Genomic DNA, 72,089 nt, shown 5'->3' on the forward strand with positions numbered 1-72,089 from the left:
CCAAATTTTTAAAGTATAAGCAAAAAACGAGTTTATTTACAGTTGTGGCATCAAGTGCAAAAACAGCAGTGTACTCACTGCCATAACTGTCAATTACTAGATTAGTTTTAAAAAAAAAAATTTTTTTTTGAGACAAGAGTCTCGCTCCATCGTCTCAGGTAAGTGAAGTGGTATCATCATAGCTTACTGCAACATCGAACTCCTGGGCTCAAGCGACTCTCCTGCCTCAGCCTCCCAGGTAGCTGGGACTACAGTTGCGCACCACCATGCCTAGCTAATTTTTTCTATTTTTTGTACAGACGGGGGTCTCGCTCTTGCTCAAGCTGGTCTCAAACCCCTGAGCTCAAGCAATCCTCCCTCCTCGGCCTCCCAGAGTGCTAGGATTATAGGCATGAGCCACCGTGCCCAGCTGGTAAGTGTGAAATTATATCAAAATAAAATTTTTTTAAAAAAAGACAATATTCTAATCTGAAAAGCCTTTATGATTCCAACTATTAATATTATACAATTTCAACTATATAACATTCTGGAAAAGTCAAAACTACGGAGACAGTAAAAAGATCAGTGGTTGCTAGGCGTTTGGGGTTGGGGAGGAAAGGAGGAATGAATAGGTCAAGCACAGGGGAATTTTAGGGCTGCAATTGTAGATATATGTCACCCTACATTTGTCACAGCCCATAGGCTGTACAACACAAAGAGTGAGCCCTAATGTAAACTATGGACTTTAGTTAATAATGTATCAAAATTGGCTCATCAATTGTAACGAACAGGACATTAATGCAAAATGTAAGTAATAGTGGAAACTGGCCCATGTGGTTGTTAACGCCTGTCATCTTAGCACTCTGGGAGGCTGAGACCAGCCTGAGCAACAGCGAGACTCCGTCTCTACTAAAAACAGAAAGAAAAAAAATTAACAATAGTGGAAACTGTATGGGGGGAGGAATATATGGGAACTGTACTTTCCACTCAATTTTTCTGTAAACCTAAAACTGCTCTAAAAGTTAAAGTCTATTTGTTTTTAAAAATGAACAACATAAGGCTGGGCGCGGTGGCTCACGCCTGTAATCCTAGCTCTCTGGGAGGCCGAGGCGGGCGGATTGCTCGAGGTCGGGAGTTCGAAACCAGCCTGAGCAAGAGCAAGACCCCGTCTCTACTATAAATAGAAAGAAACTAATTGGCCAACTAATATATATAGAAAAAATTAGCCGGGCATGGTGGCTCATGCCTGTAGTCCCAGCTACTTGAGAGGCTGAGACAGAAGGATCGCTTGAGCCCAGGAGTTTGAGGTTGCTGTGAGCTAGGCTGACACCATGGCACTCACTCTAGCCTAGGCAACAAAGTGAGACTCTGTCTCAAAAAAAAAAAAAAAAAAATGAACAACATAAAGAGAGTGACAGAAAATCAAGAGTGTTGGAGAAAATATTTGCAACTTGTACAATTGCTAAAGAATTAATATCTAGAAAGTATAGATATTTCCCATAACATCTCAATAGTAAAATGGGCAAAGCATGTGAGTAGGCATTTTATCTTTTTTAAAAAATTACCTCATCTCCTGTGGTCTTGTCTGATGAATAGGTATTTTACATAAAAGAAAATCCAAATGGCCAATAAATATATGAAAAGGAGCTCAACCTTTCATAATCAAAGAAATTCAAATTAAAACAATGAGAAACCATTACATACTCATTTGATTGGCAAAAACTAAAATGTCTGACAATTCCGAATATTGACAAGGATGTGAAGCAACAGGATGGACACAGCCGGTAGGAATGTCAACTGTTACAATCACTTTGGAAAATAGCTTGACATGGTACCCCTAGGTAAATTCATAGCAGAATGCATATTCTTGTATTACAGGAACTTGCACAAAAGTCAGAATTAACTCAAATCTCTATTTATATAGACAGGACTGAAAACTAAATTGTGATATATTTTCCACAATGAAATGTTTTACAATGATGAAAATTAACAAATTAAGACTACTCGCAACATGGATGTATCTCACAAACATAAGGTTAAGTGAAAGAAATAAGAGATTTGTAGTAGGAATCCATTCACTTATATAAAGTTCAAAAGCAGCCAAAACAAACAAACCAAAAAATAAAAAAATACTTTTAGGAATGCAAACACACATATAAAATGAAAAAGAAGGTAACAATTGTTACAAATATCAGGATGGTGGGCTGGGCCCAGCAGCTCACTCATGTCATCCCAGAACTTTGGGAGGCCAAGTTGGGAGGATCACTTGAAGCCAGGAGTCTGAGACCAGCCTGGGCAACATAATGAGATCCCAGCTCTACAAAAAATATTAAAAATTAGCCAGGGGTAGTGGTGCAAGCCTGTAGTCTCAGCTGCTTGGCAGGCTGAGGAAGGAGGATCTCTTGAGCCCAGGTGTTTGAGGTTGCGGTGAACTATGATCATGTCACAGCCCTCCAGCCTGGGTGACAGAGTCAGACCCTGTCTCTAAAAAAAAAAAATATATATATATATATATATATATATATATATATATATATATAATCAGGATGGTGAGAGGTGGAAGGACTTACAAGTTTTTGGGGGAAGAGAGCACTCAAAATATTCTATGAATTAACCTAGGTGGCAAATACATAGAAACAACCAATGTATAGTCTACATTAAACCATTACATATATTTTGTGCTTTTTTCCTAACAATACATTTCATAATTTAAAGAAAATAAAGAAAATAAAAGAAAATAAAACAATCTTCACTCTATATTATACCCTAGATGCTAAAAAAAATTCAAATAGTTCACAGAGTTTAATTTAAAAGCACGAAACCATATGTAAACTAGAAGAAATATAAGCAAATAAATATCCAAGGTGGGTGCTGGGTGGCTAGGAACTACTTTTATATCCCCCACCCGCACCCCCATTTATTCTAATCTGAATCCTCTTTCCTATAAATAAATAAAATAGGCAGGCAATATAAAGGCAGCCAACCAACTGGGGAAGATACACTGGTGATATAAGGAACATATATCTACCTTTTGAGAAATTTGGGCTGAGAGCACAGAAGCCAGGCCTATAATCTGGTGTTGGCGCTGCTATTAGTGTACTTGGAAGATTAAGTATACAGGTATAAAACAGCCTCCACGGGGTGGACTTTATTCTAACTTCCCAAGCCTGCGTAGTTCACTAGTGGAGAGCAGACAGGGACATCTTAGCTCCCCAATTCTGTCTCCTGGAACTGAAATTTTGATACAAGGAAAAAAGGTAGGGGATCTGCTAAATGTCTGTGGTTGGTGGTGTGAGGGCACAGAATGACAAAGGGTTTAAGAATGACAAAAGGCCGGGTGCTCATGCCTGTAATCTTATCACTCTGGGAGGCCAAGGTGGGCGGATCCTTTGAGCTCAGGAGTTCGAGACCAGCCTGAGCAAGAGTTAGACCCATCTCTACTAAAAATAGAAAGAAATTAGCTGGACAACTAAAAATATAGAAAAAATTAGCTGGGCATGGTCGCACATGCCTGTGGGCCCAGCTACTCAGGAGGCTGAGGCAAGGAGGATCGCCTGAGCCCAGGATTTTGAGGTTGCTGTGAGCTCAGCTAATGCCACGGTACTCTAACCTGGCAACAGAGTGAGACTCTGTCTCAAAAAAAAAAAGAATGACAAAGGTTTAAAGGTTTAAAATCCTGGGACAGGGGAGCTCTAGAATTGCTACGTTTATGAGGAGCTTAGACAGGAATGCACCGCTCATTGTAGGTATAGTACAAAAGGCTTTCTGAGTGCTTATGAAAATATTGGTAGTGGGGATCTAGGCAAGGTGGCTCATATCTGTAATCCCAGAGCTTTGGTAGGCAGAGGCAGGAGGGTTGCTTGAAGCCAGGAGTTCGAGAACAGTTTGGGCAACATAGCAAGATCTCGTCTCTACAAAAGAATAACAAAATTAGCCAGGCATGGTGGCACACACCTGTTGTCCTAGCTACTCAGAAGGCTGAGGAGGGAGGATCTTGAGCCCAAGAGTTTGAGATTACAGTGAGCTATGATTGCACCACTGTACTCTAGCTGGGGCAACAGAGCAAGACTTTGTCTCTTTAAAAAAATGTTTTTAAACATATTTTCCTAGTTAGTATAGTGGTGCGCAAAAAAATATAGTGGTGATGGGGAGAGAAGTGGCAGGGAGAACAGCTCCATATGCCTAAAAGAAAACTACAAAATGAAGATTAGTAAAGTAATTTAATTAAATGGACCAAATGTAGCATTATGTCAACCAAGTGTTTCAACTAAATCTCATCATAAGTATTTTACTGTGGACTGTAAGTGCATTTTGACATGAGGTCTCTGCAAGTAAGTGTCAAGGGAGAACAAAACTTGGTAAAGGTCTCTTAGCTGAGAACAGTTGAACAAATTATATTATTGACTATATTCTTACCAAGGACACATGCACCTCCTCTGATTGAATTCTGATCCACCCTACCCTACCCTAAGGGTGTGGCCCACCTTGAGATTCAATTAGGCATTAATCAATTAAGCTGATTCAATTAGGCATTTAGGATATAAAGAGATTCGCCAAAGACTAGTGAAAGTTTTTTTTTGTTTTTTTCTTTTTTGAGTCAGAGTCTCACTCTGTTGCCCAGGCTAGAGTGCCGTGGCGTCACCCTAGCTCACAGCAACCTCAAACTCCTGAGCTCAAGCGATCCTTCTGCCTCAGCCTCCCGAGTAGCTGGGACTATAGGCCTACACCACCACATCTGGCTAATTTTTCTATTTTTAGCAGAGACGGGTTCTCACTCTTGCTCAGACTGGTCTGGAACTCCTGACCTCAAGTGATCCTCCCGCCTCAGCCTTCCAGAGTGATAGGATTGCAGGTGTGAGCCCCCACACCCTGCCCTTTATCATTCTTAAACCCACTGCGCCCAGTGGAAGATTCAGATTCACCGCTTTGGCAGTGGATGCCAAGACGATTGACCATTTTCTTGTTCAGTTTTTTTTTTTTCCATTGGATATAATTTCCTCCCTTTCATTCACATAGAGGTTTTTGAGAAAAGCAAACATCCTGAAGTGGACCTGAGAAGCATTTTGGGGTGAGTCCCAAAGAAAGCCAAGGTGGAAGAAATTTGTTAAATATGAAAAGTACTGATGTGTGTAGTTGAGTTAAATTGTATTTGCATCTCTGGGACTGCCCTGGACTTGTTGCCAAAATCTTACTGCCACAGCATCTCTATAGATCATGTAAAAATTAATCTAGGTATTCCATACATATTTATTGAGCACCTACTTATGTTCAGGCACTATTCTAAGAGCTGGGGATACAGCAAAAGCAAAGAAAAAGATAAACTGCTATTCTAGCTGGGGGTGTATCTATGAGTGCTAGGAAGAAAATAAAAAATAAAGTGATATCATCATCACTATTTAAACAAGATGGCCTTAAAGAGGCTTTTCTGACAAGATGATGATTAATTTAAATCAAGTTCAGTAAGAATTTGAGGTGTGCATTCATGAAGTCTCTGGGAAACTCTGCTATTTCCCAGCTGTGTGATCTTGTTCTCAGTTGCCTAACTTCTCTGAGCCTGGCCTGTAAGATTCAGAGAGGATGAGGAACATGCATTGTAAATGATAGCGTTTATTACAATTTACTAATGTAATTTAATATTAATTTTATGGATGTAATAATTTTCCCATACCCCCGCCCAAAATATTCCAGCACACCGCTGAGGGGGGGGGGATTGGCACAGTTCCTGACACTTGTAATCAGGAATGGGACTGGGATCCCGCCACGGAGCAGGCATTCTTTTTTGCAGATCCAGAAAGCACATGATTGCTAGCTTCAGTTCCCTGTCTATAAATTGGAGCTAATGGTAATGTTGACCCCCTTAGGGTTTCTGTTGTTAAATTGACTTTTATTGGGCCACATTTATTTCGGTGCATTGAACCTAGTGCCAGGCACGGTCTAAACTCGGGAATTGTATTCATTCATTTAATCCATAACAACCCACTAAACCAAGTACTATTTTTAACGACATCTTACAGCTAAGGAAACACAAGCACAGAGGAATTAATCTAGAGCCCCAGAGCTAGGGATCCAACCCAAACAACTTGGCTGCAGAGCCTGGCAAAGTTATTAGGCGGTCAGCCCTGTGCCGAGCACACAGTAGCAGCTCAATAAATCTGTATGGTGGTGGCTGTTATCCGTTCTACGCAGCGGCTGCTCCAGAACTGCCACTTACGAGGAGTTTAAGGCAGCCAGTTTGTTGGAAGAGGAAGCTAGGGAGCGCTTGCATAGCAACCATAGTTTATTGCATAGTAACCATAGTGTTTACTTAAATTGGGGGGCTGGGGGGAGCTGACAGGGGAGAAGGAGTTTGCCGGCCACCCCTTGGGATCCCTCTTTGCACGCGAAACCAGCATGGCAACCCCTGCCCGTGAGCGCTCCTTCCGGAACCGTCGGGTGAGCCAGTCCTCTGCGCGCTACCACCTCCCCCTCCGTTTTGAGGCAGATGGTTTCTTCCGTTGTCCAGGCTAGTTCGGGTTCCGAGCTCGGGAGTCACAAAGCACAGGGTCACGTGGGCGGGCCGGTGCGCTTTGTGACGCAAGAGGCTCCGCCCCCTGGCCCGCCTATCCGCGCACGCCAGCTCCGCCCCGCGCGCGCCGCCCGTGCAATCCCTGCTTAAGAGACCCCGGAGTGGGGCGCTCGCCCGAAGCCAGGCCGCGTCCGCCATAGTGCCTGGCCTGGAGGTGTCGCCGACGCCTGGTGAGGGCCCCAGAGCGGCAGGGGGGCAAAACAAAAAGGGAGCCATCGAAGCCCTCGCCGCTGCCCGGCGGTTTCCGGGCGTATTCTCGCGGTTCTGGGCCTAAAGCCGACGGGAACGAAAGGCGAGAGAAGCGCGGAGATCCGGCGAGAGGAAGCGTCAGGGATCCTCGGCGGTGTCCCCGGGGTCCGCCGAAGCCACCGGGCCGCTGGCTGGGGCCCGGGGTGGTGAGGAAGTGCTTCGAGGCCTAGTGAGGCCTAGTACCGGCTTTGTGTCTGAGGCGGCGGCGGCGGCGGCGGCGGCGGGGGGGAGGCGGAGCCGGAGCCGAGGGCGGCCTGCGGGAAGGCCTCTCCTCCGCCGACCGCGCGTTTTCGGCCTAGGCCGCGGGGTCGCTCGTGGCCTCCGGGGAGCAGGCGAAAGGGGTTTGTGTGTGGTGGGGGCCTGGGCCTGGGGAAGCTGACGCCGGTCGTCCGGAAGCCAGGAGGAGGCGAGAGGCCGCTCGTGGACTCCGGGCCTAGGCCCTCTCCCCTCAACCTTCTCCCGGGGCCTGGGTCACCCCAATCCACGGAGAGAGAGACCAGCCGGGAGGTGCGGCCGCGCTATGGACCCCTGACCCCGTGGGGTCATTCGGACTCTAACGTGTGGACTGACCGCTATTGACTGCACCGCCTGTCCCCCGTCTCCTGCCGGCCCTTAGCATGAGCGAGGGGGACCCAGCCGGGTGACATTGTGCCCGTTGGCGGATTCTCCATTTCCCCTCTTCCCCATCCTCGTCCTCTTAACTCCCACATGAAGTGATTCTGAGTATCGGGGGGGTTCTGGATTATTGTTCTTACGAACCCCTGCTTGTGGTTGGGGGGTATTTAATCTGAGGCCTTAGGGTCCTTCGGTGTCTTTGAGTGTTTTATGTGTGTACATATTTTGCTCGTAAGTTTATAAATATACATATATTGAGAGTGTCCACGTCTCCTCGCTGAACCTTAGGAATCCTTTGGCACCATGTCCTGTGTGCATTATAAATTTTCCTCTAAACTCAACTATGATACCGTCACTTTTGATGGGCTCCACATCTCCCTCTGCGACTTAAAGAAGCAGATTATGGGGAGAGAGAAGCTGAAAGCTGCCGACTGCGACCTGCAGATAACCAACGCGCAGACGAAAGAAGGTAAGAGCCACATGGGCTCCAGATATTTGCTGATGGAGGATAGATACTAGTTGTAAGGTGCCTGGCAGAAGACTAACCGCCATTATGTCTCTTGTGGGACTGTTCGTTCTAATACTTTTGATACAACTTTCATTGATAGCTAGGGGTTGCAGCAGCCGGTTTTGGAGTTTAACTGTCTTACTTGGTTTCGGTATATTTGAGTCATGTGTAACAGGCTAATCCAAAAGCGTGGAAGTCTGATTATTCTTCTCAATGTTTTTAAAAATGAGAGGGGATGAAGGGAGTTGCCTTACGGCTTTTCTAACTTGTTTTTCATCAGAAGGCGGGGAGGAGAGCATGCACAAGGATTTTATGTTAAAGCAGCAAAAGAGATACTTCTCTAATTTTCTAACCTAACAACGTTTTGGAGTTCAATGGCAAATTTTATGTCCTCCCTTTCTGCCTCCCCCCATTTATTTGGAGTTGCCTGTGTTGTGGAGAAGGGATCCTTACTTTAATATTTTTGACATTTAATTAGTGTTGGAATTGTTTTTGGCACATAAAATGTTCTGATGTGACCACGCTTGTGTAAATTCCAGAATTAGCAATATAATAATTAAGTAGTTGAACTTAGTTCATGACATTACTCTTAAAATTTAGCAATTTGGTAAAGATCAAAAGTACTGATGTTTGTTTTTTAAAGTAGTAATTGTTAAACTTTACATGACCCCACTGATACTAGGATACTGAAAAATAGGCTACTACCATAGAGTACAAATAAGCCATTTAATGGTGGGGACCTGCTGAATCTTTAGGGTTTTTTCTTCTTTTTAAAAGTGTTTTATAATATTGGGAATTTAACAGTAGAGAAATGTGACAAGCAGTCTTTTCTGACTGTGAACTTGTTTTGGTTTCTTTTTCTCAGAACTGTAATGCTGATGTGTAGTTTTCAGTAGATCGGTCTTCTGAGAGTTATTGATGGGAGGAGAAGAAATAAAGTTCTAGCTAAGCTAGGATATTTTTTGATCACTAAATTTGGCTAAAGGTGTGACATGGATTCTTTTAATTGAAATGAGAAGTCCCCCACCTGTCACCTGTAGTTTGTTAGGTAGAGTAAATCTTGTCATGTAGAAGACCAATTTTCCATTTACAATGTAGACATAAGTAAAATTGTATTAGGTTAAGGAATGGCAGTGCTGGCATATCTTGACTCAAAAATACTCATAAAGGAAGAACTTTGCTCGTGTGTTAGTATATGAAAATATTGTCTTCTTCCCTTCCTTTTTAAAAACAAGTGCCATACCCTTTGATAATCATAGTCATGTGTAATACTCCTCTGCTTAAGGAGAGGAAAAATTATTGGTGATCATGAACAATTGAGAAATGGCTTTTTTAAGTTCACTAAAAGCATTCCTTAAGTATAATAGTCACATTTCACAGAACAGATGGATTTATAAGAATTTTAGGGCTGGGCTAGGTTGCTCACGCCTGTAATCCTAGCACTCTGGGAGGCTGAGGTGGGAGGATCACTCAAGGTCAGGGGTTGGAAACCAGCCTGAGCAAGAGCAAGACCCTGTCTCTACTAAAAATAGAAAGAAATTAATTGGACAAATAAAAATATATAGAAAAAATTAGCCGGGCATGGTGACACATCCCTGTAATCCCAGCTACTTGGGAGGCTGAGGCAGGAGCATCACCTGAGCTCAGGAGTTTGACATTACTGTGAGCTAAGCTGACACCACGGCACTGTAGCCGGGGCAACAGAGTGAAACTCTGTCTCAAAAAAAAAATAAAAATAAAAAAAATAAAGAATTTTAGGCCATCTTGATATATTAATGAGTATTTATGAATGAAAGATGATATAAATGAAATTAAAGGATATCGGGGCAATTTGAGTCATCATATACTTGCAGGTTTCATATTTTACCTGGCGTATTATGCAGTTTAATCATTTGAGGCTAGGCTTTATCCATCCTTTCCACCCAACAATTGAATGCAGTTTGTTAGAATGGAGTATGTTATGGTTGAAGAAATCTTGTCCACAAATTTAAGAGTTTTGTGACTCTGTGTTTTATTTTTGTAGTCCAGGAAATATGTGATATATAATCCAAGCCTTGAAAGAGAAGTGCTTTGCCCAGCAGATTTTCTTTTATTTATTTATGTGAACTGCCTTTGACTGGAGAAAGCTTTGATGTTAGTTTGGTTAAGAAAAGGGGTGGGAGGGTGTATATTTTACTTAATCTTAAATTAGGGGAGAAAAGGATATCATTGGTGGTAGTGTGGAGGTAGCTACTCAAAGTAGTTTTGTGGGAGATAGTATCCACTGTCACAACGCAGTTGAGTAAGAATGCCACTTTATTTGTGGCATACAAATATAGCTTTGTAGGAGATTGCCTATGGGAATGCAGAGCATTAGTTTGTTTTTGAATGAATATTTAAATTACCTAATCTACCATGTTTCTATAAAACACTTTCTTACAGTTTTAGAAGTCAGTCCGTATTTAGGATCCTTAAATCTTGATAAGACTAAAGTGCTTGGATCAAAATTCTATGTACTTGAGAATTCTACTTACTTATTTCTGGACTATATTTCAAATGAATCCCAAATGATCTTTGTTATATGTGAAACACTTTACTGCACACTGATCCCTGAAAAACAACCTTTATTTGAACTTGGTGTGAAAGATTTGGAAGCTGAGTATGAAATATTTTTTAAAGAACCCTTATTATATTTCTGACTTTTTCCATTTTTTAATTTTTTTTTTTTTAATTTCATCTATGCCTTTCATGTTTGGGGTCAAAAATTACACTGGTGAGGAGAAAGGGTCTTTTGAAGGCAGCAGACTACTTGTTAAGGAGGTATTTTAAGTGTGAAAATACTTTTAGGCAATTGTTGTAATTCAGATATCTAAAGAGAACATCTGTTTGAGGAACATGGGGCACCTGACTTTCAGTTTGACAAAATTAATAAGCTGTCTTCAAAACGCTATTGTAAGTGCATTTGAGAGATGTTAGAGATTCAGAAACTTCCTTGCAGGTATTTGACACTAAGTCTTGTTTCTAGAATTAACTTTTTAAAAATCCGCCATCTCTCCTTTTCCCGAGTTTTCTGACTCAGAGCTTGCTTAGAATTTGGGACTATCGTGAACTATCCAACATAATGATTATAGTCTTATATTGGCATGCCTAAATCTAGGAAATTGCATCACTCTAACTCTAATTGAATACCTATGAAATATAGCTTCCTACTTAAATATACTGGAAAGACTCTTGCCAGAACAATTAATTTAAAACAGGGAATATTAATAGTATTTTGACTAAATATAATAAAGCTGATACATATTAAAACCCTAAAATGCCTAAGTATATGATAAGCTCCAAATAATTGAAGGAACAGAAGTAGTCAGCCACTCTGGTAACTTAGGTGAAGCAAGTAAACTTAATGTTAACAGTGAACCCTAATGTCTGGTTGTCTGATTAAGGGAGATGGATATATTTTTGCATCTTGTAGTGAGTTATTTTTCTTTTTGTTACTTTTCCAAATTCTTTTCTTAGCTAGCAATTCTTTTTACCATAGTTTAGGTCTAGTTTCTTAATTTCATTCTTACAGATATATTGTAAATAATAGTCTAAGGAGTAGAAAAATAGAGTCCATTCATCTTCCTTGTTGGTCTTCTCAGAAAGTTGACATCATTGTTTATCCAGTGGCTACAGACAGGAATCCAGGAATTCCTCTGGCCTGCTTCCTCTTTCTGCTTCATCTTCCCAGTATTCAGTCCGCCAGCAAGCCTTGTCGATTCTGCCTCAAAACATTTTGTCTCCATTTCTCTCTGACGCATCCCAACACAATCTGTCATTATCTCCACCTGGATTATTTAGCAGCTTCCTTATTAGTCACCCTTTTTCTTCTCTTTTTCTCCTACAGTTCATTCTCCCTGTAGATGCCAGAGTAATTTTTTTTTCTTTAATATAAATCAGTCATCATCACTTTATTTAAAATCCTTCAAAGACTTCCTGTTGTACTTAGAAACAAAATATAAACAAGTGTATGATCTGTACCTTTCTAACTATGTTTCATGTCATTCTTCATTCTCTTTAGCTCATCAGCCCTTTTTGTGTAATTTCTTCACATGCTTTTCCGTCTGCCTGAAATACTCCTTTTTCATTTATTTTTTCTGGGCTGACTTCTCAGTCTTTTAAGTATGTAGTGTAAATTCCTCACAGGGACTTTCTTTGAATCAACATTATATCCAAAGATGCATTCCATGATCATTCTTTGTTAGAAAACCTTTTCTTATTTATAACATGTCATAATTTAAAAATTTCTAGTCTATTTTCCCTGATAATAAGCTTCATAAGAGCAGAGATTATAATTCTCAACTCATGTTTAGAGGCTAGGAGAAATAGAATATCTCCATTCAAAATAACAACTTTTTTCTCATAGTTAACATGTTCAGTGTTACTGGCTAAATAGGCTAGAGAAAGACTTAGTCTTACTGAGATTTTAGAGTTCCACAGAAGTAGAGATGCTAGAGCTAAGAACCTGTTCACACTATTTATTGTCTCTTGAAGAGAAGCCCCCTTGTGGCTTTGGATATTCTGACAGTATGTAGATGCAAGGAACATGTAGTTATTAATGCTCTTTTATATTAAGTTTGTTTCCCATAAAATTTATATTTGGTTGAAGTTTTCTCATTCTTGGATGCTTACCCAAATCCCCCAATAGAAATTCGACTATCTTTTTATTTACAGAATATACTGATGATAATGCTCTAATTCCTAAGAATTCATCTGTAATTGTTAGAAGAATTCCCATTGGAGGTGTTAAATCTACAAGCAAGACATATGTTATGTAAGTATTTATCAAATCTCATGTACTTGGCAACATAGACTTTTTAAAAAAGTTTATTAATTTTGTGAGAAAGAACAAGTGTATTTTAGAACTGAACTCATTACTTTAACCTTCGTATATCTTCTCAGTCCTCAAAACTGTGAGGATAGGGTTTTTTGGTTGTTGTTTTTTTTTTTTTATTTGTTTTTTTCTGCTTTCTTCCCCCAGTTAAATTGACTCAACTGTGATTAAAAGTAAGAGCTCTTCTTAGGAAAAGTTTTTGTTCCGTATGGGCAGTATTTAGAAAGATAAAAGAGAATAAATATTTCTGTACCCTTCTTTGGGTTTGATTTGCCTACTTTTTTTGTTCTATTTACCACAAAAATTTAAGCATCAGAGAGATTTGTCCTAAATATTTTGATAGCATCAAGAGTATTCAGTTAGGCCAATATTTGCTACTTATAATAAGGGGCTTTGGTTGTGAGGCTGTAGAGTATATAGGATTTATAAGCATGGACCAGGGGTGGGGATTCTTTTCATATTGGAAGGCCGCATTAATTTAGCTATAATCAATTAAGGCTGCATTCAAGAAACTTAGATATACTTTAAAATGTAAATTATTTGGTAAAAAGTCTAACTACTGTGTACTTAATAATTTCAAAAATGAAAACTGTTAATTTTAAGGTTAACTTACTAATGATGTTGTTGTATCTGCTTTTTGTTGGAAAGCATTTGAATATTTGGTTGCAGCATGGAGATCCACAATTTCAGTTGATCTTCTAGATGGGTATCAATCATTTGTGACCTTAAGGGCGTCTTGATTTGGGTTAGGAAGGAGAATGTAGATTTGCAGCAATAAGTAGTTGAAAAGCAAGAAAGCATTTTGGGGCATGTCGCTAAAGGTTTCTACTGCATTTTTCCATATTTCAGTTGGATCTTTCTTAGCATCAAACAATGACTTTAAAAATGTCATCCCCCGAGAGCTCAATCAGTTCCATCTGTAGTTCTCTAGGTGCCTTGATGATACCAACTAGGTGATGCTGAAATACTAATTTGAGTGTGATGTCATGATTCTTAAAGTCAGTGGACCTTTCACTATATTCTCCAATTAATTGGTCTATAACAGCTGCATATTCTTCAAATGATTCACATATATCATCCTGCTCATCAGTGACCTTTGCTAACTGGGGAAAATGCTCATACAAAATTTCCTTCTGAAGAACTGGTGTTTCAGGTTTTTTGTTGTTTTGGTTTTTTGCTTTTGGGACAAAAGCTCAGTTGTCCCAAATAGAGTGCATGGCGGCATCATAGCTCACTGCAACTCAAACTCCTGGGCTCAGGTGATCCTCCTGCCTCAGCCTCCCAAGTTGCTGGGACCACAGGGTACACCACAATGCCCAGCTAATTTTTCTATTTTTAGTAGAGATGGGGTTTTGCTCTTAGGCTGATCTTGAACTCCCGAACTCAAGTAGTCCTCCCACCTCAGCCTCCCAGAATACTAGGATTATAGGCATTAGCCACCCCCGGCCTGACGAAGTGTTTGGAGAAAAGATAAATTTTCTGTTTGAAATACTTGGGGTTTTTTGCCACATATCTTTCATATATTTAGTTTTACCTTGCAAAGAAATATTCAGGTTGTTTTGACGTGATAACACAGAAACACTACACTCCTATAGAAATCTTTCAGTAATTCACATTGCTGATCCTGTTCTTCATAAAATTTAATTATCTTTCTCACAGAGATAAAATTTTGGCTAACACCTATCCTTGTGATAGCCAACTCACTTTAGAATGATGTGGCAAATCCATACTGAATACCTCATGGTTCAACTTTAGCATGTTATGAACCTGACCATGCCATGTTGCATTTGCACCAATACAGTTAACAATACTTATAACTTGTTGCAGAGTGTCACTTAAAATAATAGCTTTAGGATAGAGATTTTGCTGATACAAGATACAATGAAGAGAAAGGAGAACATCTGGATCTGTTAATACTTTTTTTATCTGTGCAATAAACCTTTCATGTTTTCCTGTCGTAGAAGGTACACCATCTGTACATACACTTACTGCATTTACCAAATTCAGTCAAACTTCATCACATTTATCTTGGGAGTCGTTAAAGATATCTATTCCCTGTGTTCAGTTCACAAGAGTGGCCAAAGCAAATATCTCTTCATAGCAAAGAAAATCTTCTATCATGAAGTATATAATGTCTGTGCCGAGTCAGTAGTATAAGTTGATTCATCCAAAGTGATTGAATGATGTATATTTTCCTTTTGAAGTATTACATGAAGTTGTTCTGTTAAGTTGAAGGCTAACTCATGCTGCTAATCAGTTATGGTTCTCCTTGAAAAAGAGGCAGTTGTTTGTACTTTGAAATGTTATCGGAGTCTAAGCATCCTACAACTTCGACAATGCATTCTTTCACAATTTCTACATCACTGAATGACTTCCTTTTTCCCCCACCCAAGTATATAAGCTACTTTATAAGTTGCTTCAGTAGCATTATTTCCAGGTCTTATTGATGCTTGAAAAAATTGTCTTTCCTTTTGCTTTTCATCTTTTAATTTCTGCCATAAACTCTCACCAACCATTGTCATGTGGTAGTGGCACCAGTCAGGCGGGGGAAGTTAGAACTAAATCATGAGCGTAGCATCCATCAGTTTAGCCCTGTGGCTTACCAATGTTCTAATTGTGCCAGTCAGTCTGGGAGGAATATTAAATTGAAGCTTATTCTTTGGTGTTTTACTTATGTTCATTTTAAAAGTAAAAATATAAAATAGAAACAAAAATGTATTAATGAAAATAAAAGGATTTGTTCTGTAAAATTTGGATTGTCAGAAGGCCACACTTGAGGACCTAGGAGGCTGCATGTGGCCTTAAGGCCACAGGTTCTCCACCCTCGGCATAGACACTGGAATCAGGCTTAGGTTTCACTCTACTTACTGCTTTATGTCCATTGTGTGACTTCAGGCAAGTTACCTAAAGTCTTTGTGCCTCAGAATCCTCAAAAGTAAAATAAGGTTGTGTGGGTACTTAACTCACAGAGGGTTTTAAGAATTAAATAGTGCCTGGCACATGGTAAATACCCTTTATTGGGGTAAGAATATAGCAGTCTCTCAGGACTAGTCTAGAGCTTATATTCACTAAAGGGCAAGATTAAAACTTTATGTCCTTAACTTTCTCTATTTTCTTGCAATTTTTATTAGTGGTAACTCTAATGTGTGGAAAGGGCAGCAGCTTAGGCCATTTAAAGGGTAGTGATTTCCATTTAGATACTAGGTAGCTTTGGCTAGGTACAGTGGCTCACACCTGTAATCTTAGCATTTTGGGAGGCCAAGGCAGGGAGGATAGCTTGAGTCAGGAGTTCAAGACCAATCTGGGCAACATAGACCCAGTCTCTAAAAAAATAAAAATAAAAATTAGCTGTATGGTGGCCGGAGCTCATAGTCCTAGCTATTCAGAACGCTGGAGTGAGAGGATTGCTTGAGCCCAGGAGTTTGAGGTTATAGTGAACTGTGATTGCACCACTGCACTCCAGCCTGGGCGACAGAATGAGACCCTGTGTTTTAAAAGAAGGAAAGAAATTTGGTAGCTTTGAAATTTTGGCAAATTCTGCTTTGGATCAATAAAAAATTCTGGAATTTGCCAGTCCTGTGAAATGGAATGTGTTCTTGGAATTGAGTTAAAATAGAGCAATTTCTTGGAGCTTTATACTCATGTGGGCAAGAATTCATTCTAAAAAAATTTCTCATTAGTTGTTTCTATATCTTAACATTTGACAGTCCTTTTGTGTAATATCTTCTGTATAGTAACAACATTAAAAAGCTGAATATTTCTTTCATTGTTGTAATTTCCAAGTGAACTTAGTGGTATGTGCTTTTACCTTTAAATGATTCTAAGAATTATAAATTATAAGAGGAGAATTAATTCCTACACTCCAGTGTGACATTGCACTTTAATTTATCAAGTGCCCTGCAAATTGACTAAGGGGTTGGAAAAAAAGTTTGTTTTTTTGTTTTGTTTTGAGACAGGGTCTTGCTTTGTTGCCCAGGCTAGAGTGAGTGCCGTGGCATCAACCTAGCTCACGGCAACCTCAAACTCCTGAGCACAAGCAATCTTCCTGCCTCAGCCTCCCAAGTGGCTGGGACTGCAGGCATGCGCCACCATGCCCGGCTAATTTTTTCTATATATATTAGTTGGCCAATTATTTCTTTCTATTTATAGTAGAAATAGGGTCTCACTCTTGCTCAGGCTGGTTTCGAACTCCTGACCTCGAGCAATCCGCCTGCCTCGGCCTCCCATAGTGCTAGGATTACGGGCATGAGCCACCGTGCCTGGCCAGAAACTCCTTTTAGATGTTATCTAACATTTCTCTGTAATCAAGATATGAATAACTTAAAACTAAGTATTTAAGGGCTGTATTTAACAACTCAATCCCTGTCCCCTTTCCTGTGTAGACTTAAAAGAATTTTTTTGAATTTAATTTGTATGTTCTTTTAAATATCAAATTGTCCAATTCATTCTGTGCATCTATTCAGTGGGGGTAAGGGAGAACTGTCCAATTCAAAATACTCTATATTGTATTTTCCAGGGAGTTAGAATTCTTGTTCAATTCTTGGTCATTGTTTTGAGACGTTTTAAAAATGAAAATAGCTATCAACCTGTCTTTCCAGATTTGAAACTCAGTTTTCAGAGCACAGCAGTTTCTCAGGGGTCCAAATTATAAATGTTGACAGCAGTGCTCTTTAAGAAAATCTGTTGGGCGAAAATTTACATCTGGACCTATTCAGAAACTGGGGAATAATATAGTTTAGTTTTTCAGTCTCTTAAGAATAAACCACAAAGTTTCTAAACAGAACAAAATCCCCACGCTACTTTTTAGAAAACATTTATTGTAAGTGGCAAGGTATACTTATTTTTAGAATTCCCTAGTGTGGAATTTTTTTTGAAACCACAAATGTGTCTTAAACTGTTTCAAAGGTGGTAAAGATGAATCATAGTACTTTATTCGTTCAGAAATTGGCTGTTTTAAAATCTTGGTACCAAAGGAAAATTGTGTTTCTAAAAATGTGTGATTGAAAATGTGTTAAGATTTATTAGCACAAAAATTCATAAATAGCTAATGTTAGTTTTTGTTGTTTTTGTTTTGTTTTTTAGAAGTCGAACAGAACCAGTGATGGCAACTACAAAAGCAGTATGTAAAAACACAATCTCACACTTTTTCTACACATTGCTTTTACCTTTATAATGTAGCAGTGAAGTAAATCATTTTAGAACTTAATATCCAACTGATCATAGTACATATTGTAAATAAAATGTATTTTGATGACAGCTCAGTTGAATATTGGTATATGTGGCATAATTTGCACATTTATTTTGTAGAGTGGGTAATTTGTGCCCATAACATTGTTTCATATTAAATATGATAGCATTCTCCCTGTATGACACTGTGTTGTACAGTTAATGTATGATCCTTTTTAGATGGTTTAGGTTTTACACTAAAGAACATGATGACATGTTCTACATCTGTCTGTCTATAGTTAGTATTTTGTATGTATGTACAGGCTGTTGTGTGCTTTTTGTTTCTTGCAATAAAAAAATGTTTGGAGTGTATATTTTGCCATTTTCACGTTGTATCACTTAGTTTTTGTTAGTTTTTTTTTTTTCTGCCTGATTGATGGCTTTCAAAAATGCATTAGCAACATGCAAAGCTTAAAGTTTGATGTTTTCTCCAATTTCAAACACATCATAGAAAAGAGCTTTCCAGGGACCATTGATGCAGCCTTATTTTAGTCTCACTTTATTTGGCAATTTTGAGCTCCTGTTCTTTGTTTACAACTGTACTATAAAATGAAACCCAAAGTTGGGACCCCCTATGAATATATAAATGTCTCGATGATTTTGATGATTTTATATAATTGGGTACATTGTTTTCAGAGTTTAATATGAATAAGATCTTCCACTTCTATCTAGTCAGCTTAAATGTCCAAATTGAAATATTTCCCTCTTTCTCAGAAGATACTAAAATGCTGCATTAATTAATTGTAGACTGTTAAAAGCTGTAGCTTATCAAAGGTAACTTCCCTTAACCAGGGTAACATCTTAATTTTTGTAATCACAGATTAACCTTAAGTGTGACACCATTTTGACTTTCAAGCTCTAAAGGAAAAGGTAGCATTTCTAAGTTAAGGAATGAAACATCTGTTTCAGAACACAGGTCTATCATAACGGGGTTCTGTAAACTTGATGGTTCTCTAAACATTTTACTGCTCAGGCTTGATGTTGTACACAATGCAAGATGTCTGAAATCTTCTTTTAGAAATTAAGGGTATTGCTTGCTATTGCACTTTATACTTTTTAAATACTACTGATCTTTGTGTATGAGGCATTTCACTAACCTTGGATCATTGAATCTTAAACATAACATAGATTATCTGAACTTTGGACTTGTTCTCTAGAGTATATGGCCTTTAGTTCTCATGGAACTAAATATAGTAATTCAAAGATCAAAAGTCTTAGTGTTTTGGGTTTTTTTCCCCCTCTTTTTGGATATATGGGGTTTTTTTTTTAAGCATAATACTGTAAAAACTGTCCAAGTTTCTGTTTTGCTGGTGATTGGTTTAAAACTGATTTTTATGTATCCAAATGCTAGCACAAATTAGATCGACTATCCTGGTTACTGTAGTAGTTAATGTAACACATTTTGTATAAAGTACATTTTATATAGAATTTAAACTAATTCAGATGAAGTTTTATTTCTTGAAAACAATTATTTCTTTTTTGTTTATTAGCATGTGTATAAACACAAATCACATGTTCATAAATAAAGTTAAAATTCTTTTAGCCTTGTGTGTTCCCTGGCATGTCTGTATTACATTTATAAGAAGCAGCTTATTTTAAGCTTATTTAGGTTTCTCTTTTCTGTTTGTTTTTTTTTAATACTTTAAAAGTGGCTTTAATTTTTAGGTAGAATTATCTGAAATGGAGACATCAGATACTTTGTTATCCCCATTATTTATTTGCTTGGGGTACATTTGCTGACATTTAGGATGAGAGAATATACTCATCAAGCATAATTAGTGTCCATCTAAGGAGGCTTAAGAGTCATGTGGATTGTACACATTCACAAAAGCAAAGTAAATAGAGGCGCATAGCCAATTTTTAAAATTCTAATTAGAAGTGTGATAAATGCATACTTTTCTGGTAATTTAAGCCAACTCTAATCAAGGGTGGCTGCTTCCATATTCCCCAGCCTTGTTTTATTTAGTCATCCTTCCATGTTGATACGCCATAGACGGATGTTCTTCTCCTAACTAAACATCAGAATTAGATTTTGTAGGATCCTTTAAATTTAAGCAAGTATAATTGGTACAAAAGATTACGAATCTTTGCTCCCAGAAACAAGACACCAAATTAGATGCAGGGAGGTGGGTTAATTTTAATGTCCACAGTATGAATTGATCAATTCGTGAAGACTCTTTTTTTAACGTGACAGACTTATTTTTTTACCATTAGTATCTTACTAAGAGTCACTATATTTATTGATGTTTAGTACATATAAATTCCTAATCATTTTAAACCATTCTTTGTCAACATTTTCATTCATTTCTTAACACCTTGCTATATGTAGGAAACAAAATTAGATGCTTTTCTAAATTTGTGATCAAATTGACTTCTTTGTGGATTATAAGATATTTAGGGGCAGTAGTGATTATTTGGTGGGGAAAAATGATTTAGGTGCAATTGCACATTTAAAACCACTTTCAGGTCAATAATACATGGTACAATAATAATTCAGTGAAAGGCTAAAAGGAAAGGATGAAGAAGGCCCAAAGACTTTTTAAAAATGTTTTTCAGTTCCATTGGTAAGAAAGTTAATATATTGGTTACTTTCTTTCTAAGGAAATCATCAGTAGTTGTATTCCAGATAGTAATGGGCTATTTTTAAAGGCTAGTAATTTGTTTCATTGGTTAGAAACATATAGATGATGGTTGACAGTAATTTGTTCAGTCCTTGTAACTTCCTGGTTAGTGTAAAATGTAACCCTCTTTAAAACAGATTGAGTAGGTCAGAATTTATTCTGCATAAAGATAGAATATGTATGCTTTTGGTTTTTTCCTACTTAGCCTTTGAGATGAGTTGTTAATGGAAAAAATACTTCAAAGCTAGGCAAGAATGAGAACCCACTGACAAATTATGTGGTTATTCAGTTATGTGTCAGGAATGTGGGATTAGTGCATTGTAAACTCTTCATAGTCCCTCAACGTGGAGCAGAGAACCTTTTATCTGAATAAACATCCAGTGATGTCCATCAAACTAACTTTTAAAATCCTAAGATATTTGTGAGATACATCTTAGAGTTAGTCAACATTGTTTTTATTTACATTTATTGATTCCCTAATATGGTGGGCAAGGCTAAGAACTTCATACTGAGACTGGTTACATTTCTATTCCAGGCTTATAAATCATGCTGCTTTTATTTTAATACTCTTGGTTCTCTGGAATACTTGAATACAATGAAGACTTTTTTCTTTGATCCAGACATCTTGTTACATTCCCTCCATTTTAAATAGGAGTTCTGACCAATGCATGAGAAACTTATAACATGTTGAGTAAGGAACCTACTTACTACATAGGAAGCTGTAGGGAAATCATATCTTCAGGATCACTTGCTAAAAGATATCTGTGTGAGTGTGTGTTCACACAGACATATACACTTTTTAAAAGCTGATGTTAAAATCATTTTAGGGGATCAAATAATTTAAAATTTTTTTAAGTAATTTTTAAAGCTCCCTTTATATCTTATATATATATTTGTTCTGTTTGATTAAATTGTTTCTTTTTTCCAAATACTAGAACCCATCATCATATGTGACAGCTGTTTTCCCTTTCCCCAGGCTGCCGCTGTTTTCCCCTTTTTTTGGCTTAACATCTTTGCCCTGATAAAGCTGTGGTTTCTTTGTTACTTTTTGTATTAGAGAATAAACAAACTTATTCAGGCTAAGCAGTACATGCTCAAAAAAAGAAAAAACATAGCAATTATATCAGAGCTGTTATTTATTAAAGCAATTATCTGAGCCATTAAAGAGCTGCTTGTTTTTACAATGTTGTATAAAGGCATTCTGGGAAAATGAGAAGGATTTCTTTTTTTCTCTTCTAGTGTACATTGTCTTGAGCATTATCAAATTTAGAGACCATTGAGAGACATGGGACTCTTAGTATTTAGTCACCACTCTAAACAGATTTTCTATGTAATAGAATTTTCTTTACCCCATTTTTTTCATTGTGATTGAGTTCCCCACCCACACAACTGATAGCCCTTTATAACTATGTGTGAAATATGTAGAGAAGGATTAAGTTGGTTGAGTTACACTTTCAGGCTTAAAACAAAGTAACAGTCTGTAGAAAACTAAGAAAATGCCCAATATTTGAACATTAAGTATCATTAGGGGCTAAATGATCACTTTAAGATGTTTTCAGTTTGGAACTTGAATGTGTGTTTAATTTTTTGTGAACAGATTGATGACCCTTCCGCGTCTATTTCTCTGGCCCAGCTTACAAAGGTATATATATATATTCTTGAAAATATAAGTCTTTTTCTAATATTGTATTTTTTTTTAATGTGGAACAGTTTTTTAAGAGGGGTTGGGGGAGGATGTATTTTGCAAAAGCATTGTACATATTTTTACTATCCTGTAAAGAGTAGTTGCTGTTTTGAGAAGATAGGGGAGTACTTTGTCAGCCTCAGCGTAATGTTGGAGTATTGTTCATCTTCAAGACTTCAAGACACGAAGCTACACTTAATCATTTTTTTCTCTCATACATTTTTTAAAATTATACATTGGAAACTAACAAGGTTCTGGAGGAATTTCCTGGTTTTGGCTGTAAATTATGTGGACTTTTCTAAAGCAGCCAAAACAGAAGATTTCCTTTACACGGACGATTGCATGGTTATTTCTTGAATATTTTAATTGATCCCATGAAGGTCAATATTTTAAATGTGATACAGTTGTTTCTTTATGCTATAGACTTGTAGTCTGTCTACATTAGAAAAAGTTTTAAACAACCTAATTTGTTTGAACACAGACTACTTGAATTGTGTAAGTGTATAAAGTTGTTTACAGGAATATACCAATGTGTATGTTTAGCAGAGGGGCAAATTGTTACCTCCTGAAATCATTGTATATGCCATGTTTTGCGATTAAGATTGCTTGCATTTTCTGCTCAAGAATGTGTATCTTTTGTTTGGGAAAGCACTAGTGATGGATCACTTTTTAAAACAATATATTTAGCTTACAAATTGTGCCTTTAAAAAAAAGAATAGGCAGACTTTGAGGGCCAAGAAGGAAGTTGTCTAATTTTCCAAAAATCCTTTTTTCCCTGCATCAGAACTATGAAACCAAATTTAGCAACCAAGATTAATGAAAAAATGGGTTTTCCATTAGTGCTGTCCCTATCTTGTCCTTGGCTTTGTTATAGGTTGTGTCCTTATCCCCTAGAATGTATCCCAAAAAATGTCCTAGTAACAAATTGCTTTTTAAGCTCCTGTTCTGGGAAAACTACACATTAAAATTGATTCTAAAACATAAAATGGACTAAGACCATCCTATTTTATAATTCTCTAATGCAAAGTGGTTTAGCATAGAGTTAACATCTTTAGTAGTTTATAGTTTGTTTTTATTCTTATGTACTGTAAGGACCATATTTGAGTTTTGGTCTATTCCTACCATTGTTTCTTTGCGGGGAGAAGTTGGGGAGGTTTGGGGATTGGTTTTTTGGGGGAGGGTTTTTTTTGTTTTTTTTTTTACCACAGGTATTTGTAAAATAATGTTTGGGTTCAAACAAATTAGTTGTTAAACATCTGTAATCCAGTTTTCTGTAAATGTTGCTGTTGTTCTCAGCTCTGTTAATGTTAAGCATTCTTTGTATATAAATTTACAATAAAATGTTAAAACTGGTTGCTTGTTTTGTGGATGAATGTAAAGACAAACCCAATGAATGGCTGATATGACTGCTAGGTGCTTGAAGATTCAAGTTATTAGAAATCACTCCCTTAGACCCTGCTTATATCTATTTTATCTAATACCTTAAAGGTGAAGCTATGAAACTCTTAAAATTTATCTGGAGAGTTGAATTTAAAATTATGAATGCTCAATGCACATCTTTTATACTTAATTTGAAACTGACACCACTACCTAAAAAGCCTTCTGACTTCTAATACCTGCTACATAATGAGTTTGGTCATTCTACCCCAACCCCTACCTCCAAGTTATAAGTTATAATCTCATTGCTCTGACACTTGAATTATTTTCATGATTTTAAAAACATCAAGTGTTTTTCTTCTAACTTAATCTCAGTCTTTAACTCTTAGAGGAGTAGTATGTAAATCTTAACATAAGGTACAAACAGGGTCTAAGGTTTGAGTGCCCCCAGAAAGATTTTCTTCAGCCTCACAGACACCCAAACATCATGTAATGACCTAAGGAATTTTCAGTGCCTCTTCCAGGTTATACATGTAAATAGCTGTATTTAATGCAAGGTTAGTTAGGTACTGCTCTTTACAGGATGAGTGGTGTTGTCTTTGGCTGTGTGGTCTTAACTGTTTCTAATGTGTGTGTCAAATAATTACCTATTAAACAGACTGCCAATCTGGCTGAAGCCAATGCTTCTGAAGAAGATAAAATTAAAGCAATGATGTCGCAATCTGGCCATGAATACGACCCAATCAAGTAAGTTTATAAATATTTTATACTAATAGGAACTTTTGGGGTGGGTTCTCCCCCCCAATCAAAAACTTTACTTTTGTAAAGTCCTTATATACATGTAATTTTTTTTCCCCTTTTAGTTACATGAAGAAACCTCTAGGTCCACCACCTCCATCTTATACTTGTTTCCGTTGTGGTAAACCTGGCCATTATATTAAGAATTGCCCAACAAATGGGGTAAGTTCAAAGTAGAAACTACAGTATGCCTTTTGAGTTTTTTAGAATTATTTCTTAACCATCTTATTTTTCTTGGTAAATAATTGCCTTCTCTATTACAATAGCTAATGAACATGGCCTGTGGAGTCAAATTTGCCAGGCTTCACATCTTGGTTCTGTCACTTAATAGCTGAGTGAGCTCGAGCAAGTTACTTGATCTCTCCAAGCCTGGTTTTTCTTCTCTGACATGGAAATAATAATAGTACTAACCTCACATGGCAGTTGTGAGGATTAGATGAGATCATATATGTAAACCACTACAAATAATATAAGTAGTAAGCTCTGTGCCATGTTAAGCTAATTTATTAAATAAAGATAACTGCTTTTTCCCTTCCTCCTCTCCTCTTCCTTTTCCCCCCCAAATAGGATAAAAACTTTGAATCTGGTCCTAGGATTAAAAAGAGCACTGGAATTCCCAGAAGTTTCATGATGGAAGTGAAAGATCCTAATATGAAAGGTGCAATGCTTACCAACACTGGAAAATATGCAATACCAACTATAGATGCGTAAGTATGCGAATTAGGTATAACCTACGGGGGCTACAGTCAGTCCCAGGGTGTAGTGTTTTAATCTTGGGCTTGTAACTTGACTACTTGGATTCCTTGAGGACTTTGTATACCAAGATCATTAGTCTCCACTTGTTACACATCTGTAAGGCTGCAGTCTGCTCCATTTAAAGCAAATTTAAAATGGATTTGGGGATTTTTGTTATCACTGAGTGCCACTTCCCTTGTAGTCTCTAATTTTTTCTTTTTCTGTCATTCCCTGCTTTCTTCCTCATTCACATACATACTCCCACATAATTTTATTATATATGCTGCTTGCATTTTTTAAGTGAACAAAACAGATTGTAATCATTTTCAGAAACGAGGCTTAAGAATAAAAGTTCTGCAAGAAGTCAAGGCAAATTTAGGTGCCAAGCATAAATGAAATACTAAGGTATCTTGAGTAAGTTTGGATACAGCATGTGAGTAGGGTTTATTTTATAAACTATTAGTTCAGATGAGCTATTGCTCTATAACATACCTAATGCTTATTTTTAATCTGTATTCAGATTTTATTTTATGAACCAGTTTTTAATAAACTGGACAGACATGAAAATCTAGTGAAATGGTTCAACTAGATAACTTCCTATTTTACCTGCTTTTATTACTGTTTACCTTTTTTATTATTTTCAGTTGTGAATTCATGATACACAACACAATATTAAATGTTCCTTTGGATTGTGGTTGTCTAACTATTGTGCATAAGAATCTTCTACAAAAATGTGTTAAAAGATTCTGGTCAAGTAGAGTGACCTTGGGCAAAAAAGAGAAAGATTCTGGATGATTGCCCTCCCCCTCAGTTTTTGATTTAGAAGTTAATGTGAAAAGACCCTAATTCTGCATTTTTAGCAGGTCTTCCAGGAAGATTATGAAGGTAGGGGATCCTCAGAACATACTTGGAGAAACATCAGTTTAGAGAATAGTTGTTTATGTTCTCGGTGACCAGAAAAAAATATATATATAACTGTATATAGAAACACAGATTTCCTTAGCTTCAAGCTATAAATATTGTTGAAGTGTAGTTTAGTGAGCAGGTGGGAATAATAAAAATGGCTATGCTATGGAATGATATTGAAAAAATTAAATGCTTTGAATATGTACTTTTTAGTAAAGGCAATGTTTTAGTTCATAGTTAAGAATTAGTTTTCCTAAATACCTAGCCCTGCTTACTTCCTCAACTTCACCCCCATCTATTTTTTTTTTTTTTTTACCAGTCACCATCCTGTGTTTTTGTGGTTCATCTTAGAATAGTCTGTTGTTATGCTTTTTCTAATTCAGAGACATTTCATAGATGCCACCAAACAACTTCAGGTTGAAATTGGTGATTTTTACAGACACAATTTAAGAGCAGACCGCTTCATCTATATTATGTAAAAGTTTTTAAAGAATAGAAATTTGTGTTGGAAAATTAATATTGCTGTAAACCCTAACTAATAACTAACTTCATTGCTTTTGAATGCTGAAATACAAAAGCCCATTTGTGCCAAACACACAGCAAATATTGGGGAAAGATGGGAGCCCACCTATTTTAAGTGAAACTTTCACCCTCTCCACTAACACCACTGATAAGCAACTCAGACTCTTCTTCTGTTTCTTTTTCTATCCTCTGTTCTCCTCTTTTTTTTTCCCCCCTTTTCTTTTCTCTCTTTTGGGCAGTGGGAGACTCCTCTTTCACAAATTGGGAACAATGGGGCATAAGCAAATTGATACTTATTTCTGGAATCGTGGTGATGTCTATGGAGCAACTGCAACACAAATAACACACCTAAGGTACCCTACTCCGTACAGCTGAGATTCTTTCATTTGCAGCATTGAGATAAACACACTCTGTTCCTAAATGATGTAGAAAGGATTTTTCTAGGAATTCCTATGTTTTACAAATGTGCCTGATTTCAGAGAAGATGGGGGTGTGGAAGCAGAGATGAGAAGTCTGAGAAGAACTTTTTTTGTTTTTTAATACTATATTTAATACCAACATTTCTGCAAAATGCATTTCTATAAAAAACTGGATCTGGAATGTCTAATGAGGTGTTACTTCACATTTTTGTAACACATATTTTGATCATTTAAGTCATTAATATTTCTTAATTGAGTAAATAAATCTCTTAAAATGCTAATTATAAGTAGGTCATTGGTTTTGAAGTCTCATTCTTTAATTATTTGTGTGATGATGACATAATAATTTCCCTTGAACTATCTTCTCTTAATTATATAATGTCAATACTAATTTTAGTTTCTCATCTTGTGGCATTCCCTTCAATACCTTCACAGGTTTGGGGTACTGTTAGAATATGGAGAGGGAAGTTTTGGTTTGGTTTCATTTTTTTTTTCCCCCCCAAGAAATATGGATTGGAAAGAATGTGATTAGAATGTTATCTAAGTTCAGATCCTGGCTCTGCCACATAAGTAGAGACTAAATGTGTTTCTTTATCTCTGTGGCCCTCAGTTTAAGAGTTAGGGATTCTAAGATCTTTTTAGCTATTTTTATGGCATTTGTTTGTTTCTTTTTGTTATATTTGTTTAGGGCTTTGTTTTGTATCTTTTTGTTGTTAGGGGGAGGATATGTAAAACTGCTGCCTTATTTTGGAAGATATTATGCTTGTCTAAACTAATTTGGCATTGTACTGAATTATAATTTCCCATGTAGAAAATGTAGCATGAATACTCTGCCTTCTTAACAATGTTAAAACATGAAAATCTTCTTTTACAGAGAAGCATATGCAATTGGGAAGAAAGAGAAACCACCCTTCCTACCAGAGGAACCATCTTCTTCATCAGAAGAAGATGATCCTATCCCAGATGAATTGTTGTGTCTCATCTGCAAAGATATTATGACGGATGCCGTTGTCATTCCCTGCTGTGGAAACAGTTATTGTGATGAATGTAAGAAATGCTGAACCTTTGCAGATATGTAGTTTAGAACATTTGTGTTTACTTGGAAAAGCTCTTGATTAAAATATGCAAAGTTGATAATAAGTGCTGAGCATGAGCATTTAGTTAGTGAAAACTGTTCTTGTTGCTACATTTTTTTTTTTTTAATTTATTTTTGCACCAGAGTCTTGCCTTGTCACCCTGGGTAGAGTACAGTGGCATCGTCTTAGCTCTGTGCAACCCTCCTGCCTCAGCCTCCCAAGTAGCTGGGACTACAGGCATGTGCCACTTTACTCAGCTAATTTTTCTATTTTTAGTAGAAATGGGGGTGTCTCACTCTTGCTTGGGCTGGTCTCAAACTCCTACGCTTAAGCAGTCCTCCTGCCTCCGCCTCCCAGAATGGTAGGATTATAGGCATGAGCCCCCGCACCCAGCTTGTTGCTACATTTTTTAATCAATAGCTTCTTTGTCCGTTATATATTAGAATTGACAACCTCCCTTACCTTCATCAGGGCAACTATATTGAGGTTTTTTAAAATACAGAATTTTTAAAATCTTTTGGGCCTTAGATAATTCTGGAAATATTTCTTAAATGGTACGTAAATCCCCTTTCCTGGATTGTAAATAATAGCTTATCTTAAAATTTCTAGGTATAATTAAACCAGCTTCACATAAACATATTACCCAGCATTTGCCATGTGGTTGTGACTTTTTTTTTATCACTTATATTAGCACTTAGTTTTTTTTCTGCCACTTTTCCTAAGTTTGTCCCTTCTTACCTGGAAGAAAATGGTGCTATCTGAAAATTTCACTATTCAATCTTGCTCATCTTTTTAACTTCTTTTCCTTTTTTTTTTTTTTTTTTTTTTTAAACTCCTGGGCTCAAGCAGTCCTCCTGCCTCAGCCTGCTGAGTAGCTGGGACTACAGATATGCACCACCATGCCCATTTATCACTTCTCTTTTTAATGTAGCATAGGTCATAAGAAAAGTTAGAGCAGAGGAGTGCTTTAAGACAAGAGATTTTACTTAAGTGCCTTAACCTAGGAAATGATTGGTGCTATGTGCTTAGAAAACAGTAATGTAACTGAACAGATGTGGGCTGTCTTTTTAGTTCTTTCTATAAATGCTGAGTTTCTAGTATGCTTTTATTAATATTTAAAATCTTATAATTAGGTATAAGAACAGCACTCCTGGAATCAGATGAACATACGTGTCCAACATGTCATCAGAATGATGTCTCTCCTGATGCTTTAATTGCCAATAAATTTTTACGACAGGTAGCTATCTTTATGTCCCTTTTATGAAAAAAAAATGTTTAATCTTTTAACTCATTTATATACTTGGGTGAATATTACATTACTTTTTTTCACATTATCATGTTTGTCATCTGTAGGCTGTTAATAACTTCAAAAATGAAACTGGTTATACAAAAAGACTACGAAAACAGTTACCTCCACCCCCACCCCCTATACCACCTCCGAGACCACTCATTCAAAGGAATCTACAACCTCTGATGAGATCTCCAATATCAAGACAACAGGATCCTCTGATGATTCCAGTGACATCTTCGTCAACTCACCCGACTCCTTCTATATCTTCATTAACTTCTAATCAGTCGTCTTTGGCCCCTCCTGTACCTGGAAATCCATCTTCTACTCCAGCGCCTGTACCTGATATAACAGCAACAGTATCCATATCCGTCCATTCAGAAAAATCAGACGGACCTTTTCGGTAAGTCTGAATTTTTCAGTGTTAGAAAACAAACGAGGTCAGTGATGTAGTTAGGGGGTCTCTTGGACACTGCTGAGATACTGGATGTAGTTTTTTATTGTTGTATAATATTGCTGTAATAGTTTTCTTAGTGGACCACTGTGCTCAGTAGGGTAGGATGACTTGTAAGAAATGACTTAATACAAACGTTAAGGTTACGTAAAAAAAAAAAAAAAAAAAGAAATGACTTAGTCTTATTAAGGGAAGAGGCAAATGAAGGTAATTTATATGCCAAATGATTAAACATCCCAAGGTCAACTAGAGGTTGCCCCTGTTAAATGTTGAATCATATACCAATAACAGCTCTGCAGTTCAGGGATGGGAGAATTTACTTATGGTTATAATGATACTAGAAAAGAGTAGATTTAGGCAGAACTAAGAACAGTTTGGATATGTAGAGAAGAGGGATAAAAACACTGGGAGAGATAAGAGAGGTCAGGAATAATTGTTTTAGAGCATAATTATGTAGGAGAATAGTGAAAACTCACATAAATCCTACCACTTCAGAAATGAAAGGGCTCTTTCTGTTACCATGTAGTCTACTGGCTCATAAATTATTTTTAAAAAATCATCCAGCTTCTAGAAAACAGATGTCAGAGGACTATTTCAGATATACTAAAGCAAAATCTTTAGGGCGAGACCTTTACATGTGTGTAAGAAATCCACTGATCTGGTATAGCATTTTATTTGGTTCACAGTGGGAATAGGCCCAGAGTGTTCTAAGGCTTACCGAAGACTACCCCTTCATTTTAGTAGTAGAGATAGAACCCAAATTTATTCCTAATCCTGTGTTCTTTTTGTCCTCATATATAATCCACACGTTGATTTCTTTTTTTTTTTTTTTGAGACAGAGTCTCACTTTGTTGCCCAGGCTAGAGTGAGTGCCCTGGTATCAGCCTATCTTACAGCAACCTCAAACTCCTGGGCTCAAGTGATCCTACTGCCTCAGCCTCCCGAGTAGCTAGGACTACAGCCATGCGCCACCATGCCCGGCTAATTTTTTCTATATATATTAGTTGGCCAATTAATTTCTTTCTATTTATAGTAGAGACGGGAACTCGCCCTTGTTCAGGCTGGTTTTGAACTCCTGACCTTGAGCAATCTGCCAGCCTCAGCCTCCCAGAGTGCTAGGATTACAGGCGTGAGCCACCGCGCCCAGCCTGATTTCTTTTTTTAAGTTTTCCATTCTTGTAACCAGTTTCATATCTATCATATGTAGTACTTCTTAAAGGAGGTTCCTTCCTTTTGCTTTTCCACTGTATAAAGAACTCTCCAAAGGTCCAGTCCTCTCTCTCACTTTCCTCAAAAGTTTTATCATCTTTGATTCAACTCATCCTAATGCCAGCTGATGGATAAACTGAGTTATCAACAAGCTGATTTTTACTTTTTTTTTTAAGAGACAGTCTCCATTTTTTTTGTTTGTTTGCTTGCTTTTTCCTGCATGATTTTTGTTTTCTTTTTTGTTACCAGTCACCAGCAGTAGGAAGAGACAGTCTCGATGTCTCACAGACTGGTGTGCAGTGACATGATCATAGCTGACTACAGCCTCAAAATCCTGGCCTCAAGCAATCTTCCTGCCTCAGCCTCTCAAGTAACTGGAACTACAGGCACACACCACATGCCTGGCTAAATTTTTTAAATTTTTTCTAATTTTTCATTTATCAAAATTTTTTTTTTATTTTTGTAGAGTCAAGGTCTTGAACTCCTGGATTCAAGCAACCCGCTTGCCTCAGCCTCCCAGAGTGCTGGGATTACAGGCATAAACCACTGTGCCCAGCCATACTTGTGCTATTAATTCTCCATTTCCAATGACTTTTTTTTTTTTTTTTTTTTTTGAGACAGTCTCGCTTTGTTGCCCAGGCTAGAGTGAGTACCATGGCATCAACCTAGCTCACAGCAACCTCAAACTCCTAGGCTCATGCAATCCTTCTGCCTCAGCCTCCTGAGTAGCTGGGAATACAGGCATGCACCACCATGCCCGGCTAATTTTTTCTATATATATTAGTCAGCCAGTTAATTTCTTTCTATTTATAGTAGAGACAGGGTCTCGCTGTTGCTCAGGCTGGTTTCAAACTCCTGACCTTGAGCAATCCACCTGCCTTGGCCTCCCAGAGTGCTAGGATTACAGGCGTCATGAACCACCACGCCCGGCCTCCAATGACTTTTTAATGCATTGTAAATTATATTTGTTTTCTAGAGATTCTGATAATAAAATATTGCCAGCTGCAGCTCTTGCATCAGAACACTCGAAGGGAACTTCCTCACTTGCAATTACTGCTCTTATGGAAGAGAAGGTAAATTTCATTGGCTCTTAAATTTTGAGTTTGTTTGTAATTGAGTTTTGTTTTGTTTTTAACACTTCCTTTTTTTAAACTGTTTTTATTTGTGCTTTTCCTAAAGGGTTATCAAGTGCCTGTACTTGGAACCCCATCTTTGCTTGGACAGTCATTATTGCATGGACAGTTGATCCCTACAACTGGTGAGTAAAATCATTTTGGTTTAGACCTTTGTTCCCTTTAAAGAATAATTTTAGCTTTATTTAACATGCAATTTTATATTTACTTACAGTTTTTGCTTATTTTTTGTTTCTAAGGTCCAGTAAGAATAAATGCTGCTCGTCCAGGTGGTGGTCGACCAGGTTGGGAACAGTAAGTATATATTTAAAATAATCGTCATATGATTGCCTTCTAACTAGATAAGAGAAACTACAAACTAGGCAGTGTGTTGCCAAATGCTTTTTGTTGTAAACACCTTTTATTGTGCCAGATTAACATACTTTTTATGTAAAATATAAAAATCAGTAATTCTCTAAAATATAAAATCTTATATGTTCTTTTCTACTGTCTTGTCTAACAAATGAAGATCTTGACAGGACCTTAGTTAATGAGTAGATAAAAGTTACTTGAAAACTTATTTTATATATAGGATCAGTTATTTTCCTATCCTTAATTTGGATGACCAAAAATGGAGTACATAAATACGTATTAAGATTAAAGTCTACCAAACAAGATTTCTCATTTTGAATAGCATCTGTTATACAATCTTACAGCATATTAAAATCTAAATTTTCTGCCCAGAAATACAAAGAAGTTTGGTCTTCTGTGGGTTGTCTTGTGGCATTAAAAATCAGTAGATTTATTTAATATCCTTCTATTTATACCATTGTTTCTGTTTATGTAATCTAATGTATGATTGACATAATCTGAAACTTGATCTTTTTGTTTGACAAACTAAATTTCTTATACCGGGATATATAGGCCAAAGTAAAACTTTAAAAAGAAAGAAAGAAAAAACTAAATTTCTCATAAAGTATGTTAAGGAAGAGGCTAGCAGAATATATCAGTAAAAGAACATGGGATTTAGAGACAGGTAAACCTGAATTTGAATCTCAGCTCTTCCATTTACTAGCTACATGACAGTAACCTCCACTTCCTCATTTGTAGAATTGGAATGCTGCTAACCTTAACATGTAAATGTAAACCTTTTATGTAAAGGTTTACATGTAAAATGTAAACCTTAACATGTAAAATGCCTATATAATGTAGTAAAGGCAATTATAGGACACTAATTAAAATATAATATTACAGAAAATTAGCTGGGCATGGTAGTTTACACCTGTAATCCAGCACTTTGTGAAGCCAAGGCAAGAGGATCACTTGAGACCAGGAATTCAAGACCAGCCTGGACAGTATAGTGAGACTCTACTGCTACAGAAAAAAAAAATTAGCCGGGCATGGTGGCCCATGCCTGTAGTCCCAGCTACTCTGGAGGCTGAGGCAGGAAGATCGCTTGAGCCCAGGAGTTTGAGGCTGTAGTGAGCTATGATTGCGCCACTGACAGAGCAAGAGCCTGTCTCATAAATAAATAAGTTGAGACCCTATCTCTAAAATAAATTGAGTAAATTCAAATATTACAGAAAATATAACACATTGAGGTTTAATTACTGTTATACTACAGTTATTCAGGGGAAGCTAATTTTAAGCAAATATAATATTTGCTCAGATCTCTTCTATCTGGAACAAGTGAAGACTCAGGAAGTAGGCAGGTGTCGTGGCATACACCTGTAGTCCCAGCCACTTGGGAGACTGAGACAGGAGAATCACTTAACCAGGAGTTTGAGACAGCCGTGTGCTATGAATCCATCAGTGTACTCCATCCTGGGCAACAGCAAGACCCTGTCTCTAAATAAAAGAAAGCACATTAAAAAGAAAATCAGGAAATAGGAAAAGGTTTTCAAAGAAGTTAAAATAGATATCTTAATGTCTACACATGGAATGATCATGTATTATACCCATGGAAAAATACACAAAACTATTTTATCTTTTTTCTTCCACACAGTTCCAATAAGCTTGGCTATCTGGTTTCTCCACCACAGCAAATTAGAAGGGGGGAGAGGAGCTGCTACAGGTAGGCTGCTAAAAATCTGAAAGTAATGATCTTATGACATACTGAAAAATATACCACAAAGAAATTAAAGCATACCAATGGCAGGAGAATGTGGGGGGTCATTTGTTTGGATTTTGCTTATCTCCTAAATCCTCAGTAGTTATCCTTAAAGAGTGCTAGAAAAGAATAAATTACATTTAGTATTTTAAATGATGGTTTTTAAGGCTACATTATTTATATTCCTTCCCAGTGATTACTTTCTCCCTGTTAGCACACAGCATAATATTGGCTTGCATTTACCCTCTTTAGAGGGTAATAAATGAAAAGATAAAAATAAAGTAGTGGAAGAAAGTCATTAAAGCCCAGACAATATTTAGGACATCAATTTAAGATGAAAATTAACTAGCTCAGCTCCCAAGTGTGAAGAAGTATTACATTTATTTCTCTTCTAGATTCAACTGTCCTAGTCATCCCCTACCTTCCTTTTTCCAAAAGAAGAGACAAGGATATTGTTAGGGGCTCTTGCCCTTGGCAGTCACAAGCAATGTTAATCTAAGAAGTAAACCATATAGGTCTTACTGTCTAGGTCATAGTCTCCTCCAGGCTCAAGGGGCCTCCAAAACTTTATAACATGAATATTAAGAGTATCTTCTACTGTTCCATTGAGAATTGCTAAGCTTATGAAGATTTACTATTTCATTACTAGAATTCACGTGAAGCTAATATTTACTAATTCGTGGCTTTCTGAAAAGAGACTTAAAATTTAAACCCCTGCTACTATTGTTATGTACCAGTTGCCTATAATTTAAAGAACCTTTAGCTTAAGACAAGTAAGCCCACTTTGTTTCTTTGATGAAGCACAAAGAAACTTTAACCAGCACTTGTTTTTACTTAACCCTTTGAGAGAAAACATTGAGATTTTTAGTTGTTAATTACAGATGTTAAAACTGGTATTCTACTTTGTATGATCTTCACCTACTTCCTCACAAAATGTAGTTATAGGAGGTGGTTTTTCTTCATTTAAACTTTTGGGCACTGGCTGGGCGCGGTGGCTCACGCCTGTAATCCTAGCACTCTGGGAGGCCAAGGCCAAGGCGGGCGAATTGCTCGATGTCAGGAGTTTGAAACCAGCCTGAGCTAGAGCGAGACCCCGTCTCTACTATAAATAGAAAGAAATTAATTGGCCAACTAATACATATAGAAAAAATTAGCCGGGCATGGTGGCACATGCCTGTAGTCCCAGCTACCTGGGAGGCTGAGGCAGCAGGATCGCTTGAGCCCAGGAGTTTGAGGTTGCTGTGAGCTAGGCTGACGCCACGGCACTCTAGCCTGGGCAACAAAGTGAGACTCTGTCTCAAAAAAAAAAAACTTTTGGACACAAAAGGCATTTTGGAGAGAACTAGGTCACAATCCTGTCAGTTCCATCAAAAGACAGATGAGGAAGTAACAGGTAATAATTAGTGGAGTGATAATCAATGTAAACTTCACAAAAGAGAACTTTTAAATACAGTATTTTCAGACCAGGTGTGATGGCTCATGCCTATAATCCTAGCACTTTGGGAGGTCAAGGCAAGAGGTGAGGCTAGGAGTTTGAGACCACCCTTGGCAACATAATGAGACCTCCTTTCTACAAAAAAATTTAAAAATTAGCTTGGTGTGGTGGTACACACTTGTATTCCCAGCTACTTGGGAGGCTAAAATGGAAGGACCCCAGGAGTTCAAGGCTATGGTGAGCTGTGATCATGACACTGCACTCCAGCCTGGGTGACAGAGCAAGACACAGCCTCTAAAATACGTATATAAAAAATTTGTTGTTAATTATAGTATTTACGTATAGAGAAAGTCCTATAAATTTGTATCATCTCAGTCCCTAAGTGGCCTTAAAAATAAAGTTTTGTTATAGAGTTACTTTTACAAATAAATGCTACCAGTGTTTCTATACTCCTTGAATAGTTGAATCTGTTCCATTGTTTGTAAGTTTGAAAATAGTTATGGATAGAAAAGACAAACTTAGATAACTTTAATTTGAAGGAATAATATCTTGGAATTTATTTCTCCAGAAGTATAAACCGTGGGCGACACCACAGCGAAAGATCACAGAGGACTCAAGGCCCATCACTACCAGCAACTCCAGTCTTTGTACCTGTTCCACCACCTCCTTTGTATCCACCTCCTCCCCATACACTTCCTCTCCCTCCAGGTGTTCCTCCCCCACAGTTTTCTCCTCAGTTTCCTCCTGGCCAGCCACCACCTGCTGGGTATAGTGTCCCTCCTCCAGGGTTTCCTCCAGCTCCTGCCAATTTATCTACACCCTGGGTGTCATCAGGAGTTCAGACCGCTCATTCAAATACCATCCCAACAACCCAAGCACCACCTTTATCCAGGGAAGAATTCTATAGAGAGCAACGACGACTAAAAGAAGAGTAAGTATTTTAATTTGAAATTATTATACACTTTTTTCATTTTCTGATATAACATTAAATAGGTATCTTTGGAAACATTGTCCAATGTTTCCAGTTAGTACAAGAAAATTCACCTAAAATTTAAACCAAAGCCATATAAGCAACTTCCTCAGGGATTCCTAGTTATTTATAGTTTTAAAATGGAAAACTAATGACAATTTCATTCATTTCATTCATGATCTAATTACATTTGTCTTGTTAGTTTTCTTAAATGGTTTTTGTTAACTTTCACTCTTTAACTTTATTTTACTAGGGAAAAGAAAAAGTCCAAGCTAGATGAGTTTACAAATGATTTTGCTAAGGAATTGATGGAATACAAAAAGATTCAAAAGGAGCGTAGGCGCTCATTTTCCAGGTTAGTGTTTTGCAAGCCTTCACAACAGAATTACAAATGGGACTTTGAATATCCAGGGATTAGCTATGGATATAAATAACATTGTACTTACGGAATTTTTCTGATTCGGTCTAGGTATACAGAAATGAAGATATAGCTTATTTCCCAATATCTGTTTAATGAAGTAATGTCTCAGTGTAAATTCTATTGTGTAGAACTAGCAGTTTATGGGGATTAAATTGCCCTTGTCCCTTGAAGTTATTTATAGATGAAATAATTGGGAAATGTTTTTGGAAGGAAAGAAATAGGAGAATAGCCAAAGAACATTTCTGAGGACCGTTTCACCATAAGGCTACAGCTTCATGCTGGAACATTAACCTGTGTAATTAATTTTTTTTGGTTTTTTTTTTTTTTTTTTTGTGCTGGGATCTTATTGGATGTGTAATTAAATTGACGTAGTGGTAGGATACAAATTGCTTTATTGCTAGAAACACTGAATTATAAAAAAGCCCTGGAAGTTTGTTTAAAACACTTTAAAACTAGGCTTTTGGCCAGTATAGGACAAAAAATAGACTCCTACTTAAATAATTAGATAGGAAGTGAAATTTAATTTAATTGGCATTTTGTTTACTGTTAGTTAGCTCATATAACTCACGGTACATTAATGCACTCCACTCTAATTGTTAAGATTTCACTTTTATTTTGTAACAAGTGATTGCTCTGATTTATGCACTTTATTCCATTTCAATAGAGGTCACTGCACCTCTTTAATCATCTAAGATGAAACTTGATATAAAGACAGATGAAACCGTGAGGACAGAATGCTAGAATCTGAGATTCTTTATTTTATTTTGTGTATATTTCTCAACTATCAACTATTGTTTTGTTTTTGTTTCTAGGTCTAAATCTCCTTATAGTGGATCCTCATATTCAAGAAGTTCATATACTTACTCTAAATCAAGATCTGGTTCAACACGTTCACGGTCTTATTCTCGATCATTCAGCCGCTCACATTCTCGTTCGTATTCACGATCACCTCCATACCCCAGAAGAGGCAGAGGCAAGAGTCGAAATTACCGTTCACGGTCTAGATCTCATGGATATCATCGATCTAGGTCAAGGTCACCCCCGTATAGACGCTATCATTCACGATCAAGATCTCCTCAAGCGTTTCGGGGACAATCTCCTAATAAACGTAATGTACCTCAAGGGGAAACAGAACGTGAATATTTTAATAGATATAGAGAAGTTCCACCACCTTATGACATGAAAGCTTATTATGGGAGGAGTGTTGACTTTAGAGACCCATTTGAAAAAGAGCGTTACCGAGAATGGGAGAGAAAATATAGAGAGTGGTATGAAAAATATTATAAAGGTTATGCTGCTGGAGCACAGCCTAGACCCTCAGCAAATAGGGAGAACTTTTCTCCAGAGAGATTTTTACCACTTAATATCAGGAACTCTCCCTTCACGAGAGGCCGCCGAGAAGATTATGTTGGTGGACAAAGTCATAGAAGTCGAAACATAGGTGGCAACTATCCAGAAAAGCTTTCAGCAAGAGATGGTCACAATCAGAAGGACAATACAAAATCAAAAGAGAAGGAGAGTGAAAATGCTCCAGGAGATGCTAAAGGAAATAAGCATAAGAAACATAGAAAAAGAAGAAAAGGAGAAGAAAGTGAAGGTTTTCTGAACCCAGAGTTATTAGAGACTTCTAGAAAATCAAGAGAACCAACAGGTGTTGAAGAAAATAAAACAGACTCATTGTTTGTTCTTCCAAGTAGAGATGATGCTACACCTGTTAGAGATGAACCAATGGATGCAGAATCCATCACTTTTAAATCAGTGTCTGAAAAAGACAAGAGAGAAAAAGATAAACCAAAAGCAAAAGGTGACAAGACCAAACGGAAAAATGATGGATCTACTGTCTCCAAAAAAGAAAGTGTAAAACCTGCTAAAGGACCCCAAGAAAAACTAGATGGAGAGCGTGAAAAATCTCCTCGATCTGAACCTCCACTTAAAAAAGCCAAAGAGGAGACTCCAAAGACTGACAATGCTAAATCTTCATCTTCCTCTCAGAAAGATGAAAAGATCATTGGAACCCCCAGAAAAGCTCACTCCAAATCAGCAAAAGAACACCAGGAGATAAAACCAGTCAAAGAGGAAAAAGTAAAGAAGGACTATTCCAAAGATGTCAAATCAGAAAAGCTAACTAATAAGGAAGAAAAAGCCAAGAAGCCTAATGAGAAAAATAAACCACTTGATAACAAGGGAGAAAAAAGAAAAAGAAAAACTGAAGAAAAAAGTGTAGATAAAGATTTTGAGTCTTCAATGAAAGTCTCTAAACTAGAAGTAACTGAAATAGTGAAACCATCACCAAAACGCAAAATGGAACCTGATATTGAAAAGTTGGATAGGACCCCCGAGAAGGACAAAATTTCATCATCAACAGCTCCAGCCAAAAAAATCAAGCTCAACAGAGAAACTGGAAAAAAAATTGGAAGTACAGAAAATATATCTAATACAAAAGAGCCTTCTGAAAAATTGGAGTCAACATCTAGCAAAGTTAAACAAGAAAAAGTCAAAGGAAAGGTCAGACGAAAAGTCACTGGGACTGAAGGATCCAGCTCAACTCTTGTGGATTATACCAGGTATCCGATGGTGGGTGGGTGGGTGTGGATGTTTGTTTTGGGAAAGGATTTTATTTAATTTTATGCTTGCTTGTACTTCTTACGTTAATTAAGAAGGTACTGATCCTGGGGATTAGGCTGCTTGTACTCTTGTTTTCTTTAAAGAAAGGAATTATTAAAGACAAGATTGTGAGTAAATTTGGGGGGTAAACCACATTTGTTTTTATGCTATCAATCATATTCTTAAATCATGTGTATCTTTATTAGAGCAGGATAATTGGGCTTTTTAAAATTGAAAGGACATTTATTGTGTTCAAGTTAGCATTTTTATATTTATCAATATTTTATAATAATAAATTCTTCATTGATTAAAAATATTTTTATTCTTTTTAGTACGAGCTCAACGGGAGGCAGTCCTGTGCGGAAATCTGAAGAAAAAACAGATACAAAGCGAACTGTCATTAAAACTATGGAAGAATATAATAATGACAATACAGCACCTGCTGAAGATGTTATTATTATGATTCAGGTTCCTCAATCCAAATGGGATAAAGATGACTTTGAATCTGAAGAAGAAGATGTTAAATCTGCACAGCCTATCTCAAATGTAGGAAAACCTGCTAGTATCATAAAAAGTGTTAGTACTAAGCCATCAAATACAGTCAAATATACTGAAAAAGAAAGTGAGCAATCAGAGAAAATTCAGAAATTCACCAAGGAGGTGAGCCATGAAATTATACAACATGAGGTCAAAAGTTCAAAAAACTCTGCATCTAGTGAAAAGGGGAAAACCAAAGATCGAGATCATTCAGTGTTGGAAAAGGAAAACCTTGAAAAGAGGAAGAGCAGCACTCAGCTAGAGAAAGATAGTAATTTGGACCGTCTGAATGAACCAGGAAATTTCAAAAGTCTGTCTCAATCTTCCAAAGAGACTAGAACTTCAGATAAGCATGATTCTGTTCGTGGTTCTTCAAATAAAGACTTCACTCCCAGCAGAGACAAAAAAGCCGACTATGACAGCAGAGAGTATTCAAGTTCCAAACGTAGAGATGAAAGGAATGAATTAACAAGAAGAAAAGACTCTCCTTCTCGGAATAAAGATTCTGTATCTGGACAGAAAAATAAACTGAGGGAAGAGAGAGATTTGCCTAAAAAAGGAACAGGAGATTCCAAAAAAAGTAATTCTAGTCCTTCAAGAGATAAGAAACCTCATGATCACAAAGCCACTTATGATACTAAACGGTCAAGTGAAGAGACAAAGTCTGTAGAGAAAAATCCTTGCAAGGATCGTGAAAAGCATGTATTAGAAGCAAAGAACAATAAAGAATCAAGTGGCAATAAATTACTTCATATACTTAACCCACCAGACACACAGATTGAAAAAGAGCAAATTACTGGGCAAATTGATAAGAATGCTGTCAAGCCTAAACCCCAGTTAAGTCATTCCTCTAGACTTTCCTCGGACTTAACTAGAGAAACTGATGAAGCTGCTTTCGAACCAGACTATAATGAAACAGACAGTGAAAGTAATGTGTCTATAAAAGAGGAGGAAACTTCAGGAAACATTTCTAAGGACCTGAAAGATAAAATAACAGAGAAAGCAAAAGAGAGTGTAGACCCAGCAACAGTTGGCCAGGTGGGTGTAAGAAGCCAGAGTCAAAGCAGCCCTAGTGTTAGTCCAAGCCGAAGTCATAGCCCTTCTGGAAGCCAGACCCGAAGCCACAGTAGCAGTGCCAGCTCAGCAGAAAGTCAGGACAGCAAGAAGAAGAAGAAAAAGAAGGAAAAGAAAAAGCACAAGAAACATAAAAAACATAAGAAGCATAAGAAACATGCAGGCACTGATGTAGAATTGGAAAAAAGCCAAAAACACAAACACAAGAAAAAGAAGTCAAAGAAGAACAAAGATAAAGAAAAGGAGAAGGAGAAAGATGACCAAAAAGTGAAATCTGTCACTGTGTAAAAGGACAGATTTTAAAAATTGACTTAATTACTAAGTCATCTGTATTAAATTTTGTTATAATGTAAAGAGATTCAAGCCTTGTAAATAATGACATGGAAGACCCTGTGCTGCACTTAAAATATTGCTGCTTGATTATTTGATTTTTACATCAGAGCTTTATAACACGAACTTTTGTACAGAATTGTGAGTTGTGACCATGTAACATGAGAGGTTTTGCTAGGGCCTATTATTTTTAACCACCATTGATTAGTTGGGGTGGAGTTTACTGTACTGTGAAATTTTCACATTTGAATTTTTTTAATTGCCTGGCAAAAGCTGATATCAGTTCTAAAATATCAGCAGAATGATTTGCTGAATTCATTACAATCCCGTTATGTCACTTTTTGATTACAATAAAAGTTTTCAGTAAACTTTTCAAATGTTGAATTATTTGCATTATTTAAAGAAAGAAGTGTCATATCTCTTCCCCTTTCCATATCTCTATTTTTAAAATCCTTTGATTTTTTTAATGTAAGCTGAACTGAAAATACAAAATTCTAAACTAAACATTGAAGATATACTTCATAAGTGGGCTGGTGGTAGGTGGCTAAGAAATAAATCAGGACTAATTTGGAGACGTGGTTAAATAAATCTAGGTGAGTCTTGATATAGTAATTAGACGTTTGAATTTCTAAAAAGGTTTGGATTTAAATTTTAGAAATAAATTGTGATGCTTATGGCCACATTTTTCTTAAAAGCTTGATAAATGAAAATTGGATTCCTTGATAAAGTGGAATGCAGCTAAGCCAGTGAGTCTGTGGCCTACCTAATCTGCTCAGTTGACAAAAGCAAGCTGTAAATAACTGAATAAGACTATAATGAGTGTCCTTCGTTATTGTCGTCCAGGAGGTGTATTGTGGACAGTGAAAAGCTACTGAAAGAATTTGGGGGGAATGAGAATGGTAATTTAGAAACGTGGTATAAATAGGGATTAAGAAAATAATCTGTATTGTGAAAAGGGACCAGTTCTGGTATATGGTGGTGGTCCTAGAGTACTGTATGAGGGGCCATGAACTTTGGTAGTGGAAGATGAAGGAAAGGATTGACATTAGCAGCAATGTCCTATTAACCTGCCTTGATTCGGTATTTCCAGAGTGTGCCATGTGCACAGTACTGTGTACTATTGGTACTCAGTTTTAAGTGGTACGCACACACTTTTATGAATGTTTTTAGTGTAACATTTAATATTTTAAAAATATTAAGTGATTTAAAGAAAAATTATATGGGTAACACAAGTACTATAAACATTAAAGCTGTTCAGGGCTGAATTAAATTTGAGAAATGCTGCCTTTGAGTCAAAACAGCTTTCCTCCAAAGGTCTCTGCTTTTGTTATGATACTTAATTACATTTGCTTATTCCCAGACACCCCTGTTGTCAGTGGTGGGATGTCTGTTCTAACCATTCCTACCTTTTACCACCCCACACAGGACATGTACGGCCACTTCTGCTTTCAGATAATCCAGCTGGATTATATGCTTTAATTCCTGCTAATCTGGACCAAAGATCCCGATTATATCTCACATTCATAGGATTTGACACCCAGGCTGACTTTTTATCATAAATTATATCATCTGAAGTCAGTTATGTTACTTAAGTTCATTGTTCTTTAATTTTAAGGTAAATTGACCTTTAACTTCATCCCTATGACAACTCCCCTTTTAGATTTAAGCTCCAATATTTCACCCCCAATTTGGTCCAATTCTCTGTTGGTTTTATTTAGGCCTAAGGTTTCAAGTCATCCATTAGTCACTCTTCTATTATTTCTCTTCTCTAGTTACCTATACCCTGTCATTTCAACCACATACTAATATCTCCAAAGCCTGCTGCTCCTTACCTATCTTGCTGCACCTAAACAGCCAACCTTCAAACCTGGATTAGGGTGCTGAACACTGCTTAACGAAACTAAAGGCTTAAAAGACAAAATTTAAGAAGTAATTTATTTGCCAGGCACTATGCCAAGTGCTTGTACTTTATTTAAGCACCTTAAAAATTCCAGTGGCTCTTGATGTCTTAAATTACTTTAAGCAGGACAGTCCACTGCCTATGAAAGTTCAGTTTAACCGTGGATATTCAAGCTACTGCCTAACCCAACTCATCCCTACCACGTGGAAGAGTCGGCTGGCATGTAAGACTTCACCTATTTTTGCTGTTCTCCCAGGGTGATGTATTATATCTCCCTATCTTTAGCACTTGGCTGTTTCATCTGACTGGAATTAACTTTCTCCTTTGCCCTGCCTCATAATTTCCTACTGATTGTTAGAGTTAGGTTGCCTTTTTTAAATCATTCCCTCACAGTACCAGCTGGCACCCTCCCCCACCCCAGCCTACCCCACCCTACACACCTGAGGTGCAATAGCATCACTGAATATACTGTAGTAACACTTTGCAAATTGTTTTTTATGGGCTCTGTTTGGTTGCCTCCCTCACTAAACTAAGCATGAGCTCCTCAAAAAGAATGTCTGAGTTGGGCATGGTGGCTTAAGCCTATACTCCAAACACTTTGGGAGGCCAAGGCAGGAGGATCTCTTGAGGCCAGGAGTTCAAGGCTAGCCTGGGCAACATGGCAAGAGCCCATCTCTACCAAAAATAAATGTAAAAAGCCAGGCATGATGGCACACGCCTGTAGTCCCAGCTACTTCGGAGGTTGAGGCAGGATTGCCTGAGCCCAGAAGTTTGAAGTTGCAGTGAGCTATGATTGCACTGCTGCAAGTCCAGCCTGGGCAACAATGAGACCATGTCATTTAAAAAAAAAAAAAAGTCTGGTTTACATTCCAGAAGTCAAACCATGCCTTGCACATAGTAATCAATAAACATTTGAAATAATGACAGCAAATGTTTTTTTTAACTGTGAGGTTAAGTTTTACCAAGTAAATTAATTCTCACCCTACACAGTGGCCAGAAGAAATATGTGTAGAGGCTGGTAAGAGCAAACTAGACAACCAGCAACATGTCAGTTTTTAAGGGAGGAAATTAATCGTGACCTACTAGAGCTTTGAGAAGTACAATAGTATCTTTCCAGTACTTAGGTACTTTGGTATGCCAAGGATATTCCAAAGTGTTAGAAGCTTAAAAATATATCTCCTTTGCTAGTGTCAGCATGCCAAATGAAGGGAGCTAAACCCTCTCCAAAATATTTAAGCCAGGAATTTCAGAGGGGCAAAACCTACTTAATGGTTTGTTCATCCCAATTTGTGCAAGTGTGCCCATGTATGTGTTGTCCACTTTTTCCTGTCTTTAGCTCCTTTAATGATTGCTGTTCTTATTGTGTAAAACTATATAGAACAAAACCTCTGATTTGAAACATGCTTTTTCTGAGCCCTTTTAATACTACTGCTTATTTAATTAAGCTATCTTCAGTGGTTCTCTGTTATTTTTAACAAAAAAGCCTCCTATATGTGTGTGTGTATATGTATGTATATGTGTATATATAAAAATATATGTTTATTATGTATACAAAGTGTATACCCTGCTTTTTTTCTTATATGTCATAAACATCCCTTTGACATTAAAAATATTCACAAACATTTTTAATTTTGAAAATTGGAATGGTCAGGAAAGACTAGAATTGGATTAAGTATGCCACTTAAATCCTTGATAAAGGGTTCTATGGAGCTGCTGTATGTGAATAACTTTAGCATGTTAATAAAGAAATAAGGCTAACAGGAATATTAAAAAGGTTTCAGGTGAATTCAGTAATCTAAAGTATAAACAACTTATTAAGTAAGGCTCCTCTTTGATGTAAGCTTTTAAGATTAGGATCATGTTAAAAGGACTTTTAAAAAAACAACTATTTCTAATTTCTTTGTATACTTTTCCTTTTACTAAATTTAATGAGTTGAACAGTGATCTCATGTTAAAGCCAACATGAACATGAATCTTACTTTTCCACTTTGTTTGAAATGTGGCTATTTAGTAGTTTGCTGTGAAGTTGGCTTGGCCAGTATGAATCTTTTTCAATTTAGGTTTCTAAGTTTAAAGCCTTTAATAGTAAAAGATTCTACTATGAGGATGGACATATATTTAGAATTCAAAATAAAATATTATTCTTTTGTAGAAAGATTGACACCTTAATAAAATTTTGATATTTATTTTTTATCCTAGCTTGACACATAAAGGTGGTAGACTGATTGCTTTTTATATCCCAAAAGCTAAAACCAGTGAAAACAAATATGATGAAAAATGAAGATAGGGAAAACTATATCAGTGCTAGAAACCAGGAAAGGATAGAAGGGACAGACATAGCCAGAAATGTGGGATTTCTGCTATAGTACCACATCTTTAAAATGGAGAAAAAAAATAGGCAGGTACCCATCAACTGACAGTTCTTCCTTGAGAAAGCAGATGATCTCTTGGGAAGCTTGAGGAGAACAGCATTATGAACACCCCATAATTTGGAAGGACAAAGGAGCAAATGAGGAATGTCTCTTTTGAAATCAATTAATATGAAAATTGCACAAAAGAAACCTGAAGCATAGGCTATGATGTTGAGAATGGAAGAAGATTCTATCCAAAGCCAGATGTCATAGCAGGTCTCTTTGCCAGGAAGGAGGCCAGGCTACACAGCCCTCTTTCTCCTGGCTATTACAGGGTAGGATGTGAGAGTAGGGACATATAATTTTCAAAGCATCATGATACTGGTAGAATAGGCAGAAGAGTCAGTGGAATTGAGCAAAATGCCAAAAATTGGGCCAAATATGAAAGTATAATACATAACAGTTGCATCATAAGTAAATGTGAATAAGATAGATTTTTTAATTTTTTTTTTTTTTTTTTTTGAGACAGAGTCTCACTCTGTTGCCTGGGCTAGAGTGCCATGGTGTCAGCTTGGCTCACAGCAGCCTCAAACTCCTAGACTCAAGCAATCCTCCTGCCTCAGCCTCCCAAGTAGCTGGAACTACAAGCATGAGCCACCATGCCTGGGTAATTTTTTCTATATATTTTTTAGTTGGCCAATTAATTTCTATTTTTAGTAGAGATGGGGTCTCACTCTTGCTCAGGCTGGTCTTGAACTCCTGAGCTCAAATGATCCACCCACCTCAGCCTCCCAGAGTGCTAGGATTACGGGCATGAGCCACCATGCCCAACAGATTTTTAAATATTAATACATAGCTTTGAAAGAACTGGATGACCACCTAAACAAAAAGATTTTTCACATTTTAAAATTCTATAATTGATGTAAATATTTTTATCTAATATTTTGTTATATATTTAGGATTCAAAATAAAATATTCTTTTGTAGAAATGTTAGCACCTTAATAAAATTTTGATATTAATAATTGTTAAAATATGTTTTAACCTAGATTATATTCCTCCCATCTTCTAGGATCACCTTCTCTTTAATAGGTAGGTCTTTGTTATTTCAACTGGCCAGTCAACTGGAAACCCAGGATCTTCCCCAATATTTCTTTTTTTTTTTTTATTTTCCCCAATATTTCTGATGATTGTTGTTTGAGACCTGGTTTATCTCAGTGTGCTCCTTTCTGATTTTCTGATGTCTATTCCTGGTGCTGATTTTCCTCTTATGATGTTCTCATTATGGTAGAGTCTCTATCTTCATAAATTTTATAACATTTCTCCCCTATTTTCTCAGAACATCACATCCTACCATTTTACTGTGCAAGCTATCATCCCTTCTTTTTTGTTCTACATTATAGGCTCTTCATCTCTTAAACTGAAATTTGTCATTGAAGTATTTTTCTGAACCAAGAAACAATTCCCCTGAGATGAATTATGCCATTAGAGGGCAGAAGAAGCTGCTGTTAGTTCTTTAAAATAGCAACTTTTTCCCTCTCTACAATTTCTTAAAAATTACAATCTCAACCATTACACAAATGATCAATAAACATTTGAAAAAGTTAGATGCCACTGGCAATAAAACAAAAATGCCAATGAAACGAAGTCCCATTGCCTTCGGGCGTTTAGAGTTACCTCTAAGTCCAAAACCAACCTAATTCTCCACCCTCCCATTGACATTCCACCAGGATATGTCTATGTTGATCAGTGTTTTCATTAGATTTGCCCAGGTCATAATACACATTCTCAATTTTCAGACTTTTTAAGAAATTTTTTATATTTCTAACAGAAAAAGTCATAATTTTTTTCAAGACTTACAATAAAAAAACTTCAGTCTCCTGCTCTAATTCATTCTTCAGAGGCAGTTTCAACTCTGCTAGTTTTTGTTTGTTTGTTTTTATTTCGGCATATTATGGGGGTACAGATTTTAAGGTTTCAATAAATGCCCTTCCCCCCCCCCCCCCCCGCCTCCCCACAAATCTGAGTCTCCAGCATGACCATCCCCCAGATGGTGCACATCTCACTCATTATGTATGTATATACCCGCCCCCTCCCCCCCCCAGTTCTTTCTTTAAAAAATAAAGGAAGAAAAAGATTTGCTATGTAATGGCATACTCCTCTTACTACTTTTTTCTTCAAACTTAAAAAATAATTGTATTTTTATTTCTGTTAGGACAAATCATGGTTTATCTTCCCTAATTCAATAATTTTCATGTATAGTCTGTCATGCACTTTCCTCCTTTGTGATTTTTCACTCCAAAACCACATTTCTCATCTCTATTCAGTCCTTCTCTTCTCTCTCTTCTCTTCTCTTCTCTTCTCTTCTCTTCTCTTCTCTTCTCTTCTCTTCTCTTCTCTTCTCTTCTCTTCTCTTCTCTTCTCTTCTCTCTTCTCTTCTCTTCTCTTCTCTTCTCCTCTCCTCCTCTCCTCTCCTCTCCTCTCCTCTCCTCTCCCCTCCCCTCCCCTCCCCTCCCCTCCCCTCCCCTCCCCTCCCCTCCCCTCCCCTCCCCTCCCCTCTCCTCTCCTCTCCTCTCTTTTCTTTTTTGTGGCAGAGTCTAGCTTTGTTGCCCAGGCTAGAGTGAGTGCCGTGGCATCAGCCTCGCTCACAGCAACCTCAAACTCCTGGGCTCAAGTGATCCTCCTTCCTCAGCCTCCCAAGTAGCTAGGGCTACAGGCATGCGCCACCATGCCCAGCTAATTTTTTCTATATATATTAGTTGGCCAATTATTTCTTTCTATTATTTATAGTAGAGACGGGGTCTTGTTCTTGCTCAGGCTGGTTTCAAACTCCTGACCTCAAGCAATCCGCCCGCCTCCCAGAGTGCTAGGATTACAGGCGCCTGGCTTATTCAGTCTTTCTTTGCTGCTCCTTTTCTAGGACAACTTTATCAGGTTAGATGTAGAATCCGTTTCAGTCTTGCTGAGAACATGGAATAGACATAGTTTCTAATTTTTGTTGTTGTTTCTGAGGAACGGATTTCTGAAGGAGAAAGCACCTCTGAGTCTCCACAGACTCGTGATGTAGTTTTTTAATTATAACTTTTTTTTCACAGATGTATCAGTGCTTTCTATGACTAAATTTTAATCCATTGGATGGATATATCACATTTTGTTGATCCATCAGTTGACAGACATTTGGGTAGTTTTACTTTTTCGCTATTATGAACATTGTCGAAGGAGGAGGGGGTGAGGAAAAAAGAAAAATTTTAAAAATGAACACTGTCGCTATGAACATTTTCTATACAAATTTTGGTGTGGACATGTATTTTCAATTCTCAGTCTTGTAAATGGGATTTCTGGGTCATGTGCCAGACTGTTTTACAAAGCAGCAGTACCATTTTGTATTCTCACCAGCACTGTATGAGAGTTCTGATTTCTTCATACTCTCTCCAATACTTGTTATTGCCCATCTCTTTTATTACAGCCATCCTATTGTGGTTTTATTAATAATTTACATTTCCTAATGAATGATGATATAGAGCATCGTTTCATGTGCTTATTGACCATTTGCATATCTTTTTCTGGGAGAAAGGTCTGTTCAGATCCTCTGCCCATTTTTTAATTGGGCTATTTGTCTTTTTAATGTTAAGTTGTAAGAGTTATAGGAATAACATTTATCAGGTGTCGGGCAGGTGGGAGGGGGAGGGGGGCATGGCCAATATATATAACCTTAACACTTGTACCCCCATAATATGCTGAAATTTTTTAAAAATGGAAAAAAATTAAAATTAAATAAAATTGCACCGGAAGTCATGTCAAAAAAAAAAAGAAAGAAAGAAAGAAAATCAACTGACCATAAATGTAAGGGTTTATGTTGGGATTTTTAATTCTATTATATATATACACATATAATTGAGAATATATATATATATATATATATTCTTATGTGAGTACCACACTGTATCTTTATAGTAAGCTTTGAAATCAGGAAGTGTGAGTCATCCAACTTTGTTCTTTTTTAAGATTATTTTGGCTTTCCATATGAATTTTAGGATCAGTTGTCCATTTCTGAAAAAAAGGCAGCTGGGATTTTGATGGGGATTGCATTAAATCTATAAATTGTTTTTGGTGGTATTGTCATTTTAATAATAATTCTTCCAATCCACAGACTGACTTTCCGTTTATTGAGATCTTTAACTTCTTTTAGCAATGTTTTGTAGTTTTAGGTGTACAAGTTTTACACATCCTTGTTTAAACTTATTCTTAAGTATTCTGTTCTTTTTGATGCTGTTATAAATTGGATGGCTTTCTTAATTTTATTTTTGGTTGTTTATTACTAAGGTATAGAAAAATAATACATGTTTATATATTGATTGTATATTCTACCACTTTTCTGAACTTGTTTATTATATCTTGATAGTTTTGTGGATTCTTTGGGATTTCTGTAGATAGGTCATGTCATCTGGAAAGAGTGACAATCACACTCCTTCCTTTCCAATCTGGATACCTATATTTTTCTTGCCTAATTTTTCTAGCTAGAACCCTCAACACAATGTTAATTAGAAGTGGTAAGTGAAGAACCTCTTCTCCTATTCCTGATTTTGTGGGAAAAACATTTAGTCTTTTATGATTAAGTAACACTAACTTTTTCATAAGTGACTTTTATCAGGTTGAAGAAGCTTCCTTCTGTTCCCAGTTTATTGACTGTTTTTATCTTGAAAGGGCATTAGAGTTTGTCAAATGCTTTTTCTGCATCTATTGAGTTGATCACGTGGGTTCTGTCCTTTATTTTATTAATTTGATGTATTATATTGATTTATTTATGTTAAACCAACATATTTCTGGAATAAATCTCATTTGGTCACAGTGTATAATTCTTTTTATATGTTACTAGATTTAGTTTGCTAGTAGTTAGGATTTTTTTTCAACTGTAAGGAATAATGGTCTGCAGTTTTCTTTTTTTTTTTTTTTTTTTTTGAGACAGAGTCTCGCTTTGTTGCCCAGGCTAGAGTGAGTGCCGTGGCATCAGCCTAGCTCACAGCAACCTCAGACTCCTGGGCTCAAGTAATCCTGCTGCCTCAGCCTCCCAAGTAGCTGGGACTACAGGCATGCACCACCATGGCAGGCTAATTTTTTCTATATATGTTAGTTGGCCAATTAATTTCTTTTTATTTATAGTAGAGACGGGTCTCACTCTTGCTCAGACTGCTTTCGAACTCCTGACCTCGAGCAATCCGCCCGCCTCGGCCTCCCAGAGTGGTAGGATTACAGGCGTGAGGCACCGCGCCCGGCCTGTAGTTTTCTTTTTTTATAATGTCTTTGGCTTTAATATCAGAGTAATACTGGTCTCATAAAATGAGTTGGGAAGTATCCCTACAATCCATTTTTAGTTAATTTTTCTGTATTGTACAAGGCGTGAATTGAAGTTAATGTCTTTGCATATATATATATATCAATTGTCGTAGCACCATTTGTTGAAAAGACTATATTTTCTCCACTGAATTGCCTTTTCAATTTTGTTGGAAATCAATTGACCATATTTGTGTGGGTCTATTTCTCTACTTTCTATTCTGCTCCATTATTTTTAGATCTATCTGTACACCAATACCACACTCACTGTCTTTATTACTGTAGCTTTATCCTTTAATATTGATCTTATTCAAAGTTTTTTCCCCACTATTCTACATCCTGTACATGTCCATGAATTTTTTTGTTGTTTGTTTTGAGACTGAGTCTTGCTCGGTTGCCCAGGCTAGAGTGAATGCTGTGGCGTCAGCCTCGCTCACAGCAACCTCAAACTCCTGGGCTCAAGCAATCCTTCTGCCTCAGCCTCCCGAGTAGCTGGGACTACAGGCGTGTGCCACCATGCCCGGCTAATTTTTTCTGTATATTTTTAGTTGTCCAGCCAATTTCTTTCTATTTTTAGTAGAGACAGGGCCTTGCTTTTGCTCAGGGTGGTCTTGAACTCCTAAGCTCAAACGAACCTCCCACCTCTGCCTCCCAGAGTGCTAGGATTACAGGTTTGAGCCACCACGCCCAGCCCATGTCCATGAATTTTAAAATCAACTTCTCAAATTATTGTAGTAAAAAAATAAGAGTGGCTTTGTAGGAAACTGTTTAGCACTATGAAAAATGTGAAACTAGTATCACTTGCCACAGGAGAAAAAAAACTGTCAAAATAAAAACCGTGAAAACAATTGAGTGTCATTGAATTCTAGCTATTAATACCCGTTTCCTGTTGAAAGTTTTGAGACTCAGGCTCACTCTCTCTGTTAAAAAGGGAGGTTGATAATCACATAAATTTATCTGGATAAGATTATATATTTGCCGGTTAGATAGGAAGGCTTCAAGAAAAAAAAGGTAGGTTGGAGGACAGTAGCCATGGAAGTTGGAATCCACTAAGGAGGATGGCAACTCACCTACTGAATCAACTAGTCCTGAATACGGATGGTGCTGAAGCATTGGGACCATACTTGGCCATCAGAAATTTAAAAAAAAAGAGGCGGGGGGGAGATTGGCAAGTCTTAGAGAGGTGTGAAAGACACACTAGCACAAAAGGAAACTTTCTTATGTCAATAGAAGTGCTAAAAAGAAACTGAAGGCAAGTGATTTTTTTTTTTTTTTTTTGAGACAGAGTCTCTGTTTCCGGGGCTAGAGAGCCATGGCTTCAGCCTAGCTCACAGCAACCTCCAACTCCTAGACTCAAGCAATCCTTCTGCTTCAGCCTCCCGAGTAGCTGGGACTACAGGCATGTACCACCATGCCTGGCTAATTTTTTCTATATATTCTTAGTTGGCCAGTTAATTTATTTCTATTTTTAGAAGAGATGGGGGTCTCGTTCTTGCTCAGGCTGGTCTTGAACTCCTGACCTTGAGCGATCCTCCTGCCTCAGCCTCCCAGAGTACTAGGATTACAGGCGTGAGCCAATGCACCCAGCCCATGCCATGAATTTTAAAATCAACTTTTCAAATGCTTTATTGTAGTACAATATATATAACAGAACTTCGCATTTTGGCCATTTCTCGATGGACTATTCAGTGACATTAAGTACATTCACACTGATGTACAGCCATCACCACCACCCATTGCCAGAACTTTTTAGTCATCCCAAACTGAAACTCTGTGGCCATTAAATAACAACTCCTCATCCTTCCCTCTTCCCAAACCTTGTCAACCACCATTTTACTTTCTGTGTCCATGAATTTGACTACTCCAGGTATCTCATATAAGAGGAATCACACAATATCTGTCCCTTGGTGACTGGCTTAATTCATTTAGCATAATGTCTTCAAGGTTCATCCACACTGTAGCATATGCCAGGATTTCCTTCCTTTTAAAGGCTGAATAATATGCTATTGTATGTATATGCCACATTTATTTATCAATTCATCTGTCAGTAGACATTTGGGTTATTTCCACCTTTTGGCTAGTGTGAGTAATACTGCTATGAACATTGGTGTACTCAACTTCTCAATTTTTACAAAAAATAAGCCAGTTGGGATTTTAATTAAGGTAGCATTGAATCAATAGATCAATTTGAGGGAGAACTGACATCTTAACAATACTGAGTCTTCCAACCCATCTGCATATCTTTTCATATATAAAGAATTTATATAGAGGCCGGGCGTGGTGGCTCACGCCTGTAATCCTAGCACTCTGGGAGGCCGAGGTGGGCGGATTGTTCGAGGTCAGGAGTTCGAGGCCGGCCTGAGCAAGAGCAAGACCCCATCTCTACTATAAATAGAAAGAAATGAATTGGCCAACTAATATATATAGAAAAAATTAGCTGGGCATGGTGGCGCATGCCTATAGTCCCAGCTACTTGGGAGGCTGAGGCAGGAGGATCGCTTGAGCCCAGGAGTTTGAGGTTGCTGTGAGCTAGGCTGACGCCACGGCACTCACTCTAGCCTGGGCAACAAAGTGAGACTCTGTCTCAAAAAAAAAAAAAAAAGAATTTATATAGAAATTCTTTAATTTTTCTCAAAAATGTTTCATAGTTTTCAATATACAGATCTTACACTTTTTTTGGGTCAGACTTATCACCATGTTTTCCATGCTATTGCAAATGGTATTTATCAACATTTTTATTTCTGAATGTTGCTAGTATGGGGAAATTCAGTGATTTTGGACATTGGTTTTGTATCCTGAAAACCTCACTAAACTCATACATTAACTCTAGTACCTTTTTTTCATAGAATTTTCTACATAAATGATCATATCATATGAAAATACAATCTTATTTCTTCCTTTCTGATCTGGATGCCTTTTATTTGCTTTTGTTGTTTTCTTTGCCTAATTGCCCTAGCTAGAACCTACAATACAATGTTGAATAGTAGTGGTAAAAGTGAACATATCTATCTTGTTCCTGATCTTAGGGGGAAAGCTCTTAATTTTTCACTATGAAGTATTATGTTAACCATAGATTTTTTTCACAGATGCCTTTTAGCAGGTTGAGGAAGTTTCTTTTATTTCTATTTTACTGAGAATTATCAGAAATAAATGTTGGATTTTGTCAAAATTTTTTAGCATCTATTGAGATATTCATGTGGGTTTTTTTTACTAGTTATTTATGTGAATTACATTAATTGAATGTGAAACCAATCCTATCTGCTGGGGTAAATTCCACTTCACCATTGCATGTTAGCCTCTTCATATGTTGTTACATTCAATTTGCTAAACCTTTATTAAGAATTTGTTCAGTAACGATCCATGTAACCAAAAACATTTGTACTCCCATAATATTTTGAAATTAAAAAAAAAAAAGAAAAAAAAGGCCAGGCGTGGTGGCTCACGCCTGTAATCCTAGCACTCTGGGAGGCCGACAAGGGAGGATCATTCAAGGTCAGGAGTTCGAAACCAGCCTGAGCAAGAGCGAGACCCCGTCTCTACTAAAAATATAAAGAAATTAATTGGCCAACTAAAAATATACAGAAAAAATTAGCCGGGCATGGTGGCACATGCCTGTAGTCCCAGCTACTCAGGAGAAGGATTGCTTGAGCCCAGGAGTTTGAGGTTGCTGTGAGCTAGGCTGATGCCACAGCACTCTAGCCCAGGCAATAGAGTGAGACTCTGTCTCAAAAAAAAAGAATTTGTCCATCTGTGTTCAAGAGGGATATCATACATTTCTTGTACTATTTTTAGACTTGGTATCAGGGTATTACTGGCCTCATGGAATGAGTTGAGAAATATTCCTTCTTCAATTTTCTAGAAGAGCTTGTATAAAATTGGAATTATTTCTTTTTTTTAATTTTTTTAATTTTTTTTTATTTTGGCATATTATGGGGGTACTGATTTCAAGGTTTCAATAAATGCCCATTCCCCCCTCCCCCCACAAGTCTGAGTCTCCAGCATGACCATCCCCCAGATGGTGCACATCTCACTCATTATGTATATATATACCTGCTCCCCTCCCCCCTCCCACCTGCCCAATACCCTATTACTGTAGTACCTATGTGTCCATTTAGGTGCTGCTCAGTTAATACCAATTTGCTGGTGAGTATATGTGGTGCTTGTTTTTCCAACTTGAAGTTTCCAGTTGGGAAACTTCACTTAATAGTGTGGGTTCCAGCTCTAACCAGGAAAATATAAGATGTGCTATATCACTATTGTTTCTTAGAGCTGAATAGTACTCCATGGTATACATATACCACATTTTATTAATCCATTCTTGGATTGATGGGCACTTGGGCTGTTTCCACAGCCTTGCAATTATGAATTGTGCTGCTATAAACATTCGAGTGCAGGTGTCTTTTTTGTAGAGTGTCATTGGATCTTTTGGGTAGATGCCCAGCAATGGGATTGCTGGATCAAATGGTAGATTCACTTGTATCACTTTAAGGTATCTCCATATTGCTTTCCACAGAGGTTGAACTAGTTTGCAGTCCCACCAGCAGTGTAGGAGTGTTCCTCTCTCTCTGCATCCACGCCAGCATTTATTGTTTGGAGACTTTTTGATAAAAGCCATTCTCACTGGAGTTAAGTGATATCTTATTGTGGTTTTGATTTGCATTTCCCTGATGATTAGAGATGTTGAGCACTTTTTCATATGTTTGTTGGCCATTCTTCTGTCTTTAGAAGAGTTTCTGTTCAAGTCCTTTGCACACTTTTTAATAGGGTTATTTGATTTTTTTTTCTTGCTGATTTTCGTGAGTTCTAAGTATATTCTAGTTATCAGCCCCTTATCGGATGCCTAGGATGCAAAAATTTTCTCCCAGTCTGTAGGTTGTCTGTTTACTTTCATGACTATTTCTTTGGCTGTGCAGAAGCTTTTTAGTTTGATCATGTCCCATTTATTTATTTTTGTTGCTGCTGTGATTGCCTTTGGGGACTTCTTCATAAACTCTTTGCCTAGGCCGATGTCTAGGAGAGTGTTTCCAACATTTTCCTCTAGAATTCTAATAGTTTCATACCTTAGGTTTAAGTCTGTTATCCAGCGTGAGTTGATTTTGGTGAGAGGCGAAAGGTGTGGGTCCTGCTTTAGCCTTCTACAGGTGGCTATCCAGTTTTCCCAGCACCATTTATTGAAAAGGGATTCTTTTCCCCAGTGTATGTTTTTGTCTGCTTTGTCAAAGATTAGATGCCTATATGAAGATGGTTTTATATCAGGATTCTCACATCTGTTCCACTGGTCAATATTTCTATTTTTGTGCCAATACCATATTGATTTAATTACTACAGCTTTGTAGTATAGTTTGATATCTGACATATTAATGCCTCCCATTTTGTTTTTGTTGCCTAGAATTGCTTTTGATATTCGGGGTCTTCTTTGGTTCCATACGAAGCATAAAATTATTTTTTCTATATCTGTGAAGAATGCTGATGGGATTTTAATAGGTATTGCATTGAATCTGTAGATCAGTTTGGGTAGTATAGACATTTTAATGATGTTGAGTCTGCCAATCCATGAGCATGGTATGGATTTCCATCTGTTTATATCCTCTGCTATTTCCTTCCTCAGTGTTTCATAGTTCTCCCTGTAGAGGTCTTTTACCTCCTTGGTTAAGTATATTCCTAAGTACTTTAATTTCTTTGTTGCTATTGTGAAGGGAATTGAGTCTTTGATTTGGTTCTCTGGAATTATTTCTTTCTTAAGAATTTGGTAGGTGGGCTGGGGGCACAGTGGCTCATGCCTATTATCCCAGGACTTCTTTGGGATGCCCAAGACATAAGGATCACTTGAGGGCAGGAGTTCAAGACCAACATGGGCAACGTAGTGAGATCCCATCCCTAAAAAAATGTTTTTTAATTAGCCAGACATGGTGGTGCTCACCTATAGTCCTAGCTACTCAGAAGAATGAGGCAGGAGGATCACCTGAGCCCAGGAGTTCGAGGCTGTAGTGTGCCATGATCATGCTGTGAATAGCTACCTCACACTTCAGCCTAAGAGACCTCATCTCTTTAAAAATAAATAAATAAAGTTCCTAAAGTACTGGGATTACAGGCTGAGCCACCTTGCCTGGTCCCAACTATTTTGTTATATGAAATTTATAGGTAGGGATCTAATCCTGCTCCTTCTTCTGTCTACTAGTGTTTTATAATTTATAACATGTTTTATAATTTTGGATTATAAACTCTTCTGCAATGGGAACATAATCTGTGGGAATTCTGTGAGGCTGGGTTTATTGAACTTACATCTAGGTAAGTTTTATGTTTGCCTCTCTGAGGCTCCCCTCTTTCTATGTTATTTCTTATTTTTGGTATTCATAGGTCATAAAAGTAGTGCATGTTCAAACATTAAAGCCACTTGAGAACAGGCTTTGGCTATTAATTATCATGGCAGTCTTTCTTTTCCTGGACCCAGAATTCAGGTCAAGTCACATAAGCTTCCATGTTTCTCAGGGCTTAAAGATGGACTTTTTTCTTTTCCACCATGTATTAGGGTTCTCTAGAGGAACAGAATCAGAGAGAGAGAGACTTTTTTTATGAGGAATTTTCTCACACAACTATGGAAGCTGAGAATTCCCACCGTCTGCTGTCTACAACTCCCAGGGACCCAGGTAAGCTGGTGGTATAATTCAGTCTTCGTCTGAAGGCCTGAGAAACAGGGGAGCCAGTGGTGTAAATCCCAGTCCAAGGGCTGGAGCAGATGAGATATGATGTTCCAGTTCAAGCAGACAGGAAGAAGCAAAAGGGAAAAGCCCTTTCTTCCACTTTCGAACTCAAACGCAGATGACGCTTTTGTTGTATTCGGGCCCTGAATGGATTGGATGATGCCCACCTATATTGGGGAGGGAAATTTACAGAGTCCATCGGTTGAAATGTTAATCTCATCCAGAAACACCCTCAGACACACCTAGAAATAATGTTTAATCTGGGCACCCCAGATTGAACATGGCTGGTCAAGTTGTTACATAAAATTAACCATCACATACATTTTCACTGAGGATGCAGCATTTTAAGGGTTCTAAGTTGATGCGGAAGTTTCAGCTCCCAAGGGCACAAGACTTTGTCTCCTATACCTGCTTGGAGGTACAACCCAACCCCAAAGCTGCCCTGTGTCCCCACCAAGCTCTAGATCCCCAAGGTGGACACAGGGTTAACTCACGTGCTTAGCTCTCTGGTTTCTTGCTTTTTCTTCTTCCCTTTTTGAGAGCTCAGCTATGCACTTGAAGAATATCTGTTGTATTTTATCCAGAATTTCTCTACGACTATTTGGTCCTTTACATTTGGTCCTCCATATCATCAGAAACACAATTTTTTTTTTTTTTTGAGACAGAATCCTGTTATGTTGTCCAGTCCGGTCTCAAACTCCTGCCTCAGCCTCCGGAATAGCTGGGATTACAGGCACAAGCCACTGTGCCTTTCTTCATTTGCTTCCTAATCTATCATCATCAGACTTCCACAACTTCGTGAAAGCTATTCTTCAAAGGCCATTGATAACCAGGAGGCAACCAGATTCCATGAGCGCTGTTTTTTTTAATTAGGATGTGTTCCAACCACATGTGATGAAATACCTGACTAAAAGTGGCTTGCCCCATAAAGATGCTTGATTTTTCTAAGATAGGTCCCAGGATCAATGTGACAATTCAATTCCATTGGGGACCTGTGTTTTTTCTGTCCTGCTCTGCCACCCCCAGGATGTCAACGATGTTTTCTTACCTTATTGTCAGATGGTGGCCACCTCCCATGACCACATCAAGACAGCAAAAGATGGCAGGCAAAAATAAAGACTTCTTCCTCATAGGCTTCTCTTTTCGAAATAGGAAAATCTTTCCAGAAGCCGCATGCAAATGGCCCTTTCTCCTCTTTGGCAAGAATTGTCACCTGTGAGTCCCTGGAGCAAAGCTGAGCAGAGAGTAGAATGGAGTCATCTCTGGGGCTGTTGGGACAATAAGGGGTTCTGTTTACAAGGAATGTGAGTTGTAGAAATGCACAGGGCAAGATCCCTGTCCCTAAGGTGCACATTGTCTGGAGGAGGTAAAGGAATGCAAACAATGCAAATGCAAATTTCATAGTCCTATAAACTCAGACGTGAAAAACTATAAACGCCCTATGTGTCTATACCCAAACCTAATTTCTACCCTAAGCCTTCCTTCTATCCCACAGGAAACTTATCTATCACATCCATGTTAAACTCAGTCATGGGTAGGCAGCCAACTGTGTCTGCCACCGACCCCTCTGCTCTTCCTGTGTAGGATGGTATAGAACAAAACTGCTGGTTTGGAACAGGCATCTTACACTGCAGCCCATCTGGTCTTAAAACACAGAACTCCTTTTCTCAAGAAGGCCCCCAACTGCAAGCCAACAGCAAATCATACTAGCTCCTAAAAGCGGTCTGCATCATTTGTTTACTTATTTATTTATTGGGGGCATCGGAGCTTAGTTATCAACCCTAAGAAGAAGAAGAGAGGGAGAAGGAGGGTGGCAAGAAAAACATCTTTAATTTGACTTGTTACAAATCTGAAGCAAAGAAAAGTAGCCTAGGTGACTGTTTCTTTGGAAATGGCTAGATCAAGTTTCCTATGTTGGGCAGAGTGGGGGAGGGCGGCTGGGGGCAGACATGAAGTTCAGGTATGGACAAACAGAGGATTCACATCTTGCACACCTCAGCGGCGTGTGTGACTGAAATTTGCAACCGCCACATCTGTTTGCAATTCTGTTGCCTCCGACAGACAGCGAGCACCTCAAGGACAGAGACCCGGCTTTCCCCGTTTCTCTAACATCTCTTCCCCCCCCTTCCACCTTTCTCAGACCTGCAGCATAATAGGTGCTCTACCAAAATGTTTGTTTAATAAAAGCTTGCTTGAGTGAATGAATAAATGAGCAAAGGAGGTTACTACCATGGGAGAAAACAAGCCCAACAGATTTTTCGACCGAATCTATTTAAAGGTATCCTGATTTAAGGGGAGAAATGTGGAAATGCACATAGGTGTACACACGGAGACGGGAGGGAGAGAGAGGGGAGAAATCTCTGCAAACTACAATCACTAAGTAAGGAGGAGACAGGCTAATCAGAGAGCCAGACGGGGCCCACCTGACTCCCGCTGCAGCTGGGGCTCGGGCGGGGGCAGGCTGGTGGGGAATAGAAGGTTCAGTTGGAGCCGTCCCCCCTCTCCTGCAGCTCCCGTCTGCCCCTCTGCCCCGCTCCCACTGCTCTGCGAGGAGGCTTGGAAGCTGTGGGGAGGGGAGGCAGCCCAGTCGGGCTTCCAGAACGAGGCAGGATGGTGTGAGCTCAAACGCCCTGCAATTGCTGGAGCAACAGTGGCGACACTTGAGTTATTCACAAAGACTGGAATTCAAATGAGGCTGGCACTGCTCCAAGTCGCAGTAGCTGAGGAGGAGAGAGAAAGGCGTATTAACTATTCATCAAGATCTTAGCGTTGCATGGGCTCTGAGGGTTCTCCATCTGCGTCCCTCCCTCTGTCACTGATGGGGGGTGGGCTCCAGAAGCACTTTATCTGTCAGTCTGGGGGGTGGGGTGGGGGTGGGGGGCCTGAAGTTAGGCAGATTTGTCTCATCACATGATGGGGGACCTGTATCATGTGATGGCTCCGGTGATGTTGGAGGCAGCATGTGACTCCCAGGGCTACGTGGGCTCAAAAACAATTTAAATACAAAAACACAAGCAGGTTCCCCTCCTCTCCTTTGCCTTTTGGTCTGGCTCTCCCTATCTTTGGGCTGGTGCCTGACCGAATGGAAAACCCGGCGTCTTGCAGCCACTAACCTGTGAGTGCCGGGTACCTGGAGACCAGGCCCCTCTGCTGGGGGCCCCCCAGGAGCTGTACCCCATCCTCTGGCAGCCCACTGACTCCCAGCCTGGTAAGTTACCGCACACTTGGAGCAATTATCTGCGAAGCTGTCCTCAACTGCCTCATTAGCATGCGCAGGGCACCCTCGCTGGGCGCCCTGGAAGGGAAGTGCCTGGGGGAGCCGCGGCGCTCCAGGCGGGCGCAGGCTTCCCGGGAGCAGCACGGCAGGGTCAGCCTGGCGGCAGGGGCTTCATCTCCGTCTTGTCTCCCCGACCTCCCGCTTCCCCGTCTCCCCTCTCTCAGTCTCGCTCCTCCGAGTCGCTCTCATCTCTCACCTTCCCCCTCTCCGCCCCTCTTTTCTCTTTTTGATTTACCCCTCTTTCTCTCTCTCTCCCACTGCTTTTCTCAAGAGTTCTTCTCACCTTGTTTTTTGAATTATTTTTTTTTGGATACCTAGGTTTTATGTTCTTTCTATGCAAGACCTGAAGGACCAGTTTCTCAGGACTTGGGGATTGGAAATGTACCGATTGCCCCTTTGGAACTTTTTTTTTATTCTACCAAGACACCGTAGATTGCCCAAGGTTGCCCAGTTCCTGTCGAGTGTACATGTGTGCACGTATGTGTTAAGGGAGATTGATGTGGTCTTCGGGCCATCAGAACTGTTCCTTGGGAGGTTGTTTGTTGGCCCCAGATGCCAGCTCAGCTAGGGGATCTTCACGTGACAGCAGGCCCAGTTGCAGTGGTCAGTCGGGTCGAGGAACAATGTTCTCTGACCCCAAACATCTGACTCTCTGTGGGAGGAATCAGGGCTTAAAGCAGGAGCCAAAATCTCTTGCTGGATGCCTACGGACTCACTCAGGTGTCACAAGGCATCTCAAAGAGCTGGCTGAGGGTTTGAGACCACACCTTTGCAGAATGAGGCAGAGTGTCGGCTGAGAAGCTAACCAGGGAGAAGCCGAATGTACATTTAATCATGGCAGTGTCTGTGGCCACAGAGAGAAGAGATGATGATGGCTGTGTCGAAAACTCTGGTTCCCTGTTACCCGGGCATGCTGACGTCTGTTCGGCAAGAAACAGTTGACAATGACAGAGCGCAGTTCACCCAACAACTCAATGACAGGGTGATGGTTTTATTCCCATTTTAGAGACAGAGAAACTGAGGCACAGAGTGGCTAGTTAGGTCACTTGCTTAAGGTCACTCAGCTAGCAAGTGATAGAGCTAGGATTTGAGCCAGGCCGTTTTCCTCCAGTTAACCACTATTGGAAACTGCCTCACAAAATAACCATCTAACAGTTACTATGCGACAGCTAACGTGCCAGTGTGGGGGCTACGTTTGTGAACAAAACAGAGAGACCTGGTATTCTCAGGGCGTTTACAGTCCAGTGGGGAAGGTGGCTATTAAACAAATCACATGAGACAATGTAGCGTTTCAGATTGGGGTATCTGCTAAGAAGGAAAAGAATAAGCTACCACTTATATGACATACTTCAGTTGGGAGGAGTGACCGAGGAGGAAGGGATGGTCCAAGGAGGCCTCTCTGATGACGTCATATTTAAGTTGGGATCTCAGAGAGGAGTAAGGAATGACCAGGTGGAGAGTCAGAGAGTGCAGTCCAGGCAGAGGGAACGGCATGTGCGAAGGCATTGAGGCGGGAAAGAGCTGAGACCCCTTGAGGAGCGGCAAGAATGCTGGCAGACTGAGCACAGGTGTGCATGGGACCAAGGTAGGTGCAGCTATCCAGATTATGTGCTGTAGGCCGTGCTAAGTGCCTGGGTTTCATCCCAGGATCAATGAACCACCACTAAAACATTTTAAGCAGGGAAGCAGCACAGTTGGATTTGCAACAGGAAAAGAATTCCACCAGAGGTGTCTCAGTTTTTGTTGCATTTCTCAAACCACCTCAGAGCTTCGTGGCTTAAAACAACAGTCATTTATGGCTCGTTATTCTGCAAGTTGGCAGCTGCAGCTGGGATCATCTGGGCAATTCTTCTGTTCTTGCTTGGGTTCACTCGTGTAGCCAGTCAGCTGGCAGGCTAGCTGGAGCTGGTCTAGACCTACATGGTCTCGCCCAGGTGTATGTTGATCGGCAGGGGCAACTGAAATTGGTCGGACCGTGTGTCTCCATATTTAGCAGGCTAGGCTGGCCTTCTGAGAATGACAGCTGGAGCTCCAAAACCAGCAAGAAAAGGGAAGCCTCAGAACACAAACACTTTTTGGACATCTGCTTGTGTTTGCTAGTGCCCCATTGGCCTACACAAGTTATACAGTCAAGCCCAGGTTTATGGGGTGGTGAAATAAGTTTCTTGGTGGTTTGTCTATTTTTTCTTTTTTTCAGAATACTCCATGAATTCAAAAGGACAAGCTAGATGTTGTCTCCTTCTGATATCAGGAGGAATTGAAAGCTAAGAGGAAATTTGGAGCCAATTTTGTCGTTAGGGATGAACTTAGACCTGGTCATATATCAGACTTTGTTTTCTGCTTAGAACAAGCAAGGGTCTGAGCATCTGCTTGGATCAGAGGGTGTCCAGAATAAGGTGAATGTGGTGCAGTAAGGTCTTCCCTTCTCACAGGATTATTAAGGAATGACTTGGAGTCCAGGGAGACTTTTGAGATTGTTATCCTATAATGAAATTTGGGCCATATGGAACTCAATGTGCTCAAGTGTTCTAGGCACAGTGGCAGCATGTGCAAAGACCTTGAAACAAAAAATGTGGGGCTTGTTTGGGAAATAAAAGGAAGGTGATTTAGTTTAATGTAATTGCAGTGAGGATGGAAAGGGAGTGGACAGATTGGGAAAATGTTTAAGAGGTAGAAATAACAAGTCTTGCGAATGGATTAGATATAGTAGTTGAAGGAAAGGCACATATCAGAGAAGACTTGCAGGTTGAAGGCGGAAAGACTAGAAGAGAGAGGGCAGGAGTTTCCCATGAGACATCCAAGACAACATACAATAGACAGTAGGATACGCTCAAAGAGGATTAGACTTGATATGTAAATTTGGAAACCAGTTGAGATCACTTAGAACATAAAGAAGGAAATCACAGAGGGGCCAAACTGGAACCTCAGACTGTCCAACATTTAGAAATCAGATAAAAGAGGTACCCATGAAGGAGTTTGAAAGAGGAGGAGGGAAATTAGAGTGTGGTCTCATGAAACCAAGACTGGAGAGACTCTTTCTAGAAGGAGGAAGTGATCAACTGGGTCAAATGTCACTGAGACACTGAATAAAAGGGTAACCTTGGAGAAGGGGAAAGGAGAATGCTAAAGCAAGCAGAGTGCTCATGGAAGAGAGAAGGCATGTGTTTAAAATGGTATAATCTTCTCCAGTAAGATGTGAGTGCTTGGGTTCAATCACCTAGAGATGGTGCAGTCAGGTTAGAGTTTGGCTGGATAAATTCCACAGAGAGAAAAGGGGTTTCCAAGGGAATGATTGCAAAAGTGACACACAGGATCTACGCCAGACTAGAATGGGAAGGAGCAGGAAGGAGTGATGGAGAGTGAGTGAGTGGCATCTTGGTGGAAGAGGTTATGTTGAGGTGAAAGAACTGCATCCTCAGAGGTAGCCCAGCACTCACCTCACCTGGGATAATCGGCAGGATCAGAGCACCTGGGAACTTGTTAGAAATGCGGACTATCAGGCCCCACCCCAGACCTTCTGAGTCCAAATCTGTGTTTTAACAAGATCCTCAGGTGATTTGTGTGCACATCAAAGTTTGAGAAGTATTGAGCCAGGCACGGTGGCTCACGCCTGTAATCCTAGCACTCTGGGAGGCTGAGGTGGGCAGATCATTTGAGCTCAGGAGTTCGAGACCAGCCTGAGCAAGAGCGAGACCCCCGTCTCTACTATAACATAGAAAAAAATTAATTGGCCAACTAAAAATATATAGAAAAAATTAGCCAGGCATGGTGGCGCATGCCTGTAGTCCAGCTGCTCAGAAGACTGAGACAGGAGGATCACTTGAGCCCAGGAGTTGAGGTTGCTGTGAGCTAGGCTGAGGCCACGGCACTCTAGCCCGGGCAACAGAGTGAGACTCTGTCTCAAAAAAAGAAAAAAAGTTCGAGACGTATTGATGTACGTTATCTTGTGGGGGGGGGGAATGGGGCTGTTCCGGGGCAGGTGAGAAGATACTGAACCCAAAAATGCCCCACTCATCTCTATTTTTTTCCCCTTTCAAAACAGATCTTAATTTGGCAAACAGTCCTTTTTATCCCCTGGTTCCTGGGTTTTTATTTTATTATGCAAACCTTCAAAATATATAAATATAGAATAGTTTAGTTTAAGCCAGTGTACCATCACTGGCTTCAATAATTTTCAACTCGTAACCAATCTGGTTTTCTCTATACCATCCCTCCCACCCAGGATTTTTTTTTTTTTTTTTTTTTTTTTTTTTGAGACAGAGTCTCGCTTTGTTGCCCAGGCTAGAGAGTGCCATGGCGTCACACTAGCTCACAGCAACCTCAAACTCCTGGGCTCAAGCGATCCCTCCTGCCTCAGCCTCCCCAAGTAGCTGGGACTACAGGCATGTGCCACCATGCTCGGCTAATTTTTTCTATATATATTAGTTGGCCAATTAATTTCTTTCTATTTATAATAGAGACAGGGTCTCGCTCTTGCACAGGCTGGTTTCGAACTCCTGACCTCGAGCAATCCGCCCGCCTCAGCCTCCCAGAGAGCTAGGATTACAGGCGTGAGCCACCGCGCCCAGCTTCCACCCAGGATTTTTTAAATGAAATCTTAGACATAGTGTAATTTCATCTATAAATTTTTTACTAACTACCTCTGAAAGACAAGGACCCACCCTCTTTTTAAACATAACAACTAAACCATAAATATCACCACATCCCCCAAAATCAAGAATAAATTCTTGTCACCAGATACTGATTTAATGTGACTCACATATCTGCAATTGTCTTGGCATTTAATTTGTAGTTTGAGTATCCAAACAAGGTCCATAGATGGCAACTGGGTGATATATATCTTAAGTCTTTTATAAAGTATAGGTTTCTTCTTCATTTCTGTTTTTTTTTCTTGAAGCTTTATTCTAATTTTTTTTGTTTTTGTTTGTTTGCTAGAGTGCCATGGCGTCAGCCTAGCTCACAGCAACCTCAAACTCCTGGGCTCGAGGGATCCTTCTGCCTCAGCCTCCCAAGCTGGGACTATAGGCATGTGCCACCATGCCCGGCTAATTTTATATATATATATATATATATTTCTATATAAAATTCTATATATATATTTCTAATTTTATATATATATATATATTTCTAGTTGGCCAATTAAACTTTTTCTACTTTTTAGTAGAGACGGAGTCTCACTCTTGCTCAGGCTGGTTTTGAACTCCGGACCTTGAGCGATTCACCTGCCTCAGTCTCCCAGAGTGCTAGGATTAGAGGCGTGAGCCACCATGCCCAGCCTGAGCTTTGTTCTAAAGAAATAAGAACATTTGTCCTCTAAATTTTCTCAAAATCTAGACTTTGCTGATTTCTTACTCATAGTGTCACTTAATATGTCCCTCTGTCCTTTTTCTTTTTTCTTTCTTTTTTTTTCTTTTCAGTAATTATGGCTTCACTATGTATTTTTTGCAAACGGTGAATTATATCTAATGGAAATTTCTTTTGAAAAACTTTTATAATGAAATATACATAAAGCAGGCATAAAACATGTATGTACCACCTGAGGAATAAAAATACCCTTTAGACTTGTAACAACTACCTAGTACCTTAGAAACCCTCCAATAGAATCCCTCTTCATCCTCCTTAGAGGTAACCTCTATCTGGACTTTTGTAATAATTTTTGTCTCCTGTGGAGTTTTGTCACACATGCACATTCCTAAGCAATATATTATTAAGTTTTTTAACTTTTTGAGTTGTAGGTAAATGTAATCATACCATAGATATTCCTCTGTGACTTGTTTTGTTTGTCCAATATTTTATTTTTGAGATTCTTCCATGCTTACATTCATTTTCACTGATGTGTAGTAATTCACTATACTACAATCTATCCATTCTGCTCTGGATGAGTATGTGGGGCATTATGAATAATGCTACTATGAACATTCTCGTACATATCATGTACTTGCGCAATAATTCCTCTAGGCTGTCTACATAGAAGTAAAAGTGCTAAATCAGAGTGTGCATAAATTCAACTTCATAAGAAAATGCCACATTGGGTTTTCTGAAAGTTGCTTTTGTTTCTTTCCAATCCTTAGACCTTTTAATTTACTTTTTCTTGTCTCATTGTATCAGCTAAGGCTTCTGATACAATGAAACAGAAATGATGTAAGCAATTATCTATGTCTCATTCTGATCTTAAAGGGAATGCTTTCAACATCACATAATTAGGTAACATGTTTGCTGAAGGGTTTTTAAGTTTTGTTTTTTGTCAGATTCAGAAAATTCTTCTCTATTTCTCCTTTGCTCAGAGTTTCCCCACCCCTTGGTTTTTTTGATCATGAGTGGCTTTTTAATTTTATCAAATGCTCTTTCTGTGTCTTTTGAGATACTAAAATGATTTTCTACTTTATTCTCTTAGCGTAGTAAGTTATATTGATTAATTTTCAAATGTTAAACCAATTTTGAGTCCCTGATATACTCTCAATTAGCCATGATGATGTAGTTTTTTCTTATATAACTAGATTAAAGTTAGCTTATAGGCTGGGCACGGTGGCTCACACCTGTAATCCTAGCACTCTGGGAGGCCGAGGTGGGCGGATTGCTCGAGGTCAGGAGTTTGAAACCAACCTGAGCAAGAGCGAGACCCCATCTCTACTATAAAATAGAAAGAAATTAATTGGCCAACTACTATATATAGAAAAAATTAGCTGGGCATGGTAGTGCATGCCTGTAGTCCCAGCTTCTTGGGAGGCTGAGGAAGGAGGATCGCTTGAGCCCAGGAGTTTGAGGTTGCTGTGAGCTAGGCTGATGCCATGGCACTCACTCTAGCCTGGGCAACAAAGCGAGACTCTGTCTCAAAAAAATAAATAAATAAATAAAGTTAGCTTATATTTTTATATTATATATCTAGATTTAAATTGATTTACATATTATTTATGATTTTTACATCTGTGTTCCTGAGAGAAATATTCCTGTAATTTTCCTTTCTTATAATGTTCCTATCAGATTTGGGCAGTAATTAAGGTTATGCTATACTCATGAGTTAGAAAAGATTTCGTTTAACAGTTTCCTTGAAACAATTTGTGTAAGATTGGTATAATTTCTTCCTTGAAAGTTAAATAGAATTTACTGGTGAGTTCTTCTGGGTTTAGAGTTTTCTTTATAGAAAAGTTATTAAAATTATGAATTTAATCTCTTTAATAGATACAGGATTTTCTTTTTGGTTTTTTTTTTTTTTTTTTTGTGTGTGTGTGTGTGTGTGTGTGTGTGTGTTGATAAGTTGGTTTTCTAGGCATTTGCCCATTATATCTATATTCTTAAATTTATTTTTATGCAGTTATTCTGGTTTTGTTTGTTTGATTTTATTTTTGTTTTTCAGACAGGGTCTCACTCTGTTGCCCAGGCTAGAGTACAGTGGCACAATCATTGTTCACTGCAACCTCAAACTCCTGGCCTTGAGTAATCCTCCTGCCTCAGCCTCCTGAGTAGCTGGGACTACAGGCACACACCACAATGCCTGGATAATTTTTCTATTTTTTTGTAGACTGGGAGTCTCCTTCTTGCTCAGGCTGGTCTCAAATTCTTAGCCTCAAGCAGTCCTCTTGCCTTGGCCTCCCAAAGTGCTAAGATTACAAGTGTAAGCCCCCATACCTGGCCTAAACTTACTCTTAGTATCTTATCATCATTCAATCTCTGTTGGCTTTGTAGTGATGTCCCCTTTGTCATGATTTTTTTCTCCTGATTAGCTTTACCAAGGATTTATTGATTTTTTTTAAGTTTTTTCTTTTTCAAAGAACCAACTCTTGGCTTTGTTAATCCCCTTTGTATGTTTGCTTCCTACTTTTATTAATTTATTAGTTTTATTATTTCCTTTCTTCTAGTACCTTTGAATTTAATTTGCTATTGTCTTTTAAAAACTTACTGATATGTGTGCTTAGCTCATTGGTTCTTTCAGCCATTCTTTTTTTCTAATATATGTACTTAAGGCTATAAATTTCTCTCAAAGCATGAATTTAGGCCGGGCGTGGTGGCTCATGCCTATAATCCTAGCACTCTGGGAGGCTGAGGCGGGAGAATTGCTCAAGATCAGGAGTTCAAGACCAGCCTGAGCAAGAGAGAGACCCCATTTCTACTAAAAATAGAAAGAAATTAACTGGAACACTAAAAATATACATAGAAAAAATTAGCTGGGCATGGTGGCACATGTGTATAGTCCCAGCTACTCGGGAGGCTGAGGCAGGAGGATTGCTTGAGCCCAGGAGTTTGAGGTTGCTGTGAGCTAGGCTGACACCACGGCACTAACTCTAGCCCAGGCAACAAAGTGAGACTCTGTCTCAAAAAAAAAAAAAAAAAAAAAAAAAAGCATGGATTTAGTTAGATCCCATCATTTTGGCATGTAATATTTTCAGTATCATTCAGTTCAGAATAATTTCTAATTTTCATTAGAAAAAAATTGTTTAAAATGTATTCGTAGGCTCAGCACGGTGGCTCACGCCTGTAATCCTAGCACTCTGGGAGGCCAAGGCGGGCAGATTGCTCAAGGTCAGGAGTTTGAAATTAGCCTGAGCGAGACCCCATCTCTACTAAAAATAGAAAGAAATTAATTGACCAACTAAAAATATACATACAAAAAATTAGTTGGGCATGCTGGCGCATACCTGTACTCCCAGCTACTCGGGAGGCTGAGGCAGTAGGATCACTTGAGCCCAGGAGTTTGAGGTTGCTGTGAGCCAGGCTAACGCCACGGCACTCACTCTAGCCTGGGCAACAAAGTGAGACTCTGTCTCAAAAAAAAAAAAAAAGTAAAAAAAAAAATGTATTCCGTAACTACCAAATACATGGGGGAGAATAATTCTCTTTTGCTTGTTAATTTCTTTTTTAGGAGAAAAAGGCATATAATAAACTTGTTCATGTACATAACCTTAGAAGCCATATAAAATATGATATTCTCTTATTAATTTCTATCTTAATATGACAACAGTCAGAGAACATACTCTGTATAGTTTCATTCTTTGATATTTGTTTAGACATTCTTTTTTGCTTACTGAGATATGGTCAATTTGGGCAAATTTTCCATGCGCACTTAACTTGAAAAGAATGTGTATTCTGCAATTGTTGGTTATAAGGTTTTATATATGTTAGGCCAAATTTGTTAATCATATTGTACAAGTCTTCTATGTCTGTCTTCAACTTTTTGTATATGCTTGTTTTCTCAGTAATAGAGAGAAATATGTTAAAGTCTTTAATTGTAGATTTATCTATTAAGGATTCTTAAACTTTTTTTGTGCTATGGATCCCTTAAGTAGTCTCATTACACCTTCCTTCTTAGTACAAAGTATACAAGTGCAAAGAGTACATGGGGTTATAAAGGAAACAAATTTTACTGAAATACATTTATAAAAGTATTTTTAAGCAAATTAGTAATATTCAAATATATGTGCTTCCTTATTCGTGTATTAAATTACAAAATCTAGTAGCAGGTCTGATACTAGTTGTGAAGTAGTTTAAGTATAAATGATATTTTTAAATACCTGCAACAACTGTAATTTGATATGAAATGATCTGTAATTTCTATTGGTGATAAGTCACAGGTACTGCTAATACTACTATGGTTTGTTGCCTACTTTCATAATTCAAGGAAATGATAACATTTTATTAGAGGTTAAAGCTGTAATTTTTCCCACCCAAATTCATGGGCCCCCAAGTTATATCCAAGAGCATCGATGAAGAACCCCTGTGTTAATCCAGTGAGAGACTGAAATTATCTACAAGCTAGGTTTCAGTCCCTGGAAGGGTTGTCCTATTTCTGTTTCACTCGTACGCCTTGTCCATAGCCTTTCAGGGCCTAATCAAAAGACTCGGGTATTGACCAGGGCTCCTTCTCCTTGACTGCCCCTGAATTCCAATTGCTGTTCCCCACTCCCAGGCTCATGAATCTGCTTAAAGCTTTGCTTTCAGCTTTTTTTTGCCACGTCCTTCATGTGGGAGGGAAAAGCTCCGCCAAGTGCCTGGCTTAGCTCTGTGGCCCTCCTTTCTCCCTCTGATCTTAGCTCCTCAATTCCTTGCTGCCTTAATACCTCTCTGATGCCTTCCAACAGATGTGTGTGTGTATGTGTGTGTACTTAATATCTTGCTTAGCTTTTCCATTGCTTCTCAAGGGGAAGTTAATATGAAAGAATTTAGGACCGTGCGACACCTTTAAAAAAAATTTATTCAATTATAGCATGTGTAAAAAAGTACACAGGATCCTTTTGTAGTCTGCAAGCATGATGATCGGGTTTTCACACACATGTGTGAGATGTGACTCTTCAAATCTTGTTAGAACATCAGCACATTACCTGTTGGACATAAAAAATAGTACACAAATCATGAGTGCAAAAATATACTTGTGAAATGGACACACAGATTGCCTGTTTTTTTAATTTTGTATAAACAAAATCATATTTATATACTCTCATATGCTTTCATGTTGTTTTTTGAAGTAATAGAAGTTTGAATAAATGTTGAATGACTTTAACCCCCACAACTTTATGATATAACTATGATTCCCATTTTACTAGTGAGGCCACTGAGGCTCCAAGTGGCTAAATGACTTGCCCAGGGAATGATCTGTAGACAACAGTGTGTGAATGTATCCCAGAGGTGCACAGGACGACCCATGGGAGTGAAGAAGGGACATAATGGGACTTCTATTCTTCTATTTACTCCTTACATCTTTCTTCTTAGTTTCCTTTGCATGAATGTTTTGTAATATACTGAATACTACAATAATACACATATATAAACTATATATAAATACACACATTTGTAGAGGTATAGGCTCAAAATGTTTATGGGGGCAAATTTTCAAAAGAATTTAGGCTGGGCACAGTGGCTCACG

General features: G+C 38.3%; 1 protein-coding gene and 1 non-coding gene across 7 annotated transcripts; both read left to right on the forward strand.

Moving 5' to 3' along the window:
• The first annotated feature begins 6,015 nt into the window (after window positions 1–6,015).
• Window positions 6,016–42,053, forward strand: RBBP6 (RB binding protein 6, ubiquitin ligase). Of its 6 annotated transcripts, XM_012780161.3 has the most exons (20): window positions 6,016–6,714; window positions 7,697–7,877; window positions 12,609–12,708; window positions 17,851–17,887; window positions 22,213–22,257; window positions 24,335–24,423; window positions 24,540–24,636; window positions 25,042–25,181; window positions 26,877–26,990; window positions 27,931–28,103; window positions 29,266–29,369; window positions 29,486–29,823; window positions 32,060–32,156; window positions 32,263–32,341; window positions 32,456–32,510; window positions 34,201–34,269; window positions 36,309–36,671; window positions 36,964–37,065; window positions 37,944–39,695; window positions 40,068–42,053. In XM_012780161.3, the coding sequence occupies exons 2-20, from the start codon at window positions 7,712–7,714 to the stop codon at window positions 41,632–41,634; spliced, it is 5,487 nt and encodes a 1,828-aa protein (XP_012635615.1). In that variant the 5' UTR covers window positions 6,016–6,714; window positions 7,697–7,711; the 3' UTR covers window positions 41,635–42,053. The 6 variants fall into 6 exon arrangements, with proteins under 6 accessions (XP_012635615.1, XP_012635614.1, XP_075851299.1 ...); XM_012780160.3 differs by having other exon boundaries at window positions 6,016–7,877; XM_075995184.1 differs by having other exon boundaries at window positions 6,016–7,877; window positions 36,312–36,671.
• Window positions 42,054–71,454: 29,401 nt separating this feature from the next.
• LOC142862519 (small nucleolar RNA U13) lies at window positions 71,455–71,557 on the forward strand. Its single transcript, XR_012913605.1, has one exon. It is a non-coding gene; the product is annotated as a small nucleolar RNA U13 (small nucleolar RNA).
• The last annotated feature ends 532 nt before the right edge of the window (window positions 71,558–72,089 follow it).

This window comes from Microcebus murinus, chromosome 19, assembly GCF_040939455.1.
Source record: "Microcebus murinus isolate Inina chromosome 19, M.murinus_Inina_mat1.0, whole genome shotgun sequence".
Classification (NCBI taxonomy): domain Eukaryota; kingdom Metazoa; phylum Chordata; class Mammalia; order Primates; family Cheirogaleidae; genus Microcebus; species Microcebus murinus.

What these genes read in the sequence shown, in the direction of transcription:
- RBBP6 (XM_012780160.3), top strand. Translation starts at nt 7,712, where the DNA reads ATGTCCTGTGTGCATTATAAATTTTCCTCTAAACTCAACTATGATACC. An exon ending in ACAAGCAAGACATATGTTAT is followed by an intron (nt 12,709 to 17,850) that starts GTAAGTATTTAT and finishes TTTGTTTTTTAG; the next exon opens with AAGTCGAACAGAACCAGTGA. An exon ending in CCAATAAATTTTTACGACAG is followed by an intron (nt 29,370 to 29,485) that starts GTAGCTATCTTT and finishes TGTCATCTGTAG; the next exon opens with GCTGTTAATAACTTCAAAAA.